This window comes from Neofelis nebulosa, chromosome 16 (assembly GCF_028018385.1).
Source record: "Neofelis nebulosa isolate mNeoNeb1 chromosome 16, mNeoNeb1.pri, whole genome shotgun sequence".
NCBI classification, from domain to species: Eukaryota; Metazoa; Chordata; class Mammalia; order Carnivora; family Felidae; genus Neofelis; species Neofelis nebulosa.
Genome location: NC_080797.1, coordinates 52,792,617 through 52,864,203, shown reverse-complemented (window position 1 = coordinate 52,864,203; position 71,587 = coordinate 52,792,617).

Here is a 71,587-nt window from a genome sequence, read left to right as displayed (position 1 = left end):
ACTGACTACTTTCGCGTACCATAAAACCCTCCAGTTCTATCAATGTAGCTGCAAAAGGCAAGATGACATTCTTTGTGACTCCTGAGCAACACTCCATTGTATATATCGACCACACCTTCTTTATCCATTCATCCATCGATGGACATTTGGGCTCTTTCCATACTTTGGCTGTTGCGGACAGTGCTGTTATAAAAGTTGGGGCGCATGTGCCCTTTCAAAACAGCCTTCCTGTCTCCCTTGGATAAATACCTAGTAGTGCAATTGCTGGGTCGTAGGGAGGTTCCATTTTTAATTTTTTGAGTAATTTCCAGAGTGGCTGCCCCGCTTCCATTCCCGCCAGCAGTGCAAAGAGATCCTGTTTCTCCACAGCCTCGCCAACCTCAGATGTTGCCTCCGTTGTCAATGTTGGTCTTTCTGGCAGGTATACGGTGGTATCCCCTTGTGGTTTTGACGTGTAATTCACTGATGATGAGTGATGTTGAGCATTTTTTTCATGTGTCGGGTGGCCATCTGCAAGTTTTCTTTGGAGCAGTGTCTCTTCATGTCTTTGGCTCATTTCTTCACTGGAGTGTTTGTTTTTGGGGTGTCGACTTTGATAAGTTCTTTCTAGATTTTGGATACGAACCCTTTATCTGATATGTCGTTGGCACACAGCTTCTCCCATTCTCTCGGTCGCCCTTTAGTATTGAGGACTGTTTCCTTCGCTGTGCAGAAGCGTGTTATTTTGATGAGGCCCCAATAGTGCATTTTCACTTTTGCCTCCTGAAAGGCAAATTTTCAGCATATCCTGTGGCCCAGCATATCGCAGAGTGCCAAGAACGGGGCCAGAATCCCTAGATAAACGTAGAGGAAATGGCTCTGGGACAGTGTGCCTGAATGGACAACAGGGACCACTGAGCTTGGACAAGAGCACCAGGGTGGGGGAGAATACACAGAAGGCCAAAGTTATTTATGACCCAAAGAGAATTGCATATAGCAAAAAAAAAAAAAAAAAAAAAAATGAAGCCAGTAGCAGATTCTCCTGGCAAGATGGTTGTCTCAGCAGTAAGAACACTGTGGGGGGCTACAACAATGGAGACCTGCTGCGTTTTTCCTTAAAAAGGAGATGGAAAGTTTCTGGCATTGGATTTTTTTTTTTTTTTTTCGTTTTTGCCCTCTCCTCTGAGACAGTCATGCTATACAGTAAGGAGCTTGTAGGTTGTGGCTGACCCTCAAGTGTTTGGAAAGTGCATCTTTTGTACTGGTGCTTGCATGGGCTCTTCCTGCACATTCTGCAGGGCGTGAAGGGTTCTTCAAATGGGTGAACTGTCTCCTCTTCAGAACGGGAGCATCTGTAGAAGACAGTGTTGTAATTCTGCTATTCCCATGCCAACTTGTCTTCAATATGTGTCTGTGCGGGAGAGGGGGGTAGGGGGGACAGGGGAGGTCAGTGGATCCTTCTGTGTAGCAGATACTGAATGCTTTCAGACAGCATTGGAGCAACATGGGAACTTTCCACCAATCCCTGGTTTTCCACGGAGTTATTGACAGGCCCATTGTGCCTAGTGGAAACCAGGATATAAATAGATGAACCACAAGGGATGGGCACATGGATGGTTCATTCGGTTAAGAGGCTGAGCCGTGATTTCAGCTCAGGTCATGATTTCATCCTTGTGAGGCCATGCCCCGCATCAGGCTTTGTGCTCACAGCATGGAGCCTACTTCGGGTCGGGTGTCTCCCTCTTTCTGTCCCTACCCCACCCTTGCTAGCACTCTCTCTCCCTCTGTCTCTCTCTCTGTGTCTCTCTCTCTCTCTCATTCCCACTCAAAAATGAAAAATGTTTGAAATCAGGATTCACAAAGGAAAGCAAACCAGTGACCGAATGGGAATGGACACATGGAAGGCCAAAGTTCCTCCTGAACTAGGAGAACGAGAGCAAGCAAAGAATAGAGTGACTAGTAGAATCTATGTGAAGCTGGCTGTCCTCAGAATAGGAAGCACCTCTGCAGTGGGGAAGGGGGAATACAACCCCTGTTTTTACCTGGAAGCCCAGTCCAGAGGAAATCTCCTTCTGGAATTCAAATGAGAACGGGATACAACTGAAACAGTACCGTATGGCTCACAGTTTCCTTGTTGCAGAAGTAAGACTGGTTTTCTAACTCCTCTGGGCCCGCATACAGGCCAACATTCTGTGCTGTGCCCCTCCACTGCGCTAGATTTCCTGATGTTCGCATGGTTCTCAAACACACGAGATGAGAGGCCCCGTAGCCCAAAGTATCCCAGAGTCCAGAGAACTTGACCCAAACCCTCACCTAAAATGAGAAAGAATTGGTCCTAAAATCTGGCCCCAAATGCCTACCAGCTGAAATGTACTTTGAGAAAAGACCAGGAATGGTCGTGCATACACAGAGGCCCAACGATCTTTCTTACCCAGTAGACAAGGAAAAAGCAAAGGATAAAGCGACGAGCATAACCTCAAATGTAAGACACTCCAACGAGTTGCACCTAGAGAAATGTCCCCTGACTAAACCTGATGCCCCAACTGCAAGCAGTGTTTATCTAGAAGGTTGGTAAGCCTGGAATTCTTCTGGACATTGCCTTTCCTCCTGTCCTGTCCATCAAGTATAGATGGACTCTACAGTATTCCTTCAGTGATTGAAGGTCTGCTTGTGGACCTTCAAGTGTTTGGATCCTGGCTCTGGTGTAGGTAGAGCATCTGTAAGGTAGAGCCTTGGTCTCCCTTGGAGCCATTGCCACCAATTTGTTATTTTCCAAGACTTGGGACACACTGCGGGATGCCTGGGCTTTCACTCCCTTCACCTAAGCCGAGCCCAAAGGTTGGCACTAAGCTCTCGCTCTGGTCCTGTGCTATGGGAGAGCAAACAGTAACTTACAGTGTAAGGAAGGATTTCCCTCTTGTCTCTCCCTGAGTGCTTGGTGCTTGGCCAGCTCTGGGAAAGCGCAGTGAAGGGTGGACCTCCCTTCATTTGGACTCACAGATGGTTCCCCTGGCAGACTATGCTTCTGGAAATGGGCAGCACAGAAGGGACGCCTTCAAGGACCACTTCATCAGGTCCAGGTTGCAAACACGTGCCAAACATCTAGCAGCAGAACCCCTTGCCTCTGCATCAATGATGCAACTCTTTCCTGATGGAAAGGACGGGACAAACGAGCAAATCCTTTTCTGCCTCTCTTTCTGAAGGAAGAAAACACATCTCCTGCAGAATTGCATGCTAAGGTGTAGCCAATGGAGGGTTCCGTTTACCACACCCTCACGGGTTTCTTCCTGCCCACATAGTCAGCCTGCCAGGCGATAGCAGGAGGCCATGAATTCTAACCCTACCCATTCACTTCTGTAATGATAAGCTTTGGTCCTCGGGATGTCAACTTGCATGTTATTGCTCTTGTGTTCAAACTAGGATTTGTCTGAGGGCCATTCTGAGTCAGAGCCTCAGAAATGTACTCTGAACTACATGTTTGCAGGATCCATGGGTCTGAGTCAGGTACACAGTCCAGGTCCAAAAATTGGTGTGGGGTAGCCAGTGAGTTCTTGAGCCAACTGACCACGATCAGTGTCTGGTATCCCAGACGGTAGCCCGACTGTCCCCGGGGCCATGGTGCTTAGTCAGCTAGAGACATGGCAGGGAAGGGTAGCCAGCTGGTCACCCTCTCCTGGCTACCAGAGGTGCCTTCCTCTTGCTGAGTAGATGGCTCATGCATGTGCACTCTGCCTAAGCCACTGGATGGTGCCCAAAGGGACGTTGTAGTAAATGTTGGAGCCAGGCCAGGTTCTAACCAGTTGATCATCAGCCTGGGGCCCCAAACAGCCACAGCTGAATCACTGCTGCCACTTTCCTCTGAAGGAAAGGGCAAGAAACAGACCCAGGTCCAGGGAATTGCCTCTCTTTCTAAAGGAGGAAGGCAGGCCCCTTTTTCACAGAGCTCCCGGGGATAACCAGTAAAGGGCCGCTTCACCAAAGCCCACAGGTGTTGCTTACCCTGAGACAGCCAGCTTGCCAGCCTTTTGCTGCAGTCACTGCATTACCACCACAGCCCTTTCTGATTCCTACTTAAGACCTCTGGCTCTCCGTGAATCTATTTTCACCACTTTGCTCTAGTTTCAAAGTGGTTCCTCGCTGGGTGCATTCCATGTTCCATGTTTTCAGAGGCTGGTCCCTGGTGTTCAGCTGGGTATCCTAGTCCCATTTTTGTGACCGTGTCTAGGTTAGGTCACAGGGTCGCTGGCAAGTTGCTGTCAAAACCATGCAGTCATTCAGGGGCCTAGGCCATTGGAAAGGCCCAGATTAGAACATTGGCAATTTTTCTGGTCCAGAGGATTGAAAGGGGGCTCTCCACCTACTGTGTGGAGGGAACACGAAGCTACACAGCCCCTTTCCAGATTGACCCCATTCCTATTGAAATATTGAAAAATGAGGCCCTGGTTATGGCCACTCCCTTCCCAATGCTCTATGTCTAACTATGTCCCCGTGTAGATTTAGGAGACTTTGGAGCTGTGACTCACCAAACCCACACCCAGATATTGATTTTCACAACACCCTATGCGTGTTGGACATGGTCCCCAAGCAAGGCAAGCCAGCCCCTGCTAATGGCTGTACTTGCACTGACTCAGACTTGGGTTTACATTCCTTCTGGGGCACAGAGGGGCCAGTGGGACCCTGGGGGCATAGGTGGTGGGTGCAGGTCCCCAGCACAAGGAGGTTCCTGGGACAGGTGCCAAGGCATGAACAGCCCTGTGCGTCAAGGCAGTGCCCGAGCAACCTCAGTGGTCCAACAAAGCCATTCGGTGCTCATGGTGTGGCAACCTTGGCATTGGCCTGTGCATTGCTGTCCTCCTTCAGCATACTCCACAATAGGCAGAGTGAGAGTTCTGGCTGCAAGGACTAGGTCCACAGCCGCCCTTGCAAGGACTGTGGTAGAAGCCAGGGAATGGCACCTAGGGTGGAGCCCATTGGGGCAGCACCTGGTCTTTGCCTCCTTACCAGTTAACTTCTCCCAGCCCCTGTTTGGAGCACTAAAGGCCTCTCACATGTGTACCCTCAAAGCAAATGGATAGTTATGGTGGGTTGTGTTGATGAAAGCCAGGATTCACCTATAAGAAGGATGTACTGAGTCGCGGTGTTGGCCAGCGTGCAATATGCCTGCAAGAAATGCAGAGGTTGGTAACAGCAGAGCGTTGCCTCGTCTGTTCACATATCATTCAGGTTGCCCTGTTTTAAAACGAATAGATCTCACCCTGAGTATCATTCACAGAGTGTAACAACTTCCCATTTTACGTTCGTTCTTGCCTTTTCCAGACGCTGGAGAACGCGAGAGGCTCTGGTAGGATGACGGAGATATAAGTCGTTGAGGGAGAGCCAAGGCCTGTTGACCCATTATGATTAGATGGAACTCTGGAGAATCCCAACACTCTACAGGAGAACGCTGAAAGCATTTGTTCTGTAGCTGTTGTCTAATTAAGGGGACTTACCTCATCATAATACGAGGTGCCTCCAGAGCATCCTCGTCCTTTCTTCTGGAGGCTGCGCCAAGGATGGCCCATGGGTCCAGCAGGCACCTAATCATTTCAGGCATTCCTTGTCCATGTTTGGGCCATTGAGCATGCAGCCAAGCAAATGGATGCGGCTGCCCCATGACAGAGCCGTCTCTACCCCTTTGCTTCTTTCTCCCTAGTCACTTCCCTAAGGTCTACTTTTTCTTGAAAACATCATCAGTGTGTATTTGCCAAGGCATATTTGGGGATTGTAAACTGGAGAGTAAAATGACCGCACATGGACAGCAAGTGAGCACGATTAGAATGCTCAGAATATGAGTCTTTCTCATTTCTAATCTCTATTGGTCGTGACCTGCACCCAATCATGATACCTGTGGTCCTGCGGGCCATCTGTGCCCCAGATGGAAGGTAAATCAAGGACGGGTAAGTGCAAGTGCTGTCTCTAGGAGTGGTTCAGCTGCTTTGCTGGGCCCCACTTGCGACGTGCCCAGGCCGGTGGGAAAATGTATCCCTGGGCACGGGTCGAGTGAGTGACAGCTCTATGGCTCCTAAGTCAAAACAGGGAAATTGGTAGATAAAGAAACATGGGAGGGCCACAGGAGGACCCAGGTTCCACATGTCCGGATATTTCTCTGGGACACAGGCTCTGAATGGCACCCAGAGACAAGGGTCTTTGGATACCGAAAAAAAGGTGTTCATTGAAACGGAAATGCGAATGGCCAAAGTGATTCATTACTGAAGAGACAGGGACGCAGGTTAGAATCAAGTGTCTAGAATGACAATTTCCTAGAAAGGTCCTGCGTAAGGAGGAAGAACACCTGAGGGGAGAGAAAAACTAAAAATCCAAAGGGAAAACCTCTGGAAAGTCCAGTCTGCAATGGGTCTGCCTATGTCCTTCTGCAACACAGGGACAGCTTCTGGCCTTGGCTGTTTTTCCTTCCGTTCCCATCAGGAGACAGAGGCAGCAGGGATTCAGGGGTAGTGGGGCCATGCTCCAGGCTGTCGCTCAAGTGTTTGCAACCGTTTCTGTTATGCATTAGATGGTGAAAGGCCACTGTCTGCACTGACCAGGTCCTGGAACATAGCTCGTATGCGTGGATTGTGTGCTCTTCAGAATCTGAGGCCAAGCAGTAAGTGTTCTCTGAGAGCAGGGCTCTCTTTCCTGTGGGTTGTCAGAAAATAATTTCCCTTGGTGGGCAAGGAAGCAGCGTGAGAACTCACCATGCATGCCTGGGAGCTCACTGTGTGACTGACAGCTTCACTGGCTCACCCGGGCTGCAAACCAAGTCCTAGTTAGCACATAGCATTGGCATGGGAATGGCTCTAAGGACCACGAAAGTTTCCTTTCAGATGAGAATGGGAGAAGGCTGAGATGGAAATGTGTCGCGCCATTTGCCCTTGTCCCAGACGTGAGGTCAACTGCCTTCCCACACCCTTTGGCCCTAACTACACACAAATATCCTCTGTTGGGTACCTTCCCCTGACCTACATCTCATGTTGGCAATCTAGATCTGGAAGGCATGTTGCAAGGTTCCTAGGGCCCAAGTTACTGTGCTGTCACAAGAACTCATCCAGAATCCCCAATTAAAATCAGAGGGAATTGCTCTGAACCATGGGCCCTGATGTGCCCATGGAAGATTCTCATTTTAGAAAGGGTAAAAGGGGGCACGTGGATGACTCATTCCCCTAAACCTCAACTCTTGGCTTCTGCTCAGGTCATGGTCTCCCAGTTCTCGAGTTCGCGTCCCTAGTCGGGCTTCGTGCTGAGAGCTCGAAGCCTGGAGCCTGCTTCAGAGTCTTTGTCTCTCTCTCAGCCCTTTTCTGCTTGCAATGTCCCTCTCTCTCTCTTTCTCTCACTCACACTCTCAAAAGTGAAATAAATGTTTTAAACTGTTAAAAGACATGGGGCTACGGGGGCTCTTGGGTGACTCATTGGTTCAACATTGCTTCATTGCTAAAGTCATGATCTTATGGTTTGCAAGCCCTCCCCCACCTCAGTTCTCTACTGGGAGCAGGGAGACGCCTTGGGATCATCTGTCCCACTCTACCCCTCACTGCCTGCTCTCTCTGTCTCTGTCTCCCTCTCCTCTCTCTTCCTCTCTGTCTCTCCCTGTGTCTGAAAAGTAGTAGAAAAACACAAAAAGAGGAAAATGGTGGAGGAGTAGGTACATAGAGACACAGTGTTCCTGTGAGAGATGCAAATGGGATAATTCTGTGGATGAAATGGCTCCTACAAACTCCTAGCAAGATGACTGTGTCAGGAATAAGAAACACCTATGGGCAAGGGTAAAGGGAAACCTCCACTGTTTGCAGTAGGACTCTTCATGGCAAGATACCTTATTCTTACTCGGGAAAGAGAAGAAAAGCTTCGGGAGGTCACTCTTTTCCTTTTGATCAAAGGAGAGAGGCAGCAGTGTTACCAGGGGCGTGGTGTTGTGTTCAAGTGTTTTGAACTGGCCTGTGGTGCAGTAGTTCTTGAATGGTGTCTTTCGGTGCTAACAAGGTCCTCGCGACTGGTGCCCACGGGGGAGCCAACTGGTCTTCAGAGTGAAAGCATCCTTAACATGCAGGGAGGGAGACACGTTGGCTAACCATCATTTCTTCTCTCAGCCAGCCAGACACCAAGTACTCCCAGGAAGGCAATCTTTCCTGGGGGATATCAGAAACTGATTGCTCTTGGTTTAGCCCAGATAAGAGTCAGAGCTCATTAGGAATGCCTGGGCACTCCCTATGAGGGGGATGGCCTCCTTGGCCTTGCCTGGGACCCAACACGTAATTATCAATACAGCCAGGGAATTGGAATGGCTACACACACGACCAAAGGCTTTCCTTTCAGCTGATAATGAGATAAAGTTGAGAAGCAACTGTCCAGCTCCATGTGCCTCTTGTCCCAGAAGGAAGGATAGCTCCCTCCTGATCCCTCTGACCCTGTGTACACACATGCATTCCTGCTGGGCACCTGGAAACGCCCTGGGCTCATCTTTGCCAACAGGGTACTGAAAGGCAATTTCTTTTCTTTTATTTTATTTTACGTTTTGAGTTCCATCCAAATTAGTTAGCCTCTAGTGCAACAATGATTTCAAGAGTAGATTCCTTAACACTTCTTACCCAGTTAGCCCACACACCCTCCGAAAACAACTCCGGGTACGCAATGTGTGTTCTCCATATTTAAGAGTCTCGTATGATTTGGCCCCCTCCTTCTTTGGAGGTTATTTGTGCCTCCCTTCCTTTATGTTCATCTCTTCTGTGTCTTAAAGGCCTCAGATGAGTGAAGTCTCTTGATAGTTGTGTTTCTCTGTCTGACTACTTTCGCGTACCATAAAACCCTCTAGTTCTATCAATGTAGCTGCAAAAGGCAAGATGACATTCCTTGTGACTGCTGAGCAACACTCCATTGTATATATCGACCACACCTTCTTTATCCATTCATCCATCGATGGACATTTGGGCTCTTTCCATACTTTGGCTGTTGCGGACAGTGCTGTTATAAACGTTGGGGCGCATGTGCCCTTTCGAAACAGCCTTCCGGTCTCCCTTGGATAAATACCTAGTAGTGCAATTGCTGGGTCGTAGGGAGGTTCCATTTTTAATTTTTTGAGTAATGTCCAGAGTGGCTGCCCCGCTTGCATTCCCACCAGCAATGCAAAGAGATCCTGTTTCTCCACAGCCTCGCCAACCTCAGATGTTGCCTCCGTTGTCAATGTTGGTCTTTCTGGCAGGTATAAGGTGGAATCCCGTTGTGGTTTTGATATGTAATTCCCTGAAGATGAGTGATGTTGAGCATTTTTTTCATGTGTCGGGTGGCCATCTGGAAGTCTCCTTTGGAGCAGTGTCTCTTTATGTCTTTGCTTCATTTCCTCATGGAGTGTTTATTTTTGGGGTGTCGACTTTGATAAGTTCTTTCTAGATTTTGGATACGAACCCTTTATCTGATATGTCGTTGGCACATAGCTTCTCCCATTCTCTCGGTCGCCCTTTAGTATTGAGGACTGTTTCCTTCACTGTGCAGAAGCGTGTTATTTTGATGAGGCCCCGATAGTGGATTTTCCCTATTGCCTCCTGAAAGGCAATTTTTCAGCATATCCTGTGGCCCAGCATATCGCAGAGTGAATAGAACGGGGCCAGAATCCCTAGATAAACGTTCAGGAAATGGATCTGGGACAGGGTGCCTGAATGGACAACAGGGACAACTGAGCTTGGCAAAGAGCACCAGGGTGGGGGAGAATACACAGAAGGACAAAGTTTTTTATGAACCAAAGAGAATGGCATATAGCAAAAAAAAAAAAAAAAAAAAAAAAAAGAAGCGACCAGCAGAATCTCCTGCAAGATGGTGGTCTCAGCAGTAAGAACACTCTGGGGGCTACAACAAAGGAGACCTCCTGCGTTGTTCCTTCAAAAGGAGATGGAAAGTTTCTGGCATTGGATTTTTCTTTCTTTCTTTCTTTTTTCTTTTTTGCCCTCTCCTCTGAGACAGGCATGCTATACAGATAGCAGATTGTAGGTTGTGGCTGAACCTCAAGTGTTTGGAAAGTGCCTCTGTTGTACTGGTGCTTGCATGGGCTCTTCCTGCACATTCTGCAGGGCCTGAAGGATTCTGCAAATGGGTGAACTGTCTACTCTTCAGAACGCGGGCATCTGTAGAAGATAGTGTTTTAATTCTGCTATTCCCATGCCAACTTTTCTTCAATATGTGCTTGTGCGGGAGAGGGGGGTAGGGGGGACAGGGGAGGTCAGTGGATCCTTCTGTGTAGCAGATACTGAATGCTTTCAGACAGCATTGGAGCAACATGGGAACTTTCCACCAATCCCTGGTTTTCCACTGAGTTATTGACAGGCCCATTGTGCCTAGTGGAAACCAGGTTATAAATAGATGAACCACAAGGGATGGGCACATGGATGGCTCAGTCGGTTAAGTGGCTGAGCCGTGATTTCAGCTCAGGTCATGATTTCATCCTTGTGAGGCCATGCCCCGCATCAGGCTTTGTGCTCACAGCATGGAGCCTGCTTCGGGTCGGGTGTCTCCCTCTTTCTGTCCCTACCCCACACTTGCTAGCTCTCTCTCTCTCTCTCTCTCTGTCTCTCTCTCTCTCTCTCATTCCTACTGAAAAATGAAAAATATTTGAACTCAGGATTCAGAAAGGAAAGCAAACCAGTGACCGAATGGGAATGGACACAGGGAATGCCAAAGTTCCTCCTAAACTACGAGAACGAGAGCAAGCAAAGAATCGAGTGACTAGTAGAATCTATGTGAAGCTGGCTGTCCTCAGAATAGGAAGCACCTCTGCAGCGGGGAAGTGGGAAAAAAAAACCCTGTTTTTACCTGGAAGCCCAGTCCAGAGGAAATCTCCTTCTGGAATTCAAATGAGAACGGGATACAACTGAAAAAGTACCGTATGGCCCACAGTTTCCTTGTTGCAGAAGTAAGACTGGTTTTCTAACTCCTCTGGGCCTGCATACAGGCCAACATTCTGTGCTGGGCCCGTCCACTGGCGCTAGGTTTCCTGATGTTCGCATGGTTCTCAAACACACGAGATGAGAGGCCCCGTAGCCCAAAGTATCCGAGAGTCCAGAGAACTTGACCCAAACCCTCACCTAAAATGAGAAAGAGTTGGTCCTGAAATCTGGCCCCAAATGCCTACCAGCTGAAATGTACTTTGAGAAAAGACCAGAAATGGTCGTGGATACACAGGGGCCCAACGATCTTTCTTACCCAGTAGACAAGGAAAAAGCAAAGGATAAAGCGACGAGCATAACCGCAAATGTAAGACACTCCAACGAGTTGCACCCAGAGAAAAGTCCCCTGACTAAATTGACGCCCCAACTGCAAGCAGTGTTTATCTAGGAAGTTGGTAAGCCCGGAATTCTTCTGGCCATTGCCTTTCCTCCTGCCCTGTCCATCAAGTATTGATGGACTATACAGTATAACTTCAGTGATTGAAGGTCTGCTTGTGATCCTTTAAGAGTTTGGAACCTGGTTCTGGTGCAGGTAGAGCATCTGTAATGTGGAGCCCTGGTCTCCCTTGGAGCAATTGCCACCAATTTGTTATTTTCCAAGCCTTGGGACACATTGCAGGATGCCTGGGCTTTCACTCCCTTCACCCAATCCGAGCCCAAAGGTTGGCGCTAAGCTCTCGCTCTGGTCCTGTGCTATGGGAGAGCAAAGAGTAACTTCCAGTGTAAGGAAGGATGTCCCTCTTGTCTCTCCCTGAGTGCTTGGTGCTTGGCCAGCTCTTGGTAAGAGCAGTGAAGGGTGGACCTCCCTTCATTTCGACTCAGATATGGTTCCCCTTGGCACACTATGCTTCTGGACCTGGGCAGCACAGAAGGGGCTCCTTCAAGGACCACTGCATCAGGTTCAGGTTGCAAACACGTGCCAAACATCTAGCAGCAGAACCCCTTGACTCTGCATCAATGGTGCATCTCTTTCCTGATGGGAAGGTCAGGACAAACCAGCAAAACCCTTTCTGCCTCTCTTTCTGAAGGAAGAAAACACACCTCCTGCAGAACTGCATGCTCAGGTGTAGCCAATGGAGGTTTCCTTTTACCACACCCTCACGGGTTTCTTCCTGCCCACACAGTCAGCCTGTCAGGCGATAGCAGGAGGCCATGAATTCTAACCCTACCCATTCACTTCTGTAAGTAAAAGCTTTGGTCCTCGGGGTGTCAACTTGCATGTTATTGCTCTTGTGTTCAAACTAGGATCTGTCTGGGGGCCATTCTGAGCCAGAGCCTGAGAAATGTACTCTGAACTACATGTTTGCAGGATCAATGGGTCTGTGTCAGGTACACAGTCCAGGTCCAAAAATTGGTGTGGGGTTGCCAGGGAGTTCCTGAGCCAATTGACCACGATCAGTGTCTGGTATCCCAGATGGTAGCCCGTCTGTCCCCGGGGGCTTGGTGCTTAGTCAGCTAGAGTCAGGGCAGGGAAGGGTAGCCAGCTGGTCACTCTCCCCTGGCTACCAGAGGTGCCTTCCTACTGCTGAGTAGATGGCTCATGCATGTGCACTCTGCCTTAGCCACTGGATGGTGCCCAAAGTGACGATGTAGTAAATGTTGGAGCCAGGCCAGGTTCTAACCAGTTGATCATCAGCCTGGGGCCCCAAACAGCCACAGCGGAATCACTGCTGCCACTGTCCTCTGAAGGAAAGGGTAAGAAACAGACCCAGGTCCAGGGAATTCCCTCTCTTTCTAAAGGAGGAAGGCAGGCCCCTTGTTCACAGAGCTCCCGGGTATAGCCAGTAAAGGGCCCCTTCACCAAAGCCCACAGGTGTTGCTTATCCCTGAGACAGCCAGCTTGCTAGCCTTTTGTTGTAGTCACTGCATTACCACCACAGCCCTTTCTGATTCCTACTTAAGACCTCTGGCCCTCCGTGAATCAATTTTCACCACTTTGCTCTAGTACCAAGTAGTTCCTCGCTGGGTGCATAACATCTTCCATGTTTTCAGAGGCTGGTCCCTGGTATTCAGCTGGGTATCATAGTCCCATTTTTGTGACGGTGTCTAGGTTAGGTCACAGGGACCCTGGCAAGTTGCTGCCAAAACCATGCAGTCATTCAGGGGCCTAGGCCATTGGAAAGGCCCAGATTAGAACATTGGCAAATTTTCTCGTCCAGAGGATGGAAAGGGGGCTGGCCGCCTACTTTGTGGAGGGAACACGAAGCTACACAGCCCCTTTCCAGATTGACCCCATTCCTATTGAAATATTGAAAAATGAGGCCCTGGTTATGGCCACTCCCTTCCCAAGGCTCTATGTCTAACTATGTCCCCGTGTAGATTTAGGAGCCATTGGAGCTGTGACTCACTCAACCCACACCCAGGGATTGATTTTCACACCACCCTATGCGTGTAGGACATGGGCCCCAACCAAGGCAAGCCAGCCCCTGCTAATGGCTGTACTTGCACTGACTCAGACTTGGGTCAACCTTCCTTCTGGGGCACAGAGGGGCCAGTGGGAAAGAGGGGGCCAAGGTGGTGGGTGCAGGTCCCCAGCACAGGGAGGTTCCTGGGACAGGTGCAAAGGCATGTACAGCCCTGTGCGTCAAGGCAGTGCCCGAGCAACCTCAGTGGTCCAGCAAATCCATTCGGTGCTCATGGTGTGGCAACCTTGGCATTGGCATGTGCATTGCTGTCCTCCTTCAGCATACTCCACAATAGCCACAGTGAGAGTTCTGGCTGCAAGGACTAGGTCCACAGCCGCCCTTGCAAGGACTGTGGTAGAAGGCAGGGACTGGCACCTAGGGTGGAGCCCATTGGGGCAGCACCTGGTGTTTGCCTCCTTACCAGTTCACTTCTCCCAGCCCCTGTTTGGAGCAATAAAGGCCTCTCACATGTGTACCCTCACAGGAAATGGATAGTTATGGTGGGTTGTGCTGATGAGAGCCAGGATTACCCTGTAAGAAGTATGTACTGAGTCGCGGTGTTGGCCAGCGTGCAATATGCCTGCAAAAAGTCATAGGTTGGTAACAGCACAGCGTTTCCTCGTCTGTTCACATATCATTCAGGTTGCCCTGTTTTAAAATGAATAGATCTTGCCCTGAGTATCATTCAGAGAGTGTAACAACTTCCCATTTTACGTTAGTTCTTGCCTTTTCCTGAGGCTTGAAAACGCGAGAGGCTCTGGTAGGGTGACGGAGATATAAGTCGTTGAGGGAGAGCCAAGGCCAGTTGACCCATTATGATTAGGTGGAACTCTGGAGGATCCCAACACTCTACAGCAGAACGCTGAAAGCATTTATTCTGTAGCTGTTGTCTAACTAAGGGGACTTAGCTCATCATAATTCGAAGTGTCCCCAGAGCACCCTCGTCATTTCTTCTGGAGGCTGCGCCAAGGATGGCCCATGGGTCCAGCAGGCACCTACTCATTTCAGGCATTCCTTGTCCATGTTTGGGCCATTGAGCATGCAGCCAAGCAAATGGATGTGGCTGCCCCATGGCAGAGCTGTCTCAACCCCGTTGCTTCTTTCTCCCTCGTCACTTCGCTAGGGTCTACTTTTTTTTGAAAACTTCATCAGTGTGTATGTGCCAAGGCACATGTGGGGATAGTGAACTGGGTAGTAAAATGACCGCACATGGACAGCAAGTGAGCATGATTAGAATGCTCAGAATATGAGACTTTCTCATTTCTAAATTCTATTGGGCGTGACCTGCACCCAATCATGATACCTGTGGTCCTGCGGGCCATCTGTGCCCCAGATGGAAGGTAAATCCAAGACGGGTAAGTGCAAGTGCTGTGTCTAGGAGTGGATGAACTGCTTTGCTGGGCCCCACCTGCGACGTGCCCAGGCCGGTTGGAAAACGTATCCCTGGGCACGGGTCGAGTGAGTGACAGCTCTATGGCTCCTAAGTCAAAACAGGGAAATTGGTAGATAAAGAAACATGGGAGGGCCACAGGAGGTCCCAGGTTCCACATGTCTGGATATTTCTCTGGGACACAGGCTCTTAATGGCACCCAAAGATGAGGGTCTTCGTATACCGAAAAGAGGGTATTCATTGAAACGTAAATGCGAATGGCCAAAGTGATTCATTACTGAAGAGACGGGGTTGCAGGTTAGAATGAAGTGTCTAGAAAGAAAATTTCCTGGCAAGGTCCTGCGTAAGGAGGAAGAACACCTGAGGCGAGAGAAAAACTAAAACTCTCTGGAAAAGGGAAAACCTCTGGAAAGTCCAGTCTGCAATGGATCTGCCTATGTCCTTCTGCAACAGAGGGACAGCTTCTGGCCTTGGCTGTTTTTCCTTCCGTTCCCATCAGGAGACAGAGGCAGCAGGGATTCAGGGGTAGTGGGTCCATGCTCCAAGCTGTTGCTCAAATGTTTGCAACCGTTTCTGTTATGCATTCGATGGTGAAGGGCCCCTGTCTGCACTGACCAGGTCCTGGAACATAGCTCGTATGCGTGGATTGTGTGCTCTTCAGAATCTGAGGCCAAGCAGTAAGTGCTCTCTGAGAGCAGGGCTATGTTTCCTGTGTGTTGTCAGAAAAAAATTTCCCTTGGTGGGCACGGAAGCAGCGTGAGAACTCACCATGCATGCCTGGGAGCTCACTGTGTGACTGACAGCCTCACTGGCTCACCCGGGCCGCAAACCAAGTCCTAGTTAGCACATAGCATTGGCATGGGAATGGCTCTAAGGACAACGAAAGTTTCCTTTCAGATGAGAATGGGAGAAGGGTGAGAGGGAAATGTGTCGCGTCATTTGCCCTTGTCCCAGACGTGAGGTCAACTGCCTTCCCACACCCTTTGGCCCTAACTACACACAAATATCCTCTGTTGGGTACCTTCCCCTGACCTACATCTCATGTTGGCAATTTAGATCTGGAAGGCATGTTGCAATGCTCCTAGGGCCCAAGTTATTGTGCTGTCACAAGAACTCATCCAGAATCCCCAATTAAAATCAGAGGGAATTGCTCTGAACCATGGGCCCTGATGTGCCAATGGAAGATTCTCATTTTAGAAAGGGTAAAAGGGGGCACCTGGATGACTCATTCCCCTAAACCTCAACTATTGGCTTCTGCTCAGGTCATGGTCTCCTAGTTCTCTAGTTCGGGTCCCTAGTCGGGCTTTGTGCTGAGAGCTCGAAGCCTGGAGCCTGCTTCAGAGTCTTTTCTTTTTCTTTTCTTTTTTTTTTTTTTTGTGTGTGTGTTTATTTTTTTATTTTTTTATTTTTTAATATATGAAATTTAGTGTCAAATTGGTTTCCATACAACACCCAGTACTCATCACAAAAGGTGCCCTCCTCAATACCCATCAACCACCCTACCCTCCCTCCCACCCCCATCACCCCTCAGTTTGTTCTCAGTTTTTAACAGTCTCTTATGCTTTGGCTCTCTCCCACTCTAACCTCTTTTTTTTTTCCTTCCCCTCTCCCATGTGTTTCTGTTACATTTCTCAGGATCCACATAAGAGTGAAACCATATGGTATCTGTCTTTCTCTTTATGGCTTATTTCACTTAGCATCACACTCTCCAGTTCCATCCACGTTGCTACAAAAGGCCATATTTCATTTTTTCTCATTGCCACGCAGTATTCCATTTTGTATATACACCACGTGTTCTTTATCCATTCATCAGTTGATGGACATTTAGGCTCTTTCCATAATTTGGCTGTTGTTGAGAGTGCTGCTATAAACATTGGGGTACAAGTGCCCCTATGCATCAGTACTCCTATATCCCTTGGATAAATTCCTAGCAGTGGTATTGCTGGGACATAGGGTAGGTCTATTTTTAATTTTCTGAGGAATCTCCACACTGCTTTCCAGAGCGGCTGCAACAATTTGTATTCCCACCATCAGTGCAAGAGGGTTCCCGTTTCTCCACATCCTCTCCAGCATCTATAGTCTCCTGATTTCTTCATTTTGGCCACTCTGACTGGCGTGAGGTGGTATCTGAGTGTGGTTTTGATTTGTATTTCCCTGATAAGGAGCGACGTTGAACATCTTTGCATGTGCCTGATGGCCATCCGGATGTCTTCTTTAGAGAAGTGTCTATTCATGTTTTCTGCCCTTTCCTTCACTGGGTTATTTGTTTTTCGGGTGTGGAGTTTGATGAGCTCTTTATAGATTTTGGATACTAGCCCTCTGTCCGATGTGTCATTTGCAAATATCTTCTCCCAAATCTTTGGTTGCCTTGTAGTTTTGTTGGTTGTTTCCTTTGCTGTGCAGAAGCTTTTTATGTTCATAAGGTCCCAGTAATTCACTTTTGCTTTTAATTCCCTTGCCTTTGGGGATGTGCCGAGTAAGCCTTTGCTACGGCTGAGGTCAGAGAGGTCTTTTCCTGCTTTCTCCTCTAAGGTTTTGATGGTTTCCTGTCTCACATTCAGGTTCTTTATCCATTTTGAGTTTATTTTTGTGAATGGTGTGAGAAAGTGGTCTAGTTTCAACCTTCTGCATGTTGCTGTCCAGTTCTCCCAGCACCATTTGTTAAAGAGACTGTCTTTTTTCCATTGGATGTTCTTTCCTGCTTTGTCAAAGATGAGTTGGCCATACGTTTGTGGGTCTAGTTCTGGGGTTTCTATTCTATTCCATTGGTCTATGTGTCTGTGTTTATGCCAATACCATGCTGTCTTGATGATTACAGCTTTGTAGTAGAGGCTAAAGTCTGGGATTGTGATGCCTCCTGCTTTGGTCTTCTTCTTCAAAATTACTTTGGCTCTTCGGGGCCTTTTGTGGTTCCATATGAATTTTAGGATTGCTTGTTCTAGTTTCGAGACGAATGCTGGTGCAATTTTGATTGGGATTGCATTGAATGTGTAGATCGCTTTGGGTAGTATTGACATTTTGACAATATTTATTCTTCCAATCCATGAGCAGGGAATGTCTTTCCATTTCTTTCTATCTTCTTCAATTACCTGCATAAGCTTTCTATAGTTTTCAGCATACAGATCTTTTACATCTTTGGTTAGATTTATCCCTAGGTATTTTATGCTTCTTGGTGCAATTGTGAATGGGATCAGTTTCTTTGTCTTTCTGTTGCTTCATTGTTAGTGTATAAGAATGCAACTGATTTCTGTACATTGATGTTGTATCCCGCAACTTTGCTGAATTCATGTATCAGTTCTAGCAGACTTTTGGTGGAGTCTATCGGATTTTCCATGTATAATATCATGTCATCTGCAAAAAGCGAAAGCTTGACTTCATCTTTGCCAATTTGGATCCCTTTGATTTCCTTTTGTTGTCTGATTGCTGATGCTAGCACTTCCAGCACTATGTTAAACAACAGCGGTGAGAGTGGGCATCCCTGTCGTGTTCCTGATCTCAGGGGAAAAGCTCTCAGGTTTTCCCCGTTGAGGATGATGTTACCTGTGGGCTTTTCATAAATGGCTTTTATGATCTTTAAGTATGTTCCTTCTATCCCGACTTTCTCCCGGGTTTTTATTAAGAAATGGTGTTGATTTTGTCAAAGGCCTTTTCTGCATCGATTGACAGGATCATATGGTTCTTCTCTTTTTTTTTGTTAATGTAATGTATCACGTTGATCGATTTGCGAATGTTGAACCAGCCCTGCATGCCAGGAATGAATCCCACTTGATCATAGTGAATAATTCTTTTTATATGCTGTTGAATTCGATTTGCTAGTATCTTATTGAGAATTTTTGCATCCATATTCATCAGAGATAGTGGCCTGTAGTTCTCTTTTTTTACTGGGTCTCTGTCTGGTTTAGGAATCAAAGGAATACTGGCTTCATAGAATGAGTCTGGAAGTTTTCCTTCCCTTTCTATTTCTTGGAATAGCTTGAGAAGGATAGGTATTATCTCTGCTTTAAACGTCTGGTAGAACTCCCCTGGGAAGCCATCTGGTCCTGGACTCTTATTTGTTGGAAGATTTGTGATAACCGGTTCAATTTCTTCGCTGGTTATGGGTCTGTTCAAGCTGTCTATTTCCTCCTGATTGAGTTTTGGAAGAGTGTGGGTGTTTAGGAATTTGTCCATTTCTTCCAGGTTGTCCAATTTGTTGGCATATAATTTTTCATAGTATTCGCTGATAATTGTTTGTATCTCTGAGGGATTGGTTGTAATAATTCCATTTTCATTCATGATGTTATCTATTTGGGTCATCTCCCTTTTCTTTTTGAGAAGCCTGGCTAGAGGTTTGTCAATTTTGTTTATTTTTTCAAAAAGCCGACTCTTGGTTTCGTTGATCTGCTCTACAGTTTTTTTAGATTCTATATTGTTTATTTCTGCTCTGAAATTTATGATTTCTCTTCTTCTGCTGGGTTTAGGCTGCCTTTGCTGTTCTGCTTCTGTTTCCTTTAGGTGTGCTGTTAGATTTTGTATTTGGGAGTTTTCCTGTTTCTTGAGATAGGCCTGGATTGCAATGTATTTTCCTCTCAGGACTGTCTTCGCTGCATCCCAAAGCGTTTGGATTGTTGTAATTTCATTTTCGTTTGTTTCCATATATTTTTTACTTTCTTCTCTAATTGCCTGGTTGACCCACTCCTTCGTTAGTAGGGTGTTCTTTCACCTCCATGCTTTTGGAGGTTTTCCAGACTTTTTCCTGTGGTTGATTTCAAGCTTCATAGCATTGTGGTCTGAAAGTATGCAGGGCATAATTTTAATTCTTGTAAACTGATGAAGGGCTGTTTTGTGACCCAGTATATGATCTATCTTGGAGAATGTTCCATGTGCACTCGAGAAGAAAGTATATTCTGTTGCTTTGGGATGCAGAGTTCTAAATATATCTGTCAAGTCCATCTGATCGAATGTATCATTCATGGCCCTTGTTTCTTTATTGACTGTGTGTCTAGGTGATCTATCCATTTCTGTAAGTGGGGTGTTAAAGTCCCCTGCAATGACCACATTCTTATCAATAAGGTTGCTTATGTTTCTGATTAATTGTGTTATATATCTGGGGGCTCCGGTATTTGGCGCATAGACACTTATAATTGTTAGCTCTTCCTGATGGATAGACCCTGTAATTATTATATAATGCCCTTCTTCATCTCTTGTTACAGCCTTTAATTGAAAGTCTAGTTTGTCTGATATAAGTATGGCTACTCCAGCTTTCTTGTGGCTTCCAGTAGCATGATAAATAGTTCTCCATCCCCTCACTCTCAATCTAAAGGTGTCCTCAGATCTAAAATGAGTCTCTTGTAGACAGCAAATAGATGGGTCTTGTTTTTTTATCCATTCTGATACCCTATGTCTTTTGGCTGGCGCATTTAATCCATTTACATTCAGTGTTATTCTAGAAAGATACGGGTTTAGAGTCATTGTGATGTCTGTATGTTTTATGCTTGTAGTGATGTCTCTGGTACTTTGTCTCACAGGATCCCCCTTAGGATCTCTTGTAGGGCTGGTTTCGTGGTGACAAATTCCTTCAGTTTTTGTTTGGGAAGACCTTTATCTCTCCTTCTATTCTAAATGCCAGACTTGCTGGATAAAGGATTCTCGGCTGCATATTTTTTCTGTTTAGCACACTGAAGATATCGTGCCAAGCCTTTCTGGCCTGCCAAGTTTCAAAGGAGAGATCAGTCACGAGTCTGATAGGTCTCCCTTTATATGTGAGGGCACGTTTATCCCTTGCTGCTTTCAGAATTTTCTCTTTATCCTTGTATTTTGCCAGTTTCACTATGATATGTCGTGCAGAAGATCGATTCAAGTTACGTCTGAAGGGAGTTCTCTGTGCCTCTTGGATTTCAATGCCTTTTTCCTTCCCCAGTTCAGGGAAGTTCTCAGCTATAATTTCTTCAAGTACCCCTTCAGCACCTTTCCCTCTCTCTTCCTCCTCTGGGATACCAATTATGCGTATATTATTTCTTTTTAGTGTATCACTTAGTTCTCTAATTTTCCCCTGATACTCCTGGATTTTTTTTATCTCTCTTTCTTTCAGCTTCCTCTTTCTCCATCACATTACCTTCTAGTTCACCTATTCTCTCCTCTGCCTCTTCAATCCAAGCCGTCATGGTTTCCATTTTGTTTTGCATTTCGTTTAAAGCGTTTTTCAGCTCCTCGTGACTGTTCCTTAGTCCCTTGATCTCTGTGGCAAGAGATTCTCTGCTGTCCTGTATACTGTTTTCAAGCCCAGCGATTAATTTTATGACTAGTATTCTAAATTCACTTTCTGTTATATTATTTAAATCCTTTTTGATCAGTTCATTAGCTGCTGTTATTTCCTGGAGATCCTTCTGAGGGGAATTCTTCCGTTTGGTCATTTTGGATAGTCCCTGGAGTGGTGAGGACCCGCAGGGCACTTCCCCCTTGCTGTGGTGTATAACTGGAGTTGGTGGGCGGGGCCGCAGACCGACCTGATGTCTGCCCCCAGCCCACCGCTGGGGCCACAGTCAGACTGGTGTGTGCCTTCTCTTCCCCTCTCCTAGGGGCGGGATTCACTGTGGGGTGGCGTGGCCCGTCTGGGCTACTTGCACACTGCCAGGCTTGTGGTGCTGGGGATCTGGCGTATTAGCTGGGGTGGGTAGGCAAGGTGCACGGGGGCAGGAGGGGCAGGTTTAGCTCGCTTCTCCTTAGGTGATCCACTTCAGGAGGGGCCCTGTGGCAGTGGGAGGGAGTCAGATCCGCTGGCGGAGGTTTGGCTCGGCAGAAGCACAGAGTTGGGTGTTTGCACGGAGGAGCGAGCAAGTTCCCTGGCAAGAACTGGTTCCCTTTGGGATTCTGGCTGGGGGATGGGTGGGGGAGATGGCGCTGGCGAGCGCCTTTGTTCCCCGCCAAGCTGAGCTCTGCCGTCCGGGAGCTCAGCAGCTCTCCCTCCCTTTGTCCTCCAGCCTTCCCGCTTTCTGTGCAGAGCTGTTAACTTATCACCTCCCAGACGCTAAGTCGCGCTTGCTGTCGGAACACAGTCCTTCTGGCCCCTCCGCTTATCCCAGCCAGACTCGGGGACTCTGCTGGGCCGGCGAGCCGCCCCTCCGCCCCGGTTCCCTCCCGCCAGTTCTTGGAGCACGCACCGTCTCGCCGCCCTTCCTACCCTCTTCCGTGGGCCTCTCGTCTGCTCTTGGCTCCGGAGACTCCGTTCTGCTAATCCTCTGGCGGTTTTCTGGGTTCTTAAGGCAGGTGTAGGTGGAATCTAAGTGATCAGCAGTACACGCGGTGAGCCCAGCGTCCTCCTACGCCGCCAACTTCCGAAACTCCTGCTTCAAAGTCTTTGTCTCTCTCTCAGCACTTTTCTGCTTGCAATGTCCCTCTCACTCTCTTTCTCTCACTCACTCTCTCAAAAGTGAAATGAATGTGTTAAACTGTTAACAGACATGGGGCAACGGGGGCTCTTCTGTGACTCATTGGTTCAACATTGCTTCATTGCTAAAGTCATGATCTTATGGTTTGCAAGCCCTCCCCCACATCAGTTCTCTCCTGTGAGCAGGGAGACACCTTGGGATCATCTGTCCCACTCTACCCCTCACTGACTGCTCTATCTGTCTCTGTCTCCCTCTCCTCTCTCTTTCTCTCTGAGTCTCCCTGTGTCTGAAATGTAATAAAAACACACCAAAGAGAGGACAATGGTGGAATAGGTACATAGAGACACAGTGTTCCTATGAGAGATGCAAATGGGATAATTCTGTGGATGAAGTGGCTCCTACAATCTCCTGGCAAGCTGACTGTGTCAGGAATAAGAAACACCTATGGGCAAGGGCAAAGGGAAACCTCCACTGTTTGCAGTAGGAGTCTTCATGGCAAGATACCTTATTCTTACTCGGGAAAAAGAAGAAAAGCTTCGGAAGTTCACTCCTTTCCTTTTGATCAAAGGAGAGAGGCAGCAGTGTTACCAGGGGCGTGGTGTTGTGTTCAAGTGTTTTGAACTGGCCTGTGGTGCCGTAGTTCTTGAATGGTGTCTTTCAGTGCTAACAAGGTCCTCGCGACTGGTGCCCACGGGGGAGCCAAGTGGTCTTCAGAGTGAAAGCATCCTTAACATGCAGGGAGGGTGACACGTTGGCTAACCATCATTTCTTTTCTCAGCCAGCCAGACACCAAGTACTCCCAGGAAGGCAATCTTTCCTGGGGGATATCAGAAACTGATTGCTCTTGGTTTAGCCCAGACAAGAGTCAGAGCTCATTAGGAATGCCTGGGCACTCCCTATGTGGGGGATGGCCTCCTTGGCCTTGCCTGGGACCCAAAACGTCATTATCAATACAGCCAGGGAAGTTGAATGGCTACACACACGGCCAAAGGCTTTCCTTTCAGCTGAGAATGAGATAAAGTTGAGAAGCAACTGTCCAGCTCCATGTGCCACTTGTCCCAGAAGGAAGGATAGCTCCCTCCTGATCCCTCTGACCCTGTGTACACATATGCATTCCTGCTGGGCACCTTGAAACGCCCTGGGCTTATCTTTGCCAACAGGGTACTGAAAGGCAATTTATTTTCTTTTCTTTTCTTTTCTTTTCTTTTCTTTTCTTTTCTTTTCTTTTCTTTTACGTTTTGAGTTCCATCCAAATGAGTTAGCCTCTAGTGCAACAATGATTTCAAGAGTAGATTTCTCGGGGCGCCTGAGTGGCTTGGTCGGTTGGGTGTCCGACTTTGGCTCAGGTCACGATCTCACGGTCCATGAGTTCGAGCCCCGCGTCGGACTCTGGGCTGACAGCTCAGAGCCTGGAGCCTGCTTCAGATTCTGTGTCTCCCTCTCTCTCTGCCCCTCCCCTGTTCATGCTCTGGCTCTCTCTGTCTCAAAAATAAATAAACGTCAAAAACAAAATTTATAAAAAAAAATAATTAAAAGAGTAGATTCCTTAACACTTTTTACCCTGTTAGCCCACACCCCCTCCCACAACACCTCCAGGGACCCTCTGTGTGTTCTCCATATTTAAGAGTCTCTTATGTTTTGGCCCCCTCCCTCTTTGGAGATTATTTGTGCCTCCGTTCTTTTATGTTCCTCTGTTCTGTGTCTTAAAGGCCTCAGATGAGTGAAGTCGCTTGATAGTTGTGTTTCTCTGACTGACTACTTTCGCGTACCATAAAACCCTCCAGTTCTATCAATGTAGCTGCAAAAGGCAAGATGACATTCTTTGTGACTCCTGAGCAACACTCCATTGTATATATCGACCACACCTTCTTTATCCATTCATCCATCGATGGACATTTGGGCTCTTTCCATACTTTGGCTGTTGCGGACAGTGCTGTTATAAAAGTTGGGGCGCATGTGCCCTTTCAAAACAGCCTTCCTGTCTCCCTTGGATAAATACCTAGTAGTGCAATTGCTGGGTCGTAGGGAGGTTCCATTTTTAATTTTTTGAGTAATTTCCAGAGTGGCTGCCCCGCTTCCATTCCCGCCAGCAGTGCAAAGAGATCCTGTTTCTCCACAGCCTCGCCAACCTCAGATGTTGCCTCCGTTGTCAATGTTGGTCTTTCTGGCAGGTATAAGGTGGTATCCCCTTGTGGTTTTGACGTGTAATTCACTGATGATGAGTGATGTTGAGCATTTTTTTCATGTGTCGGGTGGCCATCTGCAAGTTTTCTTTGGAGCAGTGTCTCTTCATGTCTTTGGCTCATTTCTTCACTGGAGTGTTTGTTTTTGGGGTGTCGACTTTGATAAGTTCTTTCTAGATTTTGGATACGAACCCTTTATCTGATATGTCGTTGGCACACAGCTTCTCCCATTCTCTCGGTCGCCCTTTAGTATTGAGGACTGTTTCCTTCGCTGTGCAGAAGCGTGTTATTTTGATGAGGCCCCAATAGTGCATTTTCACTTTTGCCTCCTGAAAGGCAAATTTTCAGCATATCCTGTGGCCCAGCATATCGCAGAGTGCCAAGAACGGGGCCAGAATCCCTAGATAAACGTAGAGGAAATGGCTCTGGGACAGTGTGCCTGAATGGACAACAGGGACCACTGAGCTTGGACAAGAGCACCAGGGTGGGGGAGAATACACAGAAGACCAAAGTTATTTATGACCCAAAGAGAATGGCATATAGCAAAAAAAAAAAAAAAAAAAAATGAAGCCAGTAGCAGATTCTCCTAGCAAGATGGTTGTCTCAGCAGTAAGAACACTGTGGGGGGCTACAACAATGGAGACCTGCTGCGTTTTTCCTTAAAAAGGAGATGGAAAGTTTCTGGCATTGGATTTTTCTTTTTTTTTTTTCGTTTTTGCCCTCTCCTCTGAGACAGTCATGCTATACAGTAAGGAGCTTGTAGGTTGTGGCTGACCCTCAAGTGTTTGGAAAGTGCATCTTTTGTACTGGTGCTTGCATGGGCTCTTCCTGCACATTCTGCAGGGCGTGAAGGGTTCTTCAAATGGGTGAACTGTCTCCTCTTCAGAACGGGAGCATCTGTAGAAGACAGTGTTGTAATTCTGCTATTCCCATGCCAACTTGTCTTCAATATGTGTCTGTGCGGGAGAGGGGGGTAGGGGGGACAGGGGAGGTCAGTGGATCCTTCTGTTTAGCAGATACTGAATGCTTTCAGACAGCATTGGAGCAACATGGGAACTTTCCACCAATCCCTGGTTTTCCACGGAGTTATTGACAGGCCCATTGTGCCTAGTGGAAACCAGGATATAAATAGATGAACCACAAGGGATGGGCACATGGATGGTTCATTCGGTTAAGAGGCTGAGCCGTGATTTCAGCTCAGGTCATGATTTCATCCTTGTGAGGCCATGCCCCGCATCAGGCTTTGTGCTCACAGCATGGAGCCTGCTTCGGGTCGGGTGTCTCCCTCTTTCTGTCCCTACCCCACACCTGCTAGCTCTCTCTCTCTCTCTCTCTCTCTCTCTCTCTCTCTGTCTCTCTGTCTCTCTCTCTCTCTCATTCCCACTCAAAAATGAAAAGTGTTTGAAATCAGGATTCACAAAGGAAAGCAAACCAGTGACAGAATGGGAATGGACACATGGAATGCCAAAGTTCCTCCTGAACTACGAGAACGAGAGCAAGCAAAGAATAGAGTGACTAGTAGAATCTATGTGAAGCTGGCTGTCCTCAGAATAGGAAGCACCTCTGCAGTGGGGAAGGGGGAATAAAACCCCTGTGTTTACTTGGAAGCCCAGTCCAGAGGAAATCTCCTTCTGGAATTCAAATGAGAACGGGATACAACTGAAAAAGTGCCGTATGGCTCACAGTTTCCTTGTTGCAGAAGTAAGACTGGTTTTCTAACTCCCCTGGGCCCGCATACAGGCCTACATTCTGTGCTGGGCCCCTCCACTGCGCTACTTTTCCTGATGTCCGCATAGTTCTCAAAGACACGAGATGAGAGGCCCCGTAGCCCAAAGTATCCCAGAGTCCAGAGAACTTGACCCAAACCCTCACCTAAAATGAGAAAGAATTGATCCTAAAATCTGGCCCCACATGCCTACCAGCTGAAATGTACTTTGAGAAAAGACCAGAAATGGACGTGGATAAACAGAGGCCCAACGATCTTTCTTACCCAGTAGACAAGGAAAAAGCAAAGGATAAAGCGACGAGCATAACCTCAAAGGTAAGACACTCCAACGAGTTGCACCCAGACAAATGTCCCCTGACTAAACCTGATGCCCCAACTGCAAGCAGTGTTTCTCTAGAAGGTTGGTAAGCCTGGAATTCTTCTGGACATTGCCTTTCCTCCTGCCCTGTCCATCAAGTAGAGATGGACTATACAGTATTCCTTCAGTGATTGAAGGTCTGCTTGTGGACCTTCAAGTGTTTGGAACCTGGCTCTGGTGCAGGTAGAGCATCTGTAATGTAGAGCCTTGGTCTCCCTTGGAGCCATTGCCACCAATGTGTTATTTTCCAAGCCTTGGGACACATTGCGGGATGCCTGGACTTTCACTGCCTTCACCCAAGCCGAGCCCAAAGGTTGGCGCTAAGCTCTCGCTCTGGTCCTGTGCTATGGGAGAGCAAACAGTAACTTCCAGTGTAAGAAAGGATGTCCCTCTTGTCTCTCCCTGAGTGCTTGGTGCTTGGCCAACTGGGGGTAAGGGCAGTGAATGGTGGACCTCCCTTCATTTCGACTCACAGATGGTTCCCCTAGGGACACTAAGCTTCTGGACGTGGGCAGCACAGAATGGGCTCCTTCAAGGACCACTGCATCAGGTCCAGGTTCCAAACACGTGCCAAACATCTAGCAGCAGAACCCCTTGCCTCTGCATCAATGGTGCATCTGTTTCCTGATGGGAAGGACAGGACAAACCAGCAAATCCCTTTCTGCCTCTCTTTCTGAAGGAAGAAAACACACCTCCTGCAGAACTGCATGCTCAGGTGTAGCCAATGGAGGTTTCCTTTCACCACACCCTCACGGGTTTCTTCCTGCCCACACAGTCAGCCTGCCAGGCGATAGCAGGAGGCCCTGAATTCTAACCCTACCCATTCACTTCTGTAATGAAAAGCTTTGGTCCTCGGGGTGTCTACTTGCATGGTATTGCTCTTGTGTTCAAACTATTATCTGTCTGGGGGCCATTCTGAGCCAGAGCCTCAGAAATGTACTCTGAACCACATTTTTGCAGGATCCATGGGTCTGTGTCAGGTACACAGTCCAGGTCCAAAAATTGGTGTGGGGTTGTCAGTGAGTTCCTGAGCCAATTGACCACGATCAGTGTCTGGTATCCCAGACGGTAGCCCGTCTGTCCCCGGGGGCTTGGTGCTTAGTCAGCTAGAGTCATGGCAGGGATGGGTAGCCAGCTGGTCACCCTCCCCTGGCTACCAGAGGTGCCTTCCTCCTGCTGAGTAGATGGCTCATGCATGTGCACTCTGCCTAAGCCCCTGGATGGTGCGCAAAGGGACGTTGTAGTAAATGTTGGAGCCAGGCCAGGTTCTAACCAGTTGATCATCAGCCTGGGGCCCAAAAAAGTCACAGCGGAATCACTGCTGCCACTGTCCTCTGAAGGAAAGGGCAAGAAACAGACCCAGGTCCAGGGAATTCCCTCTCTTTCTAAAGGAGGATGGCAGGCCACTTGTTCACTGAGCTCCCGGGTATAGCCAGTAAAGGACCCCTTCACCAAAGCCCACAGGTGTTGCTTATCCCTGAGACAGCCAGCTTGCTAGCCTTTTGCTGTAGTCACTGCATTACCACCACAGCCCTTTCTGATTCCTACTTAAGACCTCTGGCCCTCCGTGAATCTATTTTCAACACTTTGCTCTAGTTTCAAAGTAGTTCCTCGTTGGGTGCATTCCATCTTCCATGTTTTCAGAGGCTGGTCCCTGGTGTTCAGCTGGGTATCCAAGTCCCATTTTTGTGACCGTGTCTAGGTGAGGTCACAGGGTCCCTGGCAAGTTGCTGTCAAAACCATGCACTCATTCAGGGGCCTAGGCCATTGGAAAAGCCCAGATTAGAACATTGGCAATTTTTCTGGTCCAGAGGATGGAAAGGGGCCTCGCCACCTACTGTGTGGAGGGAACACGAAGCTACACAGCCCCTTTCCAGATTGACCCCATTCCTGTTGAAATATTGAAAAATGAGGCCCTGGTTATGGCCACTCCCTTCCCAAGGCTCTATGTCTAACTATGTCCCCGTGTAGATTTAGGAGCCATTGGAGCTGTGACTCACGAAACCCACACCCAGGGATTGATTTTCACACCACCCTATTCGTGTTGGACATGGTCCCCAAGCAAGGCAAGCCAGCCCCTGCTAATGGCTGTACTTGCACTGACTCAGTCTTGGGTTTACCTTCCTTCTGGGGCACAGAGGGGCCAGTGGGACCCAGGGGGCATAGGTGGTGGGTGCAGGTCCCCAGCACAAGGAGGTTCCTGGGACAGGTGCCAAGGCATGAACAGCCCTGTGCGTCAAGGCAGTGCCCGAGCAACCTCAGTGGTCCAGCAAAGCCATTCGGTGCTCATGGTGTGGCAACCTTGGCATTGGCCTGTACATTGCTGTCCTCCTTCAGCATACTCCACAATAGCCACAGTGAGAGTTCTGGCTGCAAGGACTAGGTCCACAGCCGCCCTTGCAAGGACTGTGGTAGAAGGCAGGGACTGGCACCTAGGGTGGAGCCGATTGGGGCAGCACCTGGTGTTTGCCTCCTTACCAGTTCACTTCTCCCAGCCCCTGTTTGGAGCACTAAAGGCCTCTCACATGTGTACCCTCACAGCAAATGTATAGTTATGGTGGGTTGTGTTGATGAAAGCCAGGATTCACCTATAAGAAGGATGTACTGAGTCGCAGTGTTGGCCAGCGTGCAATATGCCTGCAAGAAATGCAGAGGTTGGTAACAGCACAGCGTTGCCTCGTCTGTTCACATATCATTCAGGTTGCCCTGTTTTAAAACGAATAGATCTTGCCCTGAGTATCATTCAGAGAGTGTAACAACTTCCCATTTTACGTTAGTTCTTGCCTTTTCCAGAGGCTTGAAAACGCGAGAGGCTCTGGTGTGGTGACGGAGATATAAGTCGTTGAGGGAGAGCCAAGGCCAGTAGACCCATTATGATTAGATGGAACTCTGGAGAATCCCAACACTCTACAGGAGAACGCTGATAGCATTTGTTCTGTAGCTGTTGTCTAACTAAGGGGACTTAGCTCATCATAATTCGAGGTGCCCCCAGAGCACCCTCGTCCTTTCTTCTGCAGGCTGCGCCAAGGATGGCCCATGGGTCCAGCAGGCACCTACTCATTTCAGGCATTCCTTGCCCATGTTTGGGCCATTGAGCATGCAGCCAAGCAAATGGATGCGGGTGCCCCATGGCAGAGCTGTCTCTACCCCTTTGCTTCTTTCTCCCTCATCACTTCCTTAGGGTCTACTTTTTCTTGAAAACATCACCAGTGTGTATGTGCCAAGGCACATGTGGGGATAGGAAACTGGATAGTAAAATGACCGCACATGGACAGCAAGTGAGCATGATTAGAATGCTCAGAATATGAGACTTTCTCATTTGTAAACTCTATTGGTCGTGACCTGCACCCAATCATGATACCTGTGGTCCTGCGGGCCATCTGTGCCCCAGATGGAAGGTAAATCCAAGACGGGTAAGTGCAAGTGCTGTCTCAAGGAGTGGTTGAGCTGCTTTGCTGGGCCCCACCTGCGACGTGCCCAGGCCGGTGGGAAAATGTATCCCTGGGCACGAGTTGAGTGAGTGACAGCTCTATGGCTCCTAAGTCAAAACAGGGAAATTGGTAGATAAAGAAACATGGGAGGGCCACAGGAGGACCCAGGTTCCACATGTCCGAATATTTCTCTGGGACACAGGCTCTGAATGGCACCCAGAGACAAGGGTCTTTGTATACCGAAAAAAGGGTATTCATGGAAGCGGAAATGCGAATGGCCAAAGTGATTCATTACTTAAGAGACGGGGACGCAGGTTAGAATGAAGTGTCTAGAATGACAATTTCCTGGCAAGGTCCTGCGTAAGGAGGAAGAACACCTGAGGCGAGAGAAAAACTCAAACTCTAAAGGGAAAACCTCTGGAAAGTCCAGTCTGCAATGGGTCTGCCTGTGTCCTTCTGCAACAGAGGGACAGCTTCTGGCCTTGGCTGTTTTTCCTGCCGTTCCCATCAGGAGAGAGAGGCAGCAGGGATTCAGGGGTAGTGGGTCCATGCTCCAGGCTGTCGCTCAAGTGTTTGCAACCGTTTCTGTTATGCATTCGATGGAGACGGGCCACTGTCTGCACTGACCAGGTCCTGGAACATAGCTCGTATGCGTGGATTGTGTGCTCTTCAGAATCTGAGGACAAGCAGTAAGTGCTGTCTGAGAGCAGGGCTATGTTTCCTGTGTGTTGTCAGAAAAAAATTTCCCTTGGTGGGCACGGAAGCAGCGTGAGAACTCACCATGCATGCCTGGGAGCTCACTGTGTGACTGACAGCCTCACTGGCTCACCCGGGCCGCAAACCAAGTCCTAGTTAGGACATAGCATTGGAATGGGAATGGCTCTAAGGACAACGAAAGTTTCCTTTCAGATGATAATGGGAGAAGGCTGAGAGGGAAATGTGTCGTGTCATTTGCCCTTGTCCCAGACGTGAGGTCAACTGCCTTCCCACACCCTTTGGCCCTAACTACACACAAATATCCTCTGTTGGGTACCTTCCCCTGACCTACATCTCATGTTGTCAATTTAGATCTGGAAGGGATGTTGCAAGGCTCCTAGGGCCCAACTTATTGTGCTGTCACAAGAACTCATCCAGAATCCCCAATTAAAATCAGAGGGAATTGCTCTGAACCATGGGCCCTGATGTGCCCATGGAAGATTCTCATTTTAGAAAGGGTAAAAGGGGACACGTGGATGACTCATTCCCCTAAACCTCAACTCTTGGCTTCTACTCAGGTCATTGTCTCCCAGTTCTCGAGTTCGGGTCCCTAGTCGGGCTTTGTGCTGAGAGCTGGAAGCCTGGAGCCTGCTTCAGAGTCTTTGTCTCTCTCTCAGCCCTTTTCTCCTTGCAATTCCCTCTCTCTCTCTCTTTCTCTCACTCACTCTCTCAAAAGTGAAATAAATGTTTTAAACTGTTAAAAGACATGGGGCGGGGCGCCTGGGTGGCGCAGTCGGTTAAGCATCCGACTTCAGCCAGGTCACGATCTCGCGGTCCGGTCCGCGAGTTCGAGCCCCGCGTCAGGCTCTGGGCTGATGGCTCGCAGCCTGGAGCCTGTTTCCGATTCTGTGTCTCCCTCTCTCTCTCTGCCCCTCCCCCGTTCATGCTCTGTCTCTCTCTGTCCCAAAAATAAAAATAAAAAACGTTGAAAAAAAAAAATTAAAAAAAAATAAAAGACATGGGGCTACGGGGGCCCTTGGGTGACTCATTGGTTCAACATTGCTTCATTGCTAAAGTCATGATCTTATGGTTTGCAAGCCCTCCCCCACCTCAGTTCTCTCCTGTGAGCAGGGAGACGCCTTGGGATCATCTGTCCCACTCTACCCCTCACTGCCTGCTCTCTCTGTCTCTGTCTGCCTCTCCTCTCTCTTCCTCTCTGTCTCTCCCTCTGTCTGAAAAGTAATAAAAACACACAAAAGAGAGGAAAATGGTAGAATAGGTACATAGAGACACAGTGTTCCTATGAGAGATGCAAATGGGATAATTCTGTGGATGAAATGGCTCCTACAATCTCCTGGCAAGCTGACTGTGTCAGGAATGAGAAACACCTATGGGCAAGGGCAAAGGGAAACCTCCACTGTTTGCAGTAGGAGTCTTCATGGCAAGATACCTTATTCTTACTCAGGAAAGAGAAGAAAAGCTTCGGAAGTTCACTCTTTTCCTTTTGATCAAAGGAGAGAGGCAGCAGTGTTACCAGGGGCGTGGTGTTGTGTTCAAGTGTTTTGAAGTGGCCTGTGGTGCAGTAGTTCTTGAATGGTGTCTTTCAGTGCTAACAAGGTCCTCGTGACTGGTGCCTACGGGGAGCCAACTGGTCTTCAGAGTGAAAGCATCCTTAACATGCAGGGAGGGAGACACGTTGGCTAACCAACATTTCTTTTCTCAGCCAGCCAGATATCAAGTACTCCCGGGTAGGCAATCTTTCCTGGGGGATATCAGAAATTGATTGCTCTTGGTTTAGCCCAGACAAGAGTCAGAGGTCATTAGGAATGCCTGGGCACTCCCTATGTGGGGGATGGCCTCCTTGGCCTTGCCTGGGACCCAACACGTAATTATCAATACAGCCAGGGAAATGGCATGGCTACACACACGGCCAAAGGCTTTCATTTCAGCTGAGAATGAGATAAAGTTGAGAAGCAACTGTCCAGCTCCATGTGCCTCTTGTCCCAGAAGGAAGGATAGCTCCCTCCTGATCCCTCTGACCCTGTGTACACACATGCATTCCTGCGGGGCACCTTGAAACGCCCTGGGCTTATCTTTGCCAACAGGGCACTGAAAGGCAATTTATTTTCTTTTATTTCATTTTACATTTCGAGTTCCATCCAAATTAGTTAGCCTCTAGTGCAACAATGACTTCAAGAGTAGATTCCTTAACACTTCTTACCCAGTTAGCCCACACCCCCTCCCACAACACCTCCAGGGACCCTCTGTGTGTTCTCCATATTTAAGAGTCTCTAATGTTTTGGCCCCCTCCCTCTTTGGAGATTATTTGTGCCTCCCTTCCTTTATGTTCATCTGTTCTGTGTCTTAAAGGCCTCAGATGAGTGAAGTCGCTTGATAGTTGTGTTTCTCTGACTGACTACTTTCGCGTACCATAAAACCCTCTAGTTCTATCAATGTAGCTGCAAAAGGCAAGATGTCATTCTTTGTGACTGCTGAGCAACACTCCATTGTATATATCGACCACACCTTCTTTATCCCTTCATCCATCGATGGACATTTGGGCTCTTTCCATACTTTGGCTGCTGCGGAAAGTGCTGGTATAAATGTTGGGGCACATGTGCCCTTTCGAAACAGCCTTCCTGTCTCCCTTGGATAAATACCTAGTAGTGCAATTCCTGTGTCGTAGGGAGGTTCCATTTTTAATTTTTTGAGTAATGTCCAGAGTGGCTGCCCCGCTTGCATTCCCACCAGCAATGCAAAGAGATCCTGTTTCTCCACAACCTCGCCAACCTCAGATGTTGCCTCCGTTGTCAATGTTGGTCTTTCTGCCAGGTATAAGGTGGTATCCCGTTGTGGTTTTGATGTGTAATTCCCTGATGATGAGTGATGTTGAGCATTTTTTTCATGTGTCGAGTGGCCCTCTGGAAGTGTTCTTTGGAGCAGTGTCTTCATGTCTTTGGCTCTTTTCTTCACTGGACTGTTTGTTTTTGGGGTGTCGACTTTGATAAGTTCTTTCTAGATTTTGGATACGAACCTTTTATCTGATATGTCGTTGGCACATAGCTTCTCCCATTCTCTCGGTCGCCCTTTAGTATTGAGGACTGTTTCCTTCACTGTGCAGAAGCTTGTTATTTTGATGAGGCCCCAATAGTGCATTTTCCCTTTTGCCTCCTGAAAGGCAATTTTTCAGCATATCCTGTGGCCCAGCATATCCCAGAGTGACAAGATCGGGGCCAGAATCCCTAGATAAACTTAGAGGAAATGTTTCTGGGACAGTGTGCCTGAATGGACAACAGGGACAACTGAGCTTGGACAAGAGCACCAGGGTGGTGGAGAATACACAGAAGGCCAAAGTTCTTTATGAACCAAAGAGAATGGCATATAGCAAAAAAAAAAATGAAGCGCCTAACAGAATCTCCTGCAATATGGTGGTCTCAGCAGTAAGAACACTGTTGGGGCTACAACAAAGAGACCTCCTGCGTTGTTCCTTCAAAAGGAGATGGGAAGTTTCTGGCATTGGATTTTTCTTTTCTTTTTTTTTTTTTTTTTGCCCTCCCCTCTGAGACAGTCATGCTATACAGTTAACAGCTTGTAGTTTATGGCTGACCCTCAAGTGTTTGGAAAGTGCCTCTTTTGTACTGTTGCTTGCATGGGCTCTTCCTGCACATTCTGCAGGGCCTGAAGGATTCTGTAAATGGGTGAACTGTCTACTCTTCAGAACGTGGGCATCTGTACAAGATAGAGTTTCAATTCTGCTATTCCCATTCCAACTTGTCTTCAATATGTGTCTGTGCGGGGGGTGGGGTTAGGGGGGACAGGGGAGTTCAGTGTTTCCTTCTGTGTAGCAGATACTGAATGCTTTCAGACAGCATTGGAGCAACAGGGGAACTTTCCACCAATCCCTGGATTTCCACTGAGTTATTGACAGGCCCATTGTGCCTAGTGGAAACCAGGATATAAATAGATGAACCACAAGGGATGGGCACATGGATGGCTCAGTCGGTTAAGTGGCTGAGTCGTGATTTCAGCTCCGGTCATGATTTCATCCTTGTGAGGCCATGCCCCGCATCACGCTTTGTGCTCACAGCATGGAGCCTGCTTCGGGTCGGGTGTCTCCCTCTTTCTGTCCGTACCCCACACCTGCTAGCTCTCTCTCTCTCTCTGTCTCTCTCTCTCTCTCTCTCATTCCCACTCAAAAATGAAAAATATTTGAAATCAGGATTCAAAAAGGAAAGCAAACCAGTGACAGAATGGGAATGGACACATGGAAGGCCAAAGTTCCTCCTGAACTACGAGAACGAGAGCAAGCAAAGAACAGAGTGACTAGTAGAATCCATGTGAAGCTGGCTATCTTCAGAATAGGAAGCACCTCTGCCGTGGGGAAGGGGGAATACAATCCCTGTTTTTACCTGGAAGCCCAGTCCAGAGGAAATCTCCTTCTGGAATTCAAATGACAACGGGATACAACTGAAAATGTCCCGTATGGCTCACAGTTTCCTTGTTGCAGAAGTAAGACTGGTTTTCTAACTCCTTTGGGCCCGCATACAGGCCAACATTCTGTGCTGTGCCCCTCCACTGCGCTAGGTTTCCTGATGTTCGCATGGTTCTCAAACACACGAGATGAGAGGCCCCGTAGCCCAAAGTATCCCAGAGTCCAGAGAACTTGACCCAAACCCTCACCTAAAATGAGAAAGAATTGATCCTAAAATCTGGCCCCACATGCCTACCAGCTGAAATGTACTTTGAGAAAAGACCAGAAATGGACGTGGATACACAGAGGCCCAACGATCTTTCTTACCCAGTAGACAAGGAAAAAGCAAAGGATAAAGCGACCAGCATAACCTCAAATGTAAGACACTCCAACGAGTTGTACCCAGACAAATGTCCCCTGACTAAACCTGATGCCCCAACTACAAGCAGTCTTTATCTAGAAGGTTGGCAAGCCTGGAATTCTTCTGGCCATTGCCTTTCCTCCTGCCCTGTCCATCAAGTAGAGATGGACTATACAGTATTCCTTCAGTGATTGAAGGTCTGCTTGTGGACCTTCAAGTGTTTGGAACCTGGCTCTGGTGCAGGTAGAGCATCTGTAATATAGAGCCTTGGTCTCCCTTGTACCATTGCCACCAATTTGTTATTTTCCAAGCCTTGGGACACATTGCGGGATGCCTGGGCTTTCACTGCCTTCACACAAGCCGAGCCCAAAGGTTGGCGCTAAGCTCTCGCTCTGGTCCTGTGTTATGGGAGAGCAAACAATAACCTCCAGTGTAAGGAAGGATGTCCCTCTTGTCTCTCCCTGAGTGCTTGGTGCTTGGCCAGCTGTGTGTAAGGGCAGTGAAGGGTGGACCTCCCATCATTTCAACTCACAGATGGTTCCCCTAGGCACACTATGCTTCTGGACCTGGGCAGCACAGTAGTGGCTCCTTCAAGGACCACTGCATCAGGTCCAGGTTCCAAACACGTGCCAAACATCTAGCAGCAGAACCCCTTGCCTCTGCATCAATGGTGCATCTCTTTCCTGATGGGAAGGACAGGAGAAACCAGCAAATCCCTTTCTGCCTCTCTTTCTGAAGGAAGAAAACACACCTCCTGCAGAACTGCATGCTCAGGTGTAGCCAATGGAGGTTTCCTTTCACCACACCCTCACGGGTTTCTTCCTGCCCACACAGTCAGCCTGCCAGGGGATAGCAGGAGGCCCTGAATTCTAACCCTACCCATTCACTTCTGTAATGAAAAGCTTTGGTCCTCGGGGTGTCAACTTGCATGGTATTGCTCTTGTGTTCAAACTATTATCTGTCTGGGGGCCATTCTGAGCCAGAGCCTCAGAAATGTACTCTGAACTACATTTTTGCAGGATCCATGGGTCTGTGTCAGGTACACAGTCCAGGTCCAAAAATTGGTGTGGGGTTGCCAGTGAGTTCCTGAGCCAATTGACCACGATCAGTGTCTGGTATCCCAGACGGTAGCCCGTCTGTCCCCGTGGGCTTGGTGCTTAGTCAGCTAGAGACATGGCATGGAAGGTAGCCAGCTGGTCACCCTCCCCTGGCTACCAGAGGTGCCTTCCTCCTGCTGAGTAGATGGCTCATGCATGTGCACTCTGCCTAAGCCCCTGGATGGTGCCCAAAGGGACGTTGTAGTAAATGTTGGAGCCAGGCCAGGTTCTAACCAGTTGATCATCAGCCTGGTGCCCCAAACAGCCACAGCTGAATCACTGCAGCCACTGTCCTCTGAAGGAAAGGGCAAGAAACAGACCTAGGTCCAGGGAATTCCCTCTCTTTCTAAAGGAGGAAGGCAGGCCCCTTGTTCACAGAGCTCCCGTGTATAGCCCGTAAAGGGCCCCTTCACCAAAGCCCACAGGTATTCCTTATCCCTGAGACAGCCAGCTTGCTAGCCTTTTGCTGTAGTCACTGCATTACCACCACAGCCCTTTCTGATTCCTTCTTAAGACCTCTGGCCCTCCGTGAATCTATTTTCACCACTTTGCTCTAGTTTCAATGTAGTTCCTCCCTGGGTGCATTCCATCTTCCATGTTTTCAGAGGCTGGTCCCTGGTGTTCAGCTGGGTATCCTAGTCCCATTTTTGTGACCGTGTCTAGGTTAGGTCACAGGGTCCCTGGCAAGTTGCTGTCAAAACCATGCAGTCATTCAGGGGACTAGGCCATTGGAAAGGCCCAGATTAGAACATTGGCATCTTTTCTGGTCTAGAGGATGGAAAGGGGCCTGGCCACCTACTGTGTGGAGGGAACACGAAGCTACACAGCCCCTTTCCAGAATGACCCCATTCCTATTGAAATATTGAAAAATGAGGCCCTGGTTATGGCCACTCCGTTCCCAAGGCTCTATGTCTAACTATGGCCCCGTGTAGATTTAGGAGCCATTGGAGCTGTGACTCAATAAACCCACACCCAGGGATTGATTTTCACACCACCCTATGCGTGTTGGACATGGTCCCCAAGCAAGGAAAGCAGCCCCTGCTAATGGCTGTACTTGCACTGACTCAGACTTGAGTTTACCTTCCTTCTGGGGCACAGAGGGGCCAGTGGGAACCAGGGGGCATAGGTGGTGGGTGCAGGTCCCCAGCACAAGGAGGTTCCTGGGACAGGTGCCAAGGCATGAACGGCCCTGTGCGTCAAGGCAGTGCCCGAGCAACCTCAGTGGTCCAGCAAAGCCATCCGCTGCTCATGGTGTGGCAAACTTGGCATTGGCCTGTGCATTGTTGTTCTCCTTCAGCATATTCCACAATAGCCAGAGTGAGAGTTCTGGCTGCAAGGACTAGTTCCACAGCCGCCCTTGCAAGGACTGTGGTAGAAGGCAGGGACTGGCACCTAGGGTGGAGCCGATTGGGGCAGCACCTGGTGTTTGCCTCCTTACCAGTTCACTTCTCCCAGCCCCTGTTTGGAGCACTAAAGTCCTCTCACATGTGTACCCTCACACGAAATGGCCAGTTATGGTGGGTTGTGTTGATGAAAGCCAGGATTAACCTATATGAAGTATGTACTGAGTCGCAGTGTTGGCCAGCGTGCAATATGCCTGCAAGAAATGCAGAGGTTGGTAACAGCACAGCGTTGCCTCCTCTGTTCACATATCATTCAGGTTGCCCTGTTTTAAAATGAATATATCTTGCCCTGAGTATCATTCAGAGAGTGTAACAACTTCCCATTGTACGTTAGTTCTTGCCTTTTCCAGAGGCTGGAAAACGCGAGAGGCTCTGGTGGGGTGACGGAGATATAAGTCGTTGAGGGAGAGCCAAGGCCAGTTGACCCATTATGATTAGATGAAACTCTGGAGAATCCCAACACTCTACACGAGAACGCTGAAAGCATTTGTTCTGTAGCTGTTGTCTAACTCAGGGGACTTAGCTCATAATAATTCGAGGTGTCCCCAGAGCACCCTCGTCCTTTCTTCTGGAGGCTGCGCCACGGATGGCCCATGGGTCCAGCAGGCATGTACTCATTTAAGGCATTCCTTGACCATGTTTGGGCCATTGAGCATGCAGCCAAGCAAATGGATGCGGGTGCCCCATGGCATAGCTGTCTCTACCCCTTTGCTTCTTTCTCCCTAGTCACTACCCTAGGGTCTACTTTTTCTTGAAAACATCATCAGTGTGTATGTGCCAAGGCACATGTGGGGATAGTAAACTGGATAGTAAAATGACCACACATGGACACCAAGTGAGCATGATTAGAATGCTCAGAATATGAGACTTTCTCCTTTCTAAACTCTATTGGTCGTGACCTGCACCCAATCATGATACCTGTGTTCCTGCGGGCCATCTGTGCCCCAGATGGAAGGTAAATCCAAGAGGGGTAAGTGCAAGTGCTGTCTCTAGGAGTGGTTGAGCTGCTTTGCTGGGCCCCACCTGCGACGTGCCCTGGCCGGTGGGAAAATGTATCCCTGGGCACGGGTCGAGTGAGTGACAGGTCTATGGCTCCTAAGTCAAAACAGGGAAATTGGTAGATAAAGAAACATGGGAGGGCCACAGGAGGACCCAGGTTCCACATGTCCGGATATTTCTCTGGGAAAAAGGCTCTGAATGGCACCCAGAGACAAGGGTCTTTGGATACCGAAAAAAGGGTATTCATTGAAACGGAAATGCGAATGGCCAAAGTGATTCATTAGTGAAGAGACGGGGACGCAGGTTATAATGAATTGTCTAGAAGGACAATTTCCTGGCAAGGTCCTGCGTAAGGAGGAAGAACACCTGAGGCGAGAGAAAAACTCAAACTCTAAAGGGAAAACCTCTGGAAAGTCCAGTCTGCAATGGGTCTGCCTGTGTCCTTCTGCAACAGAGGGACAGCTTCTGACCTTGGCTGTTTTTCCTGCCGTTCCCATCAGGAGACAGAGGCAGCAGGGATTCAGGGGTAGTGGGTCCATGCTCCAGGCTGTCGCTCAAGTGTTTGCAACCGTTTCTGTTATGCATTCGATGGTGACGGGCAACTGTCTGCACTGACCAAGTCCTGGAACATAGCTCTTATGCGTGGATTGTGTGCTCTTCAGAATCTGAGGCCAAGCAGTAAGTGCTCTCTGAGAGCAGGGCTATCTTTCCTGTGGGTTTTCAGAAAATAATTTCCCTTGGTGGGCACGGAAGCAGCGTGAGAACTCACCATGCATGCCTGGGAGCTCACTGTGTGACTGACAGCCTCACTGGCTCACCCGGGCTGCAAACCAAGTCCTAGTTAGCACATAGCATTGGCATGGGAATGGCTCTAAGGACAACGAAAGTTTCCTTTCAGATGAGAATGGGAGAAGGCTGAGAGGGAAATGTGTCGCGCCATTTGCCCTTGTCCCAGACGTGAGGTCAACTTCCTTCCCACACCCTTTGGCCCTAACTACACACAAATATCCTCTGTTGGGTACCTTCCCCTGACCTACATCTCATGTTGTCAATTTAGATCTGGAAGGCATGTTGTAAGGCTCCTAGGGCCCATGTTATTGTGCTGTCACAAGAACTCATCCAGAATCCCCAATTAAAATCAGAGTGAATTGCTCTGAAACATGGGCCCTGATGTGCCCATGGAAGATTCTCATTTTAGAAAGGGTAAAAGGGGGCACGTGGATGACTCATTCCCCTAAACCTCAACTCTTGGCTTCTGCTCAGGTCATGGTCTCCCAGTTCTCGAGTTCGGGTCCCTAGTCGGGCTTCGTGCTGAGAGCTCGAATCCTGGAGCCTGCTTCAGAGTCTTTTCTTTTCTTTTCTTTTCTTTTCTTTTTGTGTGTGTGTGTGTGTGTGTGTGTGTTTATTTTTTTATTTTGTTATTTTTTAATATATGAAATTTACTGTCAAATTGGTTTCCATACAACACCCAGTGCTCATCCCAAAATGTGCCCTCCTCAATACCCATCAACCACCCTACCCTCCCTCCCACCCCCATTAACCCTCAGTTTGTTCTCAGTTTTTAACTGTCTCTTATGCTTTGGCTCTCTCCCACTCTAACCTCTTTTTTTTTTTTCCTTCCCCTCCCCCATGGGTTTCTGTTACGTTTCTCAGGATCCACCTAAGAGTGAAACCATATGGTATCTGTCTTCCTCTGTATGGCTTATTTCACTTAGCATCACACTCTCCAGTTCCATCCACGTTGCTACAAAAGGCCATATTTCATTCTTTCTCATTGCCACGTAGTATTCCATTGTGTATATAAACCACAAGTTCTTTTTTTTTTTATTAAATTTTTTTTTTCAACGTTTTTTATTTTTTTATTTTTGGGACAGAGAGAGACAGAGCATGAACGGGGGAGGGCCAGAGAGAGAGGAAGACACAGAATCGGAAACAGGCTCCAGGCTCTGAGCCATCAGCCCAGAGCCTGACGCGGGGCTCGAACTCACGGACCGCGAGATCGTGACCTGGCTGAAGTCGGACGCTTAACCGACTGCGCCACCCAGGCGCCCCTAAACCACAAGTTCTTTATGCATTCATCAGTTGATGGACATTTAGGTTCTTTCCATACTTTGGCCATTGTTGAGAGTGCTGCTATAAACATTGGGGTACAAGTGCCCCTATGCATCAGTACTCCTGTATCCCTTGGATAAATTCCTAGCAGTGCTATTGCTGGGCCATAGGGTAGGTCTATTTTTAATTTTCTGAGGAAACTCCACACTGCTTTCCAGAGCGGCTGCACCAATTTGCTTTCCCACCAACAGTGCAAGAGGGTTCCCGTTTCTCCACATCCGCTCCAGCATCTATAGTCTCCTGATTTCTTCATTTTGGCCACTCTGACTGGCGTGAGGTGGTATCTGAGTGTGGTTTTGCTTTGTATTTCCCTGATAAGGAGCGACGTTGAACATCTTTGCATGTGCCTGTTGGCCATCTGGATGTCTTCTTTAGAGAAGTGTCTATTCATGTTTTCTGCCCATTTCTTCACTGGGTTATTTGTTTTTCGGGTGTGGAGTTTGATGAGTCTTTATAGATTTTGGATACTAGCCCTTTGTCCGATGTGTCATTTGCAAATATCTTTTCCCATTCCTTTGGTTGCCTTTTCGTTTTGTTGGTTGTTTCCTTTGCTGTGCAGAAGCTTTTTATCTTCATAAGGTCCCAGTAATTCACTTTTGCTTTTAATTCCCTTGCCTTTGGGGATGTGCCGAGTAAGAGATTGCTACGGCTGAGGTCAGAGAGGTCTTTTCCTGCTTTCTCCTCTACGGTTTTGATGGTTTCCTGTCTCACATTCAGGTTCTTTATCCATTTTGAGTTCATTTTTGTGAATGGTGTGAGAAAGTGGTCTAGTTTCAACCCTCTGCATGTTGCTGTCCAGTTCTCCCAGCACCATTTGTTAAAGAGCCTATCTTTTTTCCATTGGATGTTCTTTCCTGCTTTGTCAAAGATGAGTTGGCCATACGTTTGTGGGTCTAGTTCTGGGGTTTCTATTCTATTCCATTGGTCTATGTGTCTGTGTTTATGCCAATACCATGCTGTCTTGATGATGACAGCTTTGTAGTAGAGGCTAAAGTCTGGGATTGTGATGCCTCCTGCTTTGGTCTTCTTCTTCAAAATTACTTTGGCTATTCGGGGCCTTTTGTGGTTCCATATGAATTTTAGGATTGCTTGTTCTAGTTTCGAGAAGAATGCTGGTGCAATTTTGATTGGGATTGCATTGAATGTGTAGATAGCTTTGGGTAGTATTGACATTTTGACAATATTTATTCTTCCAATCCATGAGCAGGGAATGTCTTTCCATTTCTTTCTATCTTCTTCAATTACCTGCATAAGCTTTCTATAGTTTTCAGCATACAGATCTTTTACATCTTTGGTTAGATTTATCCCTAGGTATTTTATGCTTCTTGGTGCAATTGTGAATGGGATCAGTTTCTTTATTTGTCTTTCTGTTGCTTCATTGTTAGTGTATAAGAATGCAACTGATTTCTGTACAGTGATTTTGTACCCTGCAACTTTGCTGAATTCATGTATCAGTTCTAGCAGACTTTTGGTGGAGTCTATCGGATTTTCCATGTATAATATCATGTCATCTGCAAAAAGCGAAAGCTTGACTTCATCTTTGCCAATTTTGGTGCCTTTGATTTCCTTTTGTTGTCTGATTGCTGATGCTAGAACTTCCAGCACTATGTTAAACAACAGCGGTGAGAGTGGGCATCCCTGTCGTGTTCCTGATCTCAGGGAAAAAGCTCTCAGTTTTCCCCCGTTGAGGATGATGTTAGCTGTGGGCTTTTCATAAATGGCTTTTATGATCTTTAAGTATGTTCCTTCTATCCCGACTTTCTCAAGGGTTTTTATTAAGAAAGGGTGCTGGATTTTGTCAAAGGCCTTTTCTGCATCGATTGACAGGATCATATGGTTCTTCTCTTTTTTTTGGTTAATGTGATGTATCACGTTGATCGATTTGCGAATGTTGAACCAGCCCTGCATGCCAGGAATGAATCCCACTTGATCATAGTGAATAATTCTTTTTATATGCTGTTGAATTCGATTTGCTAGTATCTTATTGAGATTTTTTGCATCCATATTTATCAGAGATATTGGCCTGTAGTTCTCTTTTTTTACTGGGTCTCTGTCTGGTTTAGGAATCAAAGTAATACTGGCTTCATAGAATGAGTCTGGAAGTTTTCCTTCCCTTTCTATTTCATGGAATAGCTTGAGAAGGATAGGTATTATCTCTGCTTTAAACGTCTGGTAGAACTCCCCTGGGAAGCCATCTGGTCCTGGACTCTTATTTGTTGGGAGATTTGTGATAACCGGTTCAATTTCTTCGCTGGTTATGGGTCTGTTCAAGCTTTCTATTTCCTCCTGATTGAGTTTTGGAAGAGTGAGGGTGTTTATGAATTTGTCCATTTCTTCCAGGTTGTCCAATTTGTTGGCATATAATTTTTCATACTATTCGCTGATAATTGTGTGTATCTCTGAGGGATTGGTTGTAATAATTCCATTTTCATTCATGATGTTATCTATTTGGGTCATCTCCCTTTTCTTTTTGAGAAGCCTGGCTAGAGGTTTGTGAATTTTGTTTATTTTTTCAAAAAACCAACTCTTGGTTTCGTTGATCTGCTCTACAGTTTTTTTAGATTCTATATTGTTTATATCTGCTCTGATCTTTATGATTTCTCTTCTTCTGCTGGGTTTAGGCTGCCTTTGCTGTTCTGCTTCTATTTCCTTTCGGTGTGCTGTTAGATTTTGTATTTGGGAGTTTTCTTGTTTCTTGAGATAGGCCTGGATTGCAATGTATTTTCCTCTCAGGACTGCCTTCGCTGCATCCCAAAGCGTTTGGATTGTTGTATTTTCATTTTCGTTTGTTTCCATATATTTTTTAATTTCTTCTCTAATTGCCTGGTTGACCCACTCCTTCGTTAGTAGGGTGTTCTTTCACCTCCATGCTTTTGGAGGTTTTCCAGACATTTTCCTGTGGTTGATTTCAAGCTTCATAGCATGGTGGTCTGAAAGTACGCATGGTATAATTTCAATTCTTGTAAACTTATGAAGGGCTGTTTTGTGACCCAGTAAATGATCTATCTTGGAGAATGTTCCATGTGCACTCGAGAAGAAAGTATATTCTGTTGCTTTGGGATGCAGAGTTCTAAATATATCTGTCAAGTCCATCTGATCGAATGTATCATTCAGGGCCCTTGTTTCTTTATTGACTGTGTGTCTAGATGATCTATCCATTTCTGTAAGTGGGGTGTTAAAGTCCCCTGCAATGACCACATTCTTATCAATAAGGTTGCTTATGTTTCTGAGTAATTGTGTTATATATCTGGGGGCTCCGGTATTTGGCGCATAGACACTTATAATTGTTAGCTCTTCCTGATGGATAGACCTTGTAATTATTATATAATGCCCTCCTTCTATTCTAAATGCCAGACTTGCTGGATAAAGGATTCTCGGCTGCATATTTTTCTGTTTAGCACACTGAAGATATCGTGCCAAGCCTTTCTGGCCTGCCAAGTTTCAAAGGAGAGATCAGTCACGAGTCTGATAGGTCTCCCTTTATATGTGAGGGCACGTTTATCCCTTGCTGCTTTCAGAATTTTCTCTTTATCCTTGTATTTTGCCAGTTTCACTATGATATGTCGTGCAGAAGATCGATTCAAGTTACGTCTGAAGGGAGTTCTCTGTGCCTCTTGGATTTCAATGCCTTTTTCCTTCCCCAGTTCAGGGAAGTTCTCAGCTATAATGTCTTCAAGTACCCCTTCAGCACCTTTCCCTCTCTCTTCCTCCTCTGGGATACCAATTATGCGTATATTATTTCTTTTTAGTGTATCACTTAGTTCTCTAATTTTCCCCTCATACTCCTGGATTTTTTTATCTCTCTCTCTCTTTATCTCACTCACTCTCTCAAAAGTGAAATAAATGTTTTAAACTGTTAAAAGACATGGTGCTACGGGGGCTCTTGGGTGACTCATTGGTTCAACATTGCTTCATTGCTAAAGTCATGATCTTATGGTTTTCAAGCCCTCCCCCACCTCAGTTCTCTCCTGTGAGCAGGGAGACGCCTTGGGATCATCTGTCCCACTCTACCCCTCACTGCCTGCTCTCTCTGTCTCTGTCTCCCTCTCCTCTCTCTTCCTCTCTGTCTGTCCCTCTGTCTGAAAAGTAATAAAAAAACACAAAAGAGAGGACAATGGTGGAGTAGGTACATAGAGATACAGTGTTCCTATGAGAGATGCAAATGGGATAATTCTGTGGATGAAATGGCCCCTACAATCTCCTGGCAAGCTGACTGTGTCAGGAATAAGAAACACCTATGGGCAAGTGCAAAGGGAAGCCTCCACTCTTTGCAGTAGGAGTCTTGATGGCAAGATACCTTATTCTTACTCGGCAAAGAGAAGAAAAGCTTCGGGAGTTCACTCTTTTCCTTTTGTCCCCTGATCAAAGGAGAGAGGCAGCAGTGTTACCAGGGGCGTGGTGTTGTGTTCAAGTGTTGTGAACTGGCCTGTGGTGCAGTAGTTCTTGAATGGTGTCTTTCAGTGCTAACAAGGTCCTCGCAACTGGTGCCTACGGGGAGCCAACTGGTCTTCAGAGTGAAAGCATCCTTAACATGCAGGGAGGGAGACACGTTGGCTAACGAACATTTCTTTTCTCAGCCAGCCAGACACCAAGTACTCCCAGGAAGGCAATCTTTCCTGGGGGATATCAGAAACTGATTGCTCTTGGTTTAGCCCAGACAAGAGTCAGAGCTCATTAGGAATGCCTGGGCACTCCCTATGTGGGGGATGGCCTCCTTGGCCTTGCCTGGGATCCAACACGTTATTGTCAATACAGCCAGGGAATTGGAATGGCTACACACACGGCCAAAGGCTTTCCTTTCAGCTGAGAATGAGATAAAGTTGAGAAGCAACTGTCCAGCTCCATGTGCCTCTTGTCCCAGAAGGAAGGATAGCTCCCTCCTGATCCCTCTGACTCTGTGTACACACATGCATTCCTGCTGGGCACCTTGAAACGCCCTGGGCTTATCTTTGCCAACAGGGTACTGAAAGGCAATTTCTTTTCTTTTCTTTTCTTTTCTTTTCTTTTCTTTTCTTTTCTTTTCTTTTCTTTTCTTTTACGTTTTGAGTTCCATCCAAATTAGTTAGCCTCTAGTGCAACAATGATTTCAAGAGTAGATTCCTTAATACTTCTTACCCAGTTACCCACACCCCCTCCCACAACACCTCCAGGGACCCTCTGTGTGTTCTCCATATTTAAGAGTCTCTTATGTTTTGGCCCCCTCCCTGTTTGGAGATTATTTGTGCCTCCCTTCCTTTATGTTCATCTGTTCTGTGTCTTAAAGGTCTCAGATGAGTGAAATCTCTTGATAGTTGTTTTTCTCTGACTACTGTCGCATACCATAAAACCCTCTAGTTCTATCAATGTAGGTGCAAAAGGCAAGATGACATTCTTTGTGACTGCTGAGCAACACTCCATTGTATATATCGACCACACCTTCTTTATCCATTCATTCATCGATGGACATTTGGGCTCTTTCCATACTTTGGCTGTTGCTGACAGTGCTGTTAGTAAAGTTGGGGCGCATGTGCCCTTCCGAAACAGCCTTCCTGTCTCCCTTGCATAAATACCTAGTAGTGCAATTGCTGGGTCGTAGGGAGGTTCCATTTTTAATTTTTTGAGTAATGTCCAGAGTGGCTGCCCCGCTTGCATTCCCACCAGCAATGCAAAGAGATCCTGTTTCTCCACAGCCTCGCCAACCTCAGATGTTGCCTCCGTTGTCAATGTTGGTCTTTCTGGCAGGTATAAGGTGGTATCCCGTTGTGGTTTTGATGTGTAATTCCCTGATGATGAGTGATGTTGAGCATTTTTTTCATGTGTCGGGTGGCCATCTGCAAGTCTTCTTTGGAGCAGTGTCTCTTCATGTCTGTGGCTCATTTCTTCACTGAAGTGTTTGTTTATGGGGTGTCTACTTTGATAAGTTCTTTCTAGATTTTGGATACGAACCCTTTATCTGATATGTAATTGGCACATAGCTTCTCCCATTCTCTCGGTCGCCCTTTAGTATTGAGGACTGTTTCCTTCGCTGTGCAGAAGCGTGTTATTTTGATGAGGCCCTGATAGTGCATTTTCCCTTTTGCCTCCTGAAAGGCAATTTTTCATCATATCCTGTGGCCCAGCATATCCTAGAGTGACAAGAACGGGGCCAGAACACCTAGATAAACGTAGAGGAAATGGCTCTGGGACAGTGTGCCTGAATGGACAACAGAGACAACTGAGTTTGGAAAAGAGCAGCAGGGTGGGGGAGAATACACAGAAGGCCAAATTTCTTTATGAACCAAAGAGAATGGCATATAGCAAAAAAAAAAAATGAAGCGACTAGCAGAATCTCCTGGCAAGATAGTTGTCTCAGCAGTAAGAACACTGTGGGGGCTACAACAAAGGAGACCTCCTGCATTGTTCCTCCAAAACGAGATGGAAAGTTTCTGGCATTGGATTTTTCTTTTTCTTTTTCTTTTTGCACTCTCCTCTGAGACAGTCATCCTATACATTTAGCAGCTTGTAGGTTGTGGCTGACCCTCAAGTGTTTGGAAAGTGCCTCTGTTGTACTCGTGCTTGCATGGGCTCTTCCTGCACATTCTGCAGGGCCTGAAGGATTCTGCAAATGGGTGAACTGTCTACTCTTCAGAACGCGGGCATCTGTAGAAGATAGTGTTTCAATTCTGCCATTCCCATGCCAACTTGTCTTCAATATGTGTCTGTGCGGGTGTGGTAGGTTAGGGGGGATAGGGGAGGTCAGTGGATCCTTCTGTGTAGCAGATGCAGAATGCTTTCAGACAGCATTGGAACAACATGGGAACTTTCCACCAATCCCTGGTTTTCCACTGAGTTATTGACAGGCCCATTGTGCCTAGTGGAACCAGCATATAAATAGATGAACCACAAGGGATGGGCACATGGATGGCTCAGTCGGTTAAGGGGCTGAGTCGTGATTTCAGCTCAGGTCATGATTTCATCCTTGTGAGCCCATGCCCCGCATCAGGCTTTGTGCTCACAGCATGGAGCCTGCTTCGTGTCGGGTGTCTCCCTCTTTCTGTCCCTACCCCACACCTGCTAGCTCTCTCTCTCTCTCTGTCTCTCTCTCTCTCTCTCTCATTCTCACTCAAAAATGAAAAATGTTTGAAATCAGGATTCACAAAGGAAAGCAAACCAGTGACAGAATGGGAATGGACACATGGAAGGCCAAAGTTCCTCCTGAACTATGAGAACGAGAGCAAGCAAAGAATAGAGTGACTAGTAGAATCTATGTGAAGCTGCCTGTCCTCAGAATAGGAAGCACCTCTGCAGCGGGGAAGGGGGAATAAAACCCCTGTTTTTACCTGGAAGCCCAGTCCAGAGGAAATCTCCTTCTGGAATTCAAATGAGAACGGGATACAACTGAAAAAGTACCGTATGGCTCACAGTTTCTTTGTTGCCGAAGTAAGACTTGTTTTCTAACTCCTCTGGGCTCGCATAGAGGCCAACATTCTGTGCTGGCCCCCTCCACTGCGCTAGGTTTCCTGATGTTCGCATGGTTCTCAAACACACGAGATGAGAGGCCCCGTAGCCCAAAGTATCCCAGAATCCAGAGAACTTGACCCAAACCCTCAACTAAATTGTGAAACAATTGGTACTAAAATCTGGCCCCAAATGCCTACCAGCTGAAATGTACTTTGAGAAAAGACCAGAAATGGACCTGGATACACAGAGGCCCAACGACCTTTCTTACCCAGTAGACAAGGAAAAAGCAAAGTATAAAGCGACGAGCATAACCTCAAATGTAAGACACTCCAACGAGTTGCACCCAGACAAATGTCCCCTCACTAAACCTGATGCCCCAGCTGCAAGCAGTGTTTATCTAGGAGGTTGGTAAGCCCGGAATTCTTCTGTCCATTGCCTTTTCTCCTGCCCTGTCCATCAAGTATAGATGGACTATACAGTATTCCTTCAGTGATTGAAGGTCTGCTTGTAGACCTTCAAGTGTTTGGAACCTGGCTCTGGTGCAGGTAAAGCATCTGTAATGTAGAGCCTTGGTCTCCCTTGGAGCCATTGCCACCAATTTGTTATTTTCCAAACCGTGGGACACATTGCGGGATGCCTGGGCTTTCACTCCCTTCACCCAAGCCGAGCCCAAAGGTTGGCGCTAAGCTCTCGCTCTGGTCCTGTGCTATGGGAGAGCAAACAGTAACTTCCAGTGTAAGGAAGGATGTCCCTCTTGTCTCTCCCTGAGTGCTTGGTGCTTGGCCAGCCCTGGGTAAGGGCAGTGAAGGGTGGACCTCCCTTCATTTGGACTCAGAGATGGTTCCCCTTGGCACAATATGCTTCTGGACCTGGGCAGCACAGAAGGGGCACCTTCAACGACCACTGCATCAGGTCCAGGTTCCAAACACGTGCCAAACATCTAGCAGCAGAACCCCTTGCCTCTGCATCAATGGTGCATCTCTTTCCTGATGGGAAGGACAGGAGAAACCAGCAAATCCCTTTCTGCCTCTCTTTCTGAAGGAAGAAAACACACCTCCTGCAGAATTGCATGCTCAGGTGTAGCCAATGGAGGTTTCCTTTCACCACACCCTCACGGGTTTCTTCCTGCCCACACAGTCAGCCTGCCAGGCGATAGCAGGAGGCCATGAATTCTACCCCTACCCATTCACTACTGTAATGAAAAGCTTTGGTCCTCGGGGTGTCAACTTGCATGTTATTGCTCTTGTGTTCAAACTAGGTTCTGTCTGGGGGCCATTCTGAGCCAGAGCCTGAGAAAAGTACTCTGAACTACATTTTAGCAGGATTAATGGGTCTGTGTCAGGTACACAGTCCAGGTCCAAAAATTGGTGTGGGGTTGACAGTGAGTTCCTGAGCCAATTGACCACGATCAGTGTCTGGTATCCCAGACGGTAGCCCGTCTGTCCCCGGGGCTTGGTGCTTAGTCAGCTAGAGTCATGGCAGGGAAGGGAAGCCAGCAGGTCACCCTCCCCTGGCTACCAGAGGTGCCTTCCTCCTGCTGAGTAGATGGCTCATGCATGTGCACTCTGCCTAAGACACTGGATGGTGCCCAAAGGGACTTTGTAGTAAATGTTGGAGCCAGGTCATGTTCTAACCAGTTGATCATCAGCCTGGGGCCCCAAACAGCCACAGCGGAATCACTGCTGCCACTGTCCTCTGAAGGAAAGGGCAAGAAACAGACCCAGGTCCAGGGAATTCCCTCTCTTTCTAAAGGAGGAAGGCAGGCCCCTTGTTCACAGAGCTCCTGTGTATAGCCAGTAAAGGGCCTCTTCACCAAAGCCCACAGGTGTTGCTTATCCCTGAGACAGCCAGCTTGCTAGCCTTTTGCTGTAGTCACTGCATTACCACCACAGCCCTTTCTGATTCCTACTTAAGACCTCTGGCCCTCCGTGAATCTATTTTCACCACTTTGCTCTAGTTTCAAAGTAGTTCCTCGTTGGGTGCATTCCATCTTCCATATTTTCAGAGGCTGGTCCCTGGTGTTCATCTGGTTATCCTAGTCCCATTTTTGTGACCGTGTCTAGGTGAGGTCACAGGGTCCCTGGCAAGTTGCTGTCAATACCATGCAGTCATTCAGGGGCCTAGGCCATTGGAAAGGCCCAGATTAGAACATTGGCAATTTTTCTGGTCCAGAGGATGGAAAGGGGCTGGCCACCTACTGTGTGGAGGGAACACGAAACTACACAGCCCCTTTTCAGATTGACCCCATTCCTATTGAAATATTGAAAAATGAGGCCCTGGTTATGGCCACTCCGTTCCCAAGGCTCTATGTCTAACTATGTCCCCGTGTAGATTTAGGAGCCATTGGAGCTGTGACTCACGAAACCCACACACAGGGATTGATTTTCACACCACCCTATGCGTGTTGATCAGGGTCCCCAAGCAAGGCAATCCAGACCCTGCTAATGGCTGTACTTGCACTGATTCAGACTTGGGTTTACCTTCCTTCTGGGGCACAGAGGGGCCAGTGGGACCCAGGGGGCATAGGTGGTGGGTGCAGGTCCCCAGCACAAGGAGGTTCCTGGGACAGGTGCCAAGGCATGAACAGCCCTGTGCGTCAAGGCAGTGCCCGAGCAACCTCAGTGGTCCAGCAAAGCCATTCGGTGCTCATGGTGTGGCAAACTTGGCATTGGCCTGTGCATTGCTGTCCTCCTTCAGCATACTCCACAATAGCCAGAGTGAGAGTTCTGGCTGCAAGGACTAGTTCCACAGCCGCCCTTGCAAGGACTGTGGTAGAAGGCAGGGACTGGCACCTAGGCTGGAGCCCATTGGGGCAGCACCTGGTGTTTGCCTCCTTACCAGTTCACTTCTCACAGCCCCTGTTTGGAGCACTAAAGGCCTCTAACATGTGTACCCTCACAGCAAATGATTAGTTATGGTGGTTTGTGTTGATGAAAGCAAGGATTCACCTATAAGAAGGATGTACTGAGTCGCGGTGTTGGCCAGCGTGCCATATGCCTGCAAGAAATGCAGAGGTTGGTAACAGCACAGCGTTGCCTCGTCTGTTCACATATCATTCAGGTTGCCCTGTTTTAAAATGAATAGATCTTGCCCTGAGTATCATTCAGAGAGTGTAACAACTTCCCATTTTACGTTACATCTTGCCTTTTCCAGAGGCTGGAAAACGCGAGAGGCTCTAGTAGGGTGACGGAGATATAAGTCGTTGATGGAGAATCAAGGCCAGTGGACCCATTATGATTAGGTGGAACTCTGGAGAATCCCAACACTCTCCAGGAGAACGCTGAAAACATTTGTTCTGTAGCTGTTGTCTAACTAAGGGGACTTAGCTCATCATAATACGAGGTGCCCCCTGAGCCCTCTCGTCCTTTCTTCTCGAGGATGCGCCAAGGATGGCCCATGGGTCCAGCAGGCACCTACTCATTTCAGGCATTCCTTGTCCATGTTTGGGCCATTGAGCATGCAGCCAAGCAAATGGATGCGGCTGCCCCATGGCAGAGCTGTCTCTACCCCTTTGCTTCTTTCTCCATCGTCACTTACCTAGGGTCTACTTTTTCTTGAAAACATCATCAGTGTGTATGTGCCAAGGCACATGTGGGGAAAGTAAACTGGATAGTAAAATGACCGCACTTGGACAGCAAGTGAGCATGATTAGAATGCTCAGAATATGAAACTTTCTCCTTTCTAAACTCTATTGGTCGTGACCTGCTCCCAATCATGATACCTGTGGTCCTGCGGGCCATCTGTGCCCCAGATGGAAGGTAAATCAAGGACGGGTAAGTGCAAGTGCTGTCTCTAGGAGTGGTTGAGCTGCTTTGCTGGGCCCCACCTGTGACGTGGCCAGGCCGGTGGGAAAACGTATCCCTGGGCACGGGTCGAGTGAGTGACAGCTCTATGGCTCTTAAGTCAAAACAGGGAAATTGGTAAAGAAACATGGGAGGGCCACAGGAGGACCCAGGTTCCACATGTCCGGATATTTCCTGGGAAAAAGGCTCTGAATGGCACCCAGAGACAAGGGTCTTTGTATACCGAAAAAACGGGACTCATTGAAACGGAAATGTGAATGGCCAAAGTGATTCATTACTGAAGAGACAGGGACGCAGGTGAGAATGAAGTGTCTAGAATGACAATTTCCTGGCAAGGTCCTGCGTAAGGAGGAAGAACACCTGAGGCGAGAGAAAAACTAAAACTCTAAAGGGAAAACCTCTGGAAAGTCCAGTCTGCCATGGGTCTGCCTATGTCCTTCTGCAACAGAGGGACAGCTTCTGGCCTTGGATGTTTTTCCTGCCGTTCCCATCAGGAGACAGAGGCAGCAGGGACTCAGGGGTAGTGGGTCCATGCTCCAGGCTGTCGCTCAAGTGTTTGCAACCGTTTCTGTTATGCATTCGATGGTGACGGGCCACTGTCTGCACTGACCAGGTCCTGGAACATAGCTCGTAAGCGTGGATTGTGTGCTCTTCAGAATCTGAGGCCAAGCAGTAAGTGCTCTCTGAGAGCAGAGCTATCTTTCCTGTGGGTTGTCAGAAAATAATTTCCCTTGGTGGGCACGGAAGCAGCGTGAGAACTCACCATGCATGCCTGGGAGCTCACTGTGTGACTGACAGCCTCACTGGCTCACCCGGGCTGCAAACCAAGTCCTAGTTAGCACATAGCATTGGCATGGGAATGGCTCTTCTAAGGACAACGAAAGTTTCCTTTCAGATGAGAATGGGAGAAGGCTGAGAGGGAAATGTGTCGCGCCATTTGCCCTTGTCCCAGACGTGAGGTCAACTGCCTTCCCACACCCTTTGGCCCTAACTACACACAAATATCCTCTGTTGGGTGTCTTCCCATTACCTACATCTCATGTTGTCAATTTAGATCTGGAAGGCATGTTGCAAGGCTCCTAGGGCCCAACTTATTGTGCTGTCACAAGAACTCATCCAGAATCCCCAATTAAAATCAGAGGGAATTGCTCTGAACCATGGGCCCTGATGTGCCCTTGGAAGGTTCTCATTTTAGAAAAGGTAAAAGGGGACACGTGGATGACTCATTCCCCTAAACCTCAACTCTTGGCTTCTGCTCAGGTCATGGTCTCCCAGTTCTCGAGTTCGGCTCCCTAGTCGGGCTTCGTGCTGAGAGCTCGAAGCCTGGAGCCTGCTTCAGAGTCTTTTTTTTTTTTGTGTGTGTGTGTGTTTATTTTTTTATTTTTTAATATATGAATTTTACTGTCAAACTGGTTTCCATACAACACCCAGTGCTCATCCCAAAAGGTGCCCTCCTCAATACCCATCAACCACCCTACCCTCCCTCCCACCCCCATTAACCCTCAGTTTGTTCTCAGTTTTTAACTGTCTCTTATGCTTTGGCTCTCTCCCACTCTAACCTCTTTTTTTTTTCCTTCCCCTCCCCCATGGGTTTCTGTTACGCTTCTCAGGATCCACCTAAGAGTGAAACCATATGGTATCTGTCTTTCTCTGTATGGCTTATTTCACTTAGCATCACACTCTCCAGTTCCATCCACGTTGCTACAAAAGGCCATATTTCATTTTTTCTCATTGCCACGTAGTATTCCATTGTGTATATAAACCACAAGTTCTTTATCCATTCATCAGTTGATGAACATTTAGGCTCTTTCATAATTTGGCTGTTGTTGAGAGTGTTGCTATAAACATTGGGGTACAAGTGCCCCTATGCATCAGTACTCCTGTATCCCTTGGATAAATTCCTAGCAGTGCTATTGCTGGGCCATAGGTTAGGTCCATTTTTAATTTTCTAAGGAACCTCCACACTGCTTTCCAGAGCAGCTGCACCAATTTGCATTCCCACCAACAGTGCAAGAGGGTTCCCGTTTCTCCACATCCTCTCCAGCATCTATAGTCTCCTGATTTCTTCATTTTGGCCACTCTGACTGGTGTGAGGTGGTATCTGAGTGAGGTTTTGATTTGTATTTCACTGATAAGGAGCGACGTTGAACATCTTTTCATGTGCCTGTTGGCCATCCGGATGTCTTCTTTAGAGAAGTGTCTATTCATGTTTTCTGCCCATTCCTTCACTGGGTTATTTGTTTTTCGGGTGTGGAGTTTGATGAGCTCTTTATAGATTTTGGATACTAGCCCTTTGTCCGATGTGTCATTTGCAAATATCTTTTCCCATTCCTTTGGTTGCCTTGTAGTTTTGTTGGTTGTTTCCTTTGCTGTGCAGAAGCTTTTTATCTTCATAAGGTCCCAGTAATTCACTTTTGCTTTTAATTCCCTTGCCTTTGGGGATGTGCCGAGTAAGAGATTGCTACGGCTGAGGTCAGAGAGGTCTTTTCCTGCTTTCTCCTCTAAGGTTTTGATGGTTTCCTGTCTCACATTCAGGTTCTCTATCCATTTTGAGTTTATTTTTGTGAATGGTGTGAGAAAGTGGTCTAGTTTCAACCTTCTGCATGTTGCTGTCCAGTTCTCCAAGCACCATTTGTTAAAGAGACTGTCTTTTTTCCATTGGATGTTCTTTCCTGCTTTGTCAAAGATGAGTTGGCCATACGTTTGTGGGTCTAGTTCTGGGGTTTCTATTCTATTCCATTGGTCTATGTGTCTGTGTTTATGCCAATACCATGCTGTCTTGATGATTTCAGCTTTGTAGTAGAGGCTAAAGTCTGGGATTGTGATGCCTCCTGCTTTGGTCTTCTTCTTCAAAATTACTTTGGCTCTTCGGGGCCTTCTGTGGTTCCATATGAATTGTAGGATTGCTTGTTCTAGTTTCGAGAAGAATGCTGGTGCAATTTTGATTGGGATTGCATTGAATGTGTAGATAGCTTTGGGTAGTATTGACATTTTGACAATATTTATTCTTCCAATCCATGAGCAGGGAATGTCTTTCCATTTCTTTCTATCTTCTTCAATTACCTGCATAAGCTTTCTATAGTTTTCAGCATACAGATCTTTTACATCTTTGGTTAGATTTATCCCTAGGTATTTTATGCTTCTTGGTGCAATTGTGAATGGGATCAGTTTCTTTATTTGTCTTTCTGTTGCTTCATTGTTAGTGTATAAGAATGCAACTGATTTCTGTACATTGATTTTGTATCCTGCAACTTTGCTGAATTCATGTATCAGTTCTAGCAGACTTTTGGTGGAGTCTATCGGATTTTCCATGTATAATATCATGTCATCTGCAAAAAGCGAAAGCTTGACTTCATCTTTGCCAATTTTGATGCCTTTGATTTCCTTTTGTTGTCTGATTGCTGATGCTAGAACTTCCAGCACTATGTTAAACAACAGCGGTGAGAGTGGGCATCCCTGTTGTGTTCCTGATCTCAGGGAAAAAGCTCTCAGTTTTCCCCCGTTGAGGATGATGTTAGCTGTGGGCTTTTCATAAATGGCTTTTATGATCTTTAAGTATGTTCCTTCTATCCCGACTTTCTCCAGGGTTTTTATTAAGAAAGGGTGCTGGATTTTGTCAAAGGCCTTTTCTGCATCGATTGACAGGATCATATGGTTCTTCTCTTTTTTTTTGTTAATGTGATGTGTCACGTTGATCGATTTGCGAATGTTGAACCAGCCCTGCATGCCAGGAATGAATCCCACTTGATCATAGTAAATAATTCTTTTTATATGCTGTTGAATTCGATTTGCTAGTATCTTATTGAGAATTTTTGCATCCATATTCATCAGAGATATTGGCCTGTAGTTCTCTTTTTTTACTGGGTCTCTGTCTGGTTTAGGAATCAAAGTAATACTGGCTTCATAGAATGAGTCTGGAAGTTTTCCTTCCCTTTCTATTTCTTGGAATAGCTTGAGAAGGATAGTTATTATCTCTGCTTTAAACGTCTGGTAGAACTCCCCTGGGAAGCCATCTGGTGCTGGACTCTTATTTGTTGGGAGATTTTTGATAACCGGTTCAATTTCTTCGCTGGTTATGGGTCTGTTCAAGCTTTCTATTTCCTCCTGATTGAGTTTTGGAAGAGTGTGGGTGTTTAGGAAGTTGTCCATTTCTTCCAGGTTGTCCAATTTGTTGGCATATAATTTTTCATAGTATTCCCTGATAATTGTTTGTATCTCTGAGGGATTGGTTGTAATAATTCCATTTTCATTCATGATGTTGTCTATTTGGGTCATCTCCCTTTTCTTTTTGAGAAGCCTGGGTAGAGGTTTGTCAATTTTGTTTATTTTTTAAAAAAACCAACTCTTGGTTTCGTTGATCTGCTCTACAGTTTTTTTAGATTCTATATTGTTTATATCTGCTCTGATCTTTTTGATTTCTCTTCTTCTGCTGGGTTTAGGCTGCCTTTGCTGTTCTGCTTCTATTTCCTTTCGGTGTGCTGTTAGATTTTGTATTTGGGAGTTTTCTTGTTTCTTGAGATAGGCCTGGATTGCAACGTATTTTCCTCTCAGGACTGCCTTCGTTGCTTCCCAAAGCGTTTGGATTGTTCTATTTTCATTTTCGTTTGCTTCCATATATTTTTAAATTTCTTGCTAATTGCCTGGATGACCCACTCCTTCGTTAGTAGGGTGTTCTTTAATCTCCTCGCTTTTGGAGGTTTTCCAGAGTTTTTCCTGTGGTTGATTTCAAGCTTCATAGCATTGTGGTCTGAAAGTATGCATGGTATAATTTCAATTCTTGTAAACTTATGAAGGGCTGTTTTGTGACCCAGTAAATGATCTATCTTGGAGAATGTTCCATGTGCACTCGAGAAGAAAGTATATTCTGTTGCTTTGCGATGCAGAGTTCTAAATATATCTGTCAAGTCCATCTGATCGAATGTATCATCCAGGGCCCTTGTTTCTTTATTGACTGTGTGTCTAGATGATCTATCCTTTTCTGTAAGTGGGGAGTTAAAGTCCCCTGCAATGACCACATTCTTACCAATAAGGTTGCTTATGTTTATGAGTAACTCTTTTATATATCTGGGGGCTCCGGTATGTGGCGCATAGACATTTATAATTGTTAGCTCTTCCTGATGGATAGACCCTGTAATTATTATATAATGCCCTCCTTCATCTCTTCTTACAGCCTTTAATTTAAAGTCTAGTTTGTCTGATATAAGTATGGCTACTCCAGCTTTCTTTTGGCTTCCAGTAGCATGATAAATAGTTCTCCATCCCCTCACTCTCAATCTAAAGGTGTCCTCAGATCTAAAATGAGTCTCTTGTAGACCGCAAATAGATGGGTCTTGTTTTTTTATCCATTCTGATACCCTATGTCTTTTGGCTGGCGCATTTAATCCATTTACATTCAGTGTTATTCTAGAAAGATACGGGTTTAGAGTCATTGTGATGTCTGTATGTTCTATGCTTGTAGTGATGTCTCTGGTACTTTGTCTCACAGGATCCCCCTTAGGATCTCTTGTAGGGCTGGTTTCATGGTGACAAATTCGTTCAGTTTTTGTTTGTTTGGGAAGACCTTTATCTCTCCTTCTATTCTAAATGCCAGACTTGCTGGATAAAGGATTCTCGGCTGCATATTTTTTCTGTTTATCACACTGAAGATATCGTGCCAAGCCTCTCTGGCCTGCCAAGTTTCAAAGGAGAGATCAGTCACGAGTCTTATAGGTCTCCCTTTATATGTGAGGGCACTTTTATCCCTTGCTGCTTTCAGAATTTTCTCTTTATCCTTGTATTTTGCCAGTTTCACTATGATATGTCGTGCAGAAGATCGATTCAAGTTACGTCTGAAGGGAGTTCTCTGTGCCTCTTGGATTTCAATGCCTTTTTCCTTCCCCAGTTCAGGGAAATTCTCAGCTATAATTTCTTCAAGTACCCCTTCAGCACCTTTCTCTCTCTCTTCCTCCTCTGGGATACCAATTATGCGTATATTATTTCTTTCAGTGTATCACTTAGTTCTCTAATTTTCCCTTCATACTCCTGGATTTTTTTATCTCTCTTTCTTTCAGCTTCCTCTTTCTCTATCACATTATCTTCTAGTTCACCTATTCTCTCCTCTGCCTCTTCAATCCGAGCCGTCATGGTTTCCATTTTGTTTTGCATTTCGTTTAAAGCGTTTTTCAGTTCCTCGTGACTGTTCCTTAGTCCCTTGATCTCTGTGGCAAGAGATTCTCTGCTGTCCTGTATACTGTTTTCAAGCCCAGCGATTAATTTTATGACTATTATTCTAAATTCACTTTCTGTTATATTATTTAAATCCTTTTTGATCAGTTCATTAGCTGTTGTTATTTCCTGGAGATCCTTCTGAGGGGAATTCTTCCGTTTGGTCATTTTGGATAGTCCCTGGAGTGGTGAGGACCCGCAGGGCACTTCCCCATTGTTGTGGTGTGTAACTGGATTTGGTGGGCGGGGCCGCAGTCCGACCTGATGTCTGCCCCCAGCCCACCGCTGGGGCCACAGTCAGACTGGTGTGTGCCTTCTCTTCCCCTCTCCTAGGGGCGGGATTCACTGTGGGGTGGCGTGGCACGTCTGGGCTACTTGCACACTGCCAGGCTTGTGGTGCTGGGGATCTGGCGTATTAGCTGGGGTGGGTAGGCAAGGTGCACGGGGGCAGGACGGGCAGGCTTAGCTCGCTTCTCCTTAGGTGATCCACTTCAGGAGGTGCCCTGTGGCAGTGGGAGGGAGTCAGATCCGCTGCCGGAGGTTTGGCTCGGCAGAAGCACAGAGTTGGGTGTTTGCGCTGAGCGAGCAAGTTCCCTGGCAAGAACTGGTTCCCTTTGGGATTCTGGCTGGGGGATGGGTGGGGGAGATGGCGCTGGCGAGCGCCTTTGTTCCCCGCCAAGCTGAGCTCTGCCATCTGGGGGCTCAGCAGCTCTCCTTCCCTTTGTCCTCCAGCCTTCCCGCTTTCTGAGCAGAGCTGTTAACTTATGACCTCCCAGACGCTAAGTCGCGCTTGCTGTCGGAACAGAGTCCTTCCGGCCCCTCTGCTATTCCCAGCCTGACTCGGGGGCTCTGCTTGGCCGGCGAGCCGCCCCTCCGCCCCGGCTCCCTCCCGCCAGTCCTTGCAGCACGCACCACCTAGCCGCCCTTCCTACCCTCTTCCGTGGGCCTCTCGTCTGCTCTTCGCTCCGGAGATTCCGTTCTGCTAACCCTCTGGCGGTTTTCTGGGTTCTTAAGGCAGGTGTACGTGGAATCTAAGTGATCAGCAGGATGAGCGGTGAGTCCAGCGTCCTCCTACGCCGCCATCTTCCGGAACTCCTGCTTCAGAGTCTTTGTCTCTCTCTCAGCCCTTTTCTGCTTGCAATGTCCCTCTCTCTCTCTCTTTTTCTCACTCACTCTCTCAAAAGTGAAATAAATGTTTTAAACTGTTAAAACACATGGGGTATGGTGGCTCTTGGGTGACTCATTGGTTCAACATTTATTCATTGCTAAAGTCATGATCTTATGGTTTGCAAGCCCTCCCCCACATCAGTTCTCTCCTGTGAGCAGGGAGACGCCTTGGGATCATCTGTCCCACTCTACCCCTCACTGCCTGCTCTCTCTGTCTCTGTCTCCCTCTCCTCTCTCTTCCTCTCTGTCTCTACCTCTGTCTGAAAAGTAATAAAAAAACACAAAAGAGAGGACAATGGTGGAGTAGGTACATAGAGACACAGTGTTCCTATGAGAGATTCAAATGGGATAATTTTGTGGATGAAATGGCTCCTATAATCTCATGGCAAGCTGACTGTGACAGGAATAAGAAACACCTATGGGCAAGGGCAAAGGGAAACCTCCACTGTTTGCAGTAGGAGTCTTCATGGCAAGATACCTTATTCTTACTCGGGAAAGGGAAGAAAATCTTCGGGAGGTCACTCTTTTCCTTTTGTCACCTGATCAAAGGAGAGAGGCAGCAGTGTTACCAGGGGCCTGGTGTTGTGTTTTGAACTGGCCTGTGGTGCAGTAGTTCTTGAATGGTGTATTTCAGTGCTAACAAGGTCCTCGCGACTGGTGCCCACGGGGGAGCCAACTGGTCTTCAGAGTGAAAGCATCCTTAACATGCAGGGAGGGAGACACGTTGGCTAACGAACATTTCTTTTCTCAGCCAGTCAGACACCAAGTACTCCCAGGAAGGCAATTTTTCCTGGGGGATATCAGAAACTGATTGCTCTTGGCTTAGCACAGACAAGAGTCAGAGCTCATTAGGAATGCCTGGGCACTCCCTATGTGGGGGATGGCCTCCTTGGCCTTGCCTAGGACCCAAGACGTAATTATCAATACAGCCAGGGAATTGGAATGGCTACACACACGGCCAAAGGCTTTTCTTTCAGCGGAGAATGAGATAAAGTTGAGAAGCAACTGTCCAGCTCCATGTGCCTCTGGTCCCAGAAGTAAGGATCGCTCCCTCCTGATCCCTCTGACCCTGTGTACACACATGCATTCCTGCTGGGCACCTTGGAACGCCCTGGGCTTATCTTTGCCAAAAGGGTACTGAAAGGCAATTTATTTTCTTTTATTTTACATTTCGAGTTCCATCCAAATTAGTTAGCCTCTAGTGCAACAATGATTTCAAGAGTAGATTCCTTAACCCTTCTTACCCACTTAGCCCACACCCCCTCCCACAACACCTCCAGGGACCCTCTGTGTGTTCTCCATATTTAAGAGTCTCTTATGTTTCGGACCCCTCCCTCTTTGGAGATTATTTGTGCCTCCCTTCCTTTATGTTCTTCTGTTCTGTGTCTTAAAAGCCTCAGATGAGTGAAGTCGCTTGATAGTTATGTGTCTCTGACTGACTACTTTCGCGTACCATAAAACCCTCTAGTTCTTTCAATGTAGCTGCAAAAGGCAAGATGACATTCTTTGTGACTGCTGAGCAACACTCCATTGTATATATCGACCAGACCTTCTTTATCCAGTGATCCATCAATGGACTTTTGGGCTCTTTCCATACTTTGGCTGTTGCTGACAGTGCTGTTATAAAAGTTGGGGCGCATGTGCCCTTTCGAAACAGCCTTCCTGTCTCCCTTGGATAAATACCTAGTAGTGCAATTGCTGGGTCGTAGGGAGGTTCCATTTTTAATTTTTTGAGTAATGTCCAGGGTGGCTGCCCCGCTTGCATTCCCACCAGCAATGCAAAGAGATCCTGTATCTCCACAGCCTCGCCAATCTCAGATGTTGCCTCCGTTGTCAATGTTGGTCTTTCTGGCAGGTATAAGGTGGTATCCCGTTGTGGTTTTGATGTGTAATTCCCTGATGATGAGTGATGTTGAGCATTTTTTTCATGTGTCGGGTGGCCATCTGCAAGTCTTCTTTGGAGCAGTGTCTCTTTATGTCTTTGGTTCATTTCTTCACTGGAGTGTTTGTTTTTGGCGTGTCGACTTTGATAAGTTCTTTCTAGATTTTGGATACGAACCCTTTATCTGATATGTCGTTGGCACATAGCTTCTCCCATTCTCTCGGTCGCCCTTTCGTATTGAGGACTGTTTCCTTCGCTGTGCAGAAGCGTGTTATTTTGATGAGGCCCCAATAGTGCATTTTCCCTTTTGACTCATGAACGGCAATTTTTCAGCATATCCTGTGGCCCAGCATATTCTAGAGTGACAAGAACGGGGCCAGAATCCCTAGATAATCGTAGAGGAAATGGCTCTGGGACAGTGTGCCTGAATGTATAACAGGGACAACTGCGCTTGGAAAAGAGCACCACGGTGGGGGAGAATACACAGAAGGCCAAAGTTCTTTATGAACCAAAGATAATGGCATATAGCAAAAAAAAAAAAAAAAAGGAAGCAATTAGCAGAATCTCTTGGCAAGATGGTTGTCTAAGCAGTAAGAACACTGTGGGGGCTACAAGAAAGGAGACCTCCTGTGTTGTTCCTTCAAAAGGAGATGGAAAGTTTCTGGCATTGGATTTTTCTTTTCTTTTTTTTTTTTTCTTTTTTGCCCTCTCCTCTGAGACAGTCATGCTATACAGTTAGCAGCTTGTAGGTTGTGGCTGACCCTCAAGTGTTTGGAAAGTGCCTCTGTTGTACTGGTGCTTGCATGAGCTCTTCCTGCATATTCTGCAGGGCCTGAAGGATTCTGGAAATGTGTGAATTGTCTACTCTTCAGAACGCGGGCATCTGTAGAAGATACTGTTTCAATTCTGCTATTCCCATGCCAACTTGTCTTCAATATGTGTCTGTGTATGGGAGGGGAAGGGGGGGCAGGGGAGGTCAGTGGATCCTTCTGTGTAGCAGATACTGAATGCTTTCAGACAGCATTGGAGCAACATGGGAACTTTCCACCAATCCCTGGTTTTCCACTGAGTTATTGACAGGCCCATTGTGCCTAGTGGAAACCAGGATATAAATAGATGAACCACAAGGGATGGGCACATGGATGGCTCAGTCGGTTAAGTGGCTGAGTCGTGATTTCAGCTCAGGTCATGATTTCATCCTTGTGAGGCCATGCCCCACATCAGGCTTTGTGCTCACAGCATGGAGCCTGCTTCGGGTCGGGTGTCTCCCTCTTTCTGTCCCTACCCCACACCTGCTAGCTCTCTCTCTCTCTCTCTCTCTGTCTCTCTCTCTCTCTCTCTCATTCCCACTGAAAAATGAAAAATATTTGAACTCAGGATTCAGAAAGGAAAGCAAACCAGTGACCGAATGGGAATGGACACAGGGAATGCCAAAGTTCCTCCTGAACTACGAGAACGAGAGCAAGCAAAGAATAGAGTGACTAGTAGAATCTATGTGAAGCTGGCTGTCCTCAGAATAGGAAGCACTCTGCAGCGGGGAAGTGGGAACAAAACCCCTGTTTTTACCTGGAAGCCCAGTCCAGAGGAAATCTCCTTCTGGAATTCAAATGAGAACGGGATACAACTGAAAAAGTACCGTATGGCTCACAGTTTCCTTGTTGCAGAAGACTGGTTTTCTAACTCCTCTGGGCCTGCATACCGGCCAACATTCTTTGCTGGGGCCGACCACTGGCACTAGGTTTCCTGATGTTCGCATGGTTCTCAAACACACGAGATGAGAGGCCCCGTAGCCCAAAGTATCCCAGAGTCCAGGAACTTGACCCAAACCCTCACCTAAAATGAGAAAGAATTCGTCCTGAAATCTGGCCCCAAATGCCTACCAGCTGAAATGTACTTTGAGAAAAGACCAGAAATGGTCGTGGATACACAGAGGCCCAACGATCTTTCTTACCCAGTAGACAAGGAAAAAGCAAAGGATAAAGCGACGAGCATAAACTCAAATGTAAGACACTCCAACGAGTTGCACCCAGAGAAAAGTCCCCTGACTAAACCTGATGCCCCAACTGCAAGCAGTGTTTATCTACAAGGTTGGTAAGCCCGGAATGCTTCTGGCCATTGCCGTTCCTCCTGCCCTGTCCATCAAGTAGAGATGGATTCTACAGTATTCCTTCAGTGATTGAAACTCTGCTTGTGGACCTTTAAGTGTTTGGAACCTAGCTCTGGTGCAGGTAGAGCATCTGTAATGTAGAGCCTTGGTCTCCCTCGGAGCCATTGCAACCAATTTGTTATTTTCCAAGCCTTGGGACACATTGTGGGATGCCTGGGCTTTCACTGCCTTCACCCAAGTCGAGCCCAAAGGTTGGCGCTAAGCTCTCGCTCTGGTCCTGTGCTATGGGAGAGCAGAGAGTAACTTCCAGTGTAAGGAAGAATGTCCCTCTTGTCTCTCCCTGAGAGACACCTGAGTGCTTGGTGCTTGGCCAGCTCTGGGTAAGGGCAGTGAAGGGTGGACCTCCCTTCATTTCGACTCACAGACGGTTCCCCTAGGCAGAGCATGCTTCTGGACCTGGGCAGCACAGAAGGGGCACCTTCAACGACCACTGCATCAGGTCCAGGTTCCAAACACGTGCCAAATATCTAGCAGCCTAACCCCTTGCCTCTGTATCAATGGTGCATCTCTTTCCTGATGGGAAAGACAGGACAAACCAGCAAATCCGTTTCTGCCTCTCTTTCTGAAGGAAGAAAACACACCTCCTGCAGAATTGCCTGCTCCGGTGTAGCCAATGGAGGTTTCCTTTTACCACACCCTCACGGGTTTCTTCCTGCCCACACAGTCAGCCTGCCAGGCGATAGCAGGAGGCCCTGAATTCTAACCCTACCCATTCACTTCTGTAATGAAAAGCTTTGGTCCTCGGGGTGTCGACTTGCATGTTATTGCTCTTGTGTTCAAACTAGCATCAGTGTGGGGGCCATTCTGAGCCAGAGCCTGAGAAATGTACTCTGAACTACATGTTTGCAGTATCCATGGGTCTGAGTCAGGTACACAGTCCAGGTCCAAAAATTGGTGTGGGGTTGCCAGTTAGTTCCTGAGCCAAATGGCCACGATCAGTGTCTGGTATCCCAGACGGTAGCCCGTCTGTCCCCGGGGCCTTGGTGTTTAGTCAGCTAGAGTCATGGCAGGGATGGGTAGCCAGCTGGTCACCCTCCCCTGGCTACCAGAGGTGCCTTCCTCCTGTTGAGTAGATGGCTCATGCATGTGCACTCTGCCTAAGCCCCTGGATGGTGCCCAAAGGGACGTTGTAGTAAATGTTGGAGCCAGGCCAGGTTCTAACCAGTTGATCATCAGCCTGCGGCCCCAAACAGCCACAGCGGAATCACTGCTGCCACTGTCCTCTGAAGGAAAGGGCAAGAAACAGACCCAGGTCCAGGGAATTCCCTCTCTTTCTAAAGGAGGAAGGCAGGCCCCTTGTTCACAGAGCTCCCGGGAATAGCCAGTAAAGGGCCCCTTCACCAAAGCCCACAGGTGTTGCTTATCCCTGAGACAGCCAGCTTGCTAGCCTTTTGCTGTAGTCACTGCATTACCACCACAGCCCTTTCTGATTCCTACTTAAGACCTCTGGGCCTCCATGAATCTATTTTCACCACTTTGCTCTACTTTCAAAGTAGTTCCTCGCTGGGTGCATTCCATCTTCCATGTTTTCAGAGGCTGGTCCCTGGTGTTCAGCTGGGTATCCTAGTCCCATTTTTGTGACCGTGTCTAGGTGAGGTCACAGGGTCCCTGGCAAGTTGCTGTCAAAACCATGCAGTCATTCAGGGGCCTAGGCCATTGGAAAGGCCCAGATTAGAACATTGGCAATTTTTCTGGTCCAGAGGATGGAAAGGGGGCTGGCCACCTACTGTGTGGAGGGAACACGAAGCTACACAGCCCCTTTCCAGATTGACCCCATTCCTATTGAAATATTGAAAAATGAGGCCCTGGTTATGGCCACTCCCTTCCCAAGGCTTTATGTCTAACTATGTCCCCGTGTAGATTTAGGAGCCATTGGAACTGAGACTCACTAAACCCACACCCAGGGATTTGTTTTCACACCACCCTATGCGTGTTGGACAGGGTCCCCAAGCAAGGCAAGCCAGCCCCTGCTAATGGCTGTACTTGCACTGACTCAGACGTGGGTTTACCTTCCTTCTGGGGCACAGAGGGGCCAGTGGGACCCAGGGGGCATAGGTGGTGTGTGCATGTCCCCAGCACAAGGAGGTTCCTGGGACAGGTGCCAAGGCATGAACAGCCCTGTGCGTCAAGGCAGTGCCCGAGCAACCTCAGTGGTCCAGCAAAGCCATTCGGTGCTCATGGTGTGGCAACCTTGGCATTGGCCTGTGCATTGCTGTCCTCCTTCAGCATACTCCACAATAGCCACAGTGAGAGTTCTGGCTGCAAGGACTAGATCCACAGCCGCCCTTGCAAGAACTGTGGTAGAAGGCAGGGACTGGCACCTAGGCTGGAGCCCATTGGGGCAGCACCTGGTGTTTGCCTCCTTACCAGTTCACTTCTCCCAGCCCCTGTTTGGAGCACTAAAGGCCTCTCACATGTGTACCCTCACAGCAAATGGATAGTTATGGTGGGTTGTGTTGATGAAAGCCAGGATTCACCTATAAGAAGGATGTACTGAGTCGCGGTGTTGGCCAGCGTGCCATATGCCTGCAAGAAATGCAGAGGTTGGTAACAGCACAGCGTTGCCTCGTCTGTTCACATATCATTCAGGTTGCCCTGTTTTAAAAGGAATAGATCTTGCCCTGAGTATCATTCAGAGAGTGTAACAACTTCCCATTTTACGTTACTTCTTGCCTTTTCCAGAGGCTGGAAAACGCGAGAGGCTCTAGTAGGGTGACGGAGATATAAGTCGTTGAAGGAGAATCAAGGCCAGTGGACCCATTATGATTAGGTGGAACTCTGGAGAATCCCAACACTCTACAGGAGAACGCTGAAAACATTTGTTCTGTAGCTGTTGTCTAACTAAGGGGACTTAGCTCATCATAAATCGAGGTGCCCCCAGAGCACTCTCGTCCTTTCTTCTCGAGGCTGCGCCAAGGATGGCCCATGGGTCCAGCAGGCACCTACTCATTTCAGGCATTCCTTGCCCATGTTTGGGCCTTTGAGCATGCAACCAAGCAAATGGATGCGGGAGCCCCATGGCAGAGCTGTCTCTACCCCGTTGCTTCTTTCTCCATCGTCACTTCCCTAGGGTCTACTTTTTCTTGAAGACATATTCAGAGTGTATGTGCCAAGGCACATGTGGGGAAAGTAAAGTGGATAGTAAAATGACCGCACTTGGACAGCAAGTGAGCATGATTAGAATGCTCAGAATATGAGACTTTCTCCTTTCTAAACTCTATTGGTCGTGACCTGCACCCAGTCATGATACCTGTGGTCCTGCGGGCCATCTGTGCCCCACATGGAAGGTAAATCCAAGACGGGTAAGTGCAAGTGCTGTCTCAAGGAGTGGTTGAGCTGCTTTGCTGGGCCCCACCTGCGACGTGCCCAGGCCGGTGTGAAAATGTATCCCTGGGCACGGGTCGAGTGAGTGACAGCTCTATGGCTCCTAAGTCAAAACAGGGAAATTGGTAAAGAAACATGGGAGGGCCACACGAGGACCCAGGTTCCACATGTCCGGATATTTCTCTGGGAAAAAGGCTCTGAATGGCACCCAGAGACAAGGGTCTTTGTATACCGAAAAAACGGGACTCATTGAAACCGAAATGTGAATGGCCAAAGTGATTCATTACTGAAGATACGGGGACGCAGGTGAGAATGAAGTGTCTAGAATGACAATTTCCTGGCAAGGTCCTGCGTAAGGAGGAAGAACACCTGAGGCGAGAGAAAAACTCAAACTCTAAAGGGAAAACCTCTGGAAAGTCCAGTCTGCAATGGGTCTGCCTGTGTCCTTCTGCAACACAGGGACAGCTTCTGGCCTTGGCTGTTTTTCCTGCCGTTCCCATCAGGAGAGAGAGGCAGCAGGGATTCAGGGGTAGTGGGTCCATGCTCCAGGCTGTCGCTCAAGTGTTTGCAACCGTTTCTGTTATGCGTTCAATGGTGAAGGGCCACTGTCTGCACTGACCAGGTCCTGGAACATAGCTCGTATGCGTGGATTGTGTGCTCTTCAGAATCTGAGGCCAAGCAGTAAGTACTCTCTGAGAGCAGGGCTATCTTTCCTGTGGGTTGTCAGAAAATAATTTCCCTTGGTGGGCACGGAAGCAGCGTGAGAACTCACCATGCATGCCTGGGAGCTCACTGTGTGACTGACAGCCTCACTGGCTCACCCGGGCTGCAAACCAAGTCCTAGTTAGCACATAGCATTGGCATGGGAATGGCTCTAAGGACAACGAAAGTTTCCTTTCAGATGAGAATGGGAGAAGGCTGAGAGGGAAATGTGTCGCGTCATTTGCGCTTGTCCCAGACGTGAGGTCAACTGCCTTCCCACACCCTTTGGCCCTAACTACACACAAATATCCTCTGTTGGGTACCTTCCCCTGACCTACATCTCTTGTTGTCAATTTAGATCTGGAAGGCATGTTGCAAGGCTCCTAGGGCCCAACTTATTGTGCTGTCAAAAGAACACATCCAGAATCCCCAATTAAAATCAGAGGGAATTGCTCTGAACCATGGGCCCTGATGTGCCCTTGGAAGATTCTCATTTTAGAAAGGGTAAAAGGGGGCACGTGGATGACTCATTCCCCTAAACCTCAACTCTTGGCTTCTGCTCAGGTCATGGTCTCCCAGTTCTCGAGTTCGGGTCCCTAGTCGGGCTTCGTGCTGAGAGCTCGAAGCCTGGAGCCTGCTTCAGAGTCTTTTGTGTGTGTGTGTGTGTGTGTGTGTGTGTGTGTGTGTGTGTTTATTTTTTTATTTTTTAATATATGAATTTTACTGTCAAACTGGTTTCCATACAACACCCAGTGCTCATCCCAAAAGGTGCCCTCCTCAATACCCATCAACCACCCTGCCCTCCCTCCCACCCCCATCACCCCTCAGTTTGTTCTCAGTTTTTAACAGTCTCTTATGCTTTGGGTCTCTCCCACTCTAACCTCTTTTTTTTTTTTCCCTTCCCCTCCCCCATGGGTTTCTGCTACGTTTCTCAGGATCCACATAAGAGTGAAACCATATGGTATCTGTCTTTCTCTGTATGGCTTATTTCACTTAGCATCACACTCTCCAGTTCCATCCACGTTGCTACAAAAGGCCATATTTCATTCTTTCTCATTGCCACGTAGTATTCCATTGTGTATATAAACCACAATTTCTTTATCCATTCATCAGTTGATGGACATTTAGGCTCTTTCCATAATTTGGCGATTGTTGAGAGTGTTGCTATAAACATTGGGGTACAAGTGCCCCTATGCATCAGTACTCCTGTATCCCTTGGATAAATTCCTAGCAGTGCTATTGCTGGGTCATAGGGCAGGTCTATTTTTAATTTTCTGAGGAACCTCCACACTGCTTTCCAGAGCGGCTGCACCAATTTGCATTCCCACCAACAGTGCAAGAGGGTTCCCGTCTCTCCACATCCTCTCCAGCATGTATAGTCTCCTGATTTCTTCATTTTGGCCACTCTGACTGGCGTGAGGTGGTATCTGAGTGTGGTTTTGCTTTGTATTTCCCTGATAAGGAGCGACGTTGAACATCTTTGCATGTGCCTGTTGGCCATCCGGATGTCTTCTTTAGAGAAGTGTCTATTTATGTTTTCTGCCCATTCCTTCACTGGGTTATTTGTTTTTCGGGTGTGGAGTTTGATGAGCTCTTTATACATTTTGGATACTAGCCCTTTGTCCGATGTGTCATTTGCAAGTATCTTTTCCCATTCCTTTGGTTGCCTTGTAGTTTTGTTGGTTGTTTCCTTTGCTGTGCAGAAGCTTTATATCTTCATAAGGTCCCAGTAATTCACTTTTGCTTTTTATTCCCTTACCTTTGGGGATGTGCCGAGTAAGAGATTGCTACGGCTGAGGTCAGAGAGGTCTTTTCCTGCTTTCTCCTCTAAGGTTTTGATGGTTTCCTGTCTCACATTCAGGTTCTTTATCCATTTTGAGTTTATTTTTGTGAATGGTGTGAGAAAGTGGTCTAGTTTCAACCTTCTGCATGTTGCTGTCCAGTTCTCCAAGCACCATTTGTTAAAGAGACTGTCTTTTTTCCATTGGATGTTCTTTCCTGCTTTGTCAAAGATGAGTTGGCCATACGTTTGTGGGTCTAGTTCTGGGCTTTCTATTCTATTCCATTGGTCTATGTGTCTGTGTTTATGCCAATACCATGCTGTCTTGATGATTTCAGCTTTGTAGTAGAGGCTAAAGTCTGGGATTGTGATGCCTCCTGCTTTGGTCTTCTTCTTCAAAATTACTTTGGCTCTTCGGGGCCTTTTGTGGTTCCATATGAATTTTAGGATTTCTTGTTCTAGTTTCGAGAAGAATGCTGGTGCAATTTTGATTGGGATTGCATTGAATGTGTAGATAGCTTTGGGTAGTATTGACATTTTGACAATATTTATTCTTCCAATCCATGAGCAGGGAATGTCTTTCCATTTCTTTCTATCTTCTTCAATTACCTGCATAAGCTTTCTATAGTTTTCAGCATACAGATCTTTTACATCTTTAGTTAGATTTATCCCTAGGTATTTTATGCTTCTTGGTGCAATTGTGAATGGGATCAGTTTCTTTATTTGTCTTTCTGTTGCTTCATTGTTAGTGTATAAGAATGCAACTGATTTCTGTACAGTGATTTTGTATCCTGCAACTTTGCTGAATTCATGTATCAGTTCTAGCAGACTTTTGGTGGAGTCTATCGGATTTTCCATGTATAATATCATGTCATCTGCAAAAAGCGAAAGCTTGACTTCATCTTTGCCAATTTTGATGCCTTTGATTTCCTTTTGTTGTCTGATTGCTGATGCTAGAACTTCCAGCACTATGTTAAACAACAGCGGTGAGAGTGAGCATCTCTGTCGTGTTCCTGATCTCAGGGAAAAAGCTCTCAGTTTTTCCCCGTTGAGGATGATGTTAGATGTGGGCTTTTCATAAATGGCTTTTATGATCTTTAAGTATGTTCCTTCTATCCAGACTTTCTCCAGGGTTTTTATTAAGAAAGGGAGCTGGATTTTCTCAAAGGCCTTTTCTGCATCGATTGACAGGATCATATGGTTCTTCTCTTTTTTTGTTGTTAATGTGATGTATCACGTTGATCGATTTGCGAATGTTGAACCAGCCCTGCATGCCAGGAATGAATCCCACTTGATCATAGTGAATAATTCTTTTTATATGCTGTTGAATTCGATTTGCTAGTATCTTATTGAGAATTTTTGCATCCATATTCATCAGAGATATTGGCCTGTAGTTCTCTTTTTTTACTCGGTCTCTGTCTGGTTTAGGAATCAAAGTAATACTGGCTTCATAGAATGAGTCTGGAAGTTTTCCTTCCCTTTCTATTTCTTGGATTAGCTTGAGAAGGATAGGTATTATCTCTGCTTTAAACGTCTGGTAGAACTCCCCTGGGAAGCCATCTGGTCCTGGACTCTTATCTGTTGGGAGATTTGTGATAACCGGTTCAATTTCTTCGCTGGTTATGGGTCTGTTCAAGCTGTCTATTTCCTCCTGATTGAGTTTTGGAAGAGTGTGGGTGTTTAGGAAGTTGTCGATTTCTTCCAGGTTGTCCAATTTGTTGGCATATAATTTTTCATAGTATTCCCTGATAATTGTTTGTATCTCTGAGGGATTGGTTGCAATAATTCCATTTTCATTCATGATGTTATCTATTTGGGTCATCTCCGTTTTCTTTTTGAGAAGCCTGGCTAGAGGTTTGTCAATTTTGTTTATTTTTTAAAAAAAACCAACTCTTGGTTTCGTTGATCTGCTCTACAGGTTTTTTAGTTTCTATATTGTTTATTTCTGCTCTGATCTTTATGATTTCTATTCTTCTGCTGGGTTTAGGCTGCCTTTGCTGTTCTGCTCCTATTTCCTTTAGGTGTCCTGTTAGATTTTGTATTTGGGAGTTTTCTTGTTTCTTGAGATAGGCCTGGATTGCAATGTATTTTCCTCTCAGGACTGCCTTCACTGCATCCCAAAGCGTTTGGATAGTTGTATTTTCATTTTCGTTTGTTTCCATATATTTGTTAATTTCTCCTCTAATTGCCTGGT